Raw genomic sequence first — 72,089 nt, forward strand, 5'->3', positions numbered from 1 at the left:
AAACTTGCCGATTATTGACACCGGGTCATCCTATATTTTTAAATCCGAACATGACTTGATTTTTGTATGATGATACCGTCTATACTATTTTCATTTTAATTATATTTTCTTACTACCTTACATGAGTCTTAGTCTACCATTTTGTACGTAATACATCTGATGATGCTGCTAAAATGTTCGAGCATAATGACTTTTCTGGAGACTTGAAATCTACTGTGTAGGAATCAGCATGGGTTTCGAAAAACACGATCGTGTGAAATCCAGCTTGCGCTATTCGTCCACGAGACTCAGAGGCCCTTAGAAACGTGTTCTCAGGTAGATACTGTGTTTCTTGATTTCCGCAAGGCGTTCGATGCAGTTCCCCACAATCGTTTAATGAGCAAAGTAAGAGCATATGGACTATCAGACCAATTGTGTGGTGGATTGAATATTTCCTAGGTAACAGAACGCAGCATGTCATTCTTAATGGAGAGAAGTCTTCCGAAGGAAGAGTGATTTCAGGTATGCCACAGGGGAGTGTCGTACGACCGTTGCTATTCGCAATATACATAAATGACCTTGTGGATAACATCGGAAGTTCACTGAGTCTTTTTGAGGATGATGCTGTAGTATATCGAGAGGTTGTAACAATGGAAAATTGTACTGAAATGGAGGAGGATCTGCAACGAATTGACGCATGGTGCAGGGAATGGCAATTGAATCTCAATGTAGACAAGTGTAATGTGCTGCGAATACATAGAAAGGAAGATCCTTTATCATTTAGTTACAATATAGCAGGACAGCAATTGGAAGCAGTTAATTCCATAAATTATCTGGGAGTACGCATTAGGAGTGATTTAAAATGGAATGATCACATAAAGTTGATCGTCTGTAAATCAGATGCCAGACTGAGATTCATGGGAAGAATCCTAAGGAAATGCAATCCGAAAACAAAGGAAGTAGTTTACAGTACACTTGTTCGCCCACTGCTTGAATATTGCTCACCAGTGTGGGTTCCGTACCAGATAGGGTTGATAGAAGAGATAGAGAAGATCCAACGGAGAGCAGTGCGCTTCGTTACTGGATCATTTAGTAATTGCTAAAGCGTTACAGAGATGATAGATACACTCCAGTGGAAGACTCTGCAGGAGAGACGCTCAGTAGCTCGAGAATATACCGTCACCGAGGAATCAAGCAGTATACTGCTCCCTCCTACGTATATCTCGTGAAGAGACCATGAGGATAAAATCGGAGATATTAGAGCCCACACAGAGGCATACCGACAATCTTTCTTTCCACAAACAATACGGGACTGGAATAGAAGGGAGAACCGATAGAGGTACTCAAAGTACCCTCCGCCACACACCGTCGGGTGGCTTGCGGAGTGTGGATGTAGATTTAGATGTAGAATGTTGCAATCCCGGTAGTGCCTATCAACAAATGCCTTACATTTAAAGGGATCTTATCTTTTCAAAATCATAGTGAAAAAATTGAGCCGTCATATCCCCTCCATCCGTCAGGCCTACACCACGCCGCCTAAGGAAAAAACATCTCGTTTCACATTGTCAATAGCCTTGTACAAATCCACGAACGCAAAGTGTATTTCCTTGTTTTTTGTAAATGTGCTCTCTACATTAAGGTGGCATTAAAATGGATCTGTTGTGAGCCCTGTCAAGACGACGCCACCACAGCGAATGAGGGCCACCCGCTGGGGGCAGACAAGGGAGGCACAACGAACCGAGCCCCGTGTGGAGCGCTGCCGAGCCCTCCTGCCCCGTCAGAGCCCGGCCAAGCCTGCCACGTGGGCACGCGCGGTATCCGGCGCCAATGACCCGGCACTGCTCACCAGGCGTCGCTTGCCAACCAGGGGCTTCATTCCCATTCCCAGGAACGGCTCAAAATAAAACTCCACTTACACTCTGACGTAGAAGCAAATAACAAAGTTTGTGCAGGTAAACGTAGCGTTCTTTAACTCACTTTTAAACATCTCCCCGCAATGTCACCCTTTTGGAAAGTACATTTTCACATCTACGTATATCCTCCGTAATCTTACTTAAAGTGTGTGACAGAGGGTACTTGTTGAAGGTTTCCCATTTTTCAAGTTTAGTCGCTAGTGGTTCGCGGTAAGCATCTGTGTGAGTTCGAATATCTGTGATACTACATTCATGGTCTTTTCATCTGATATGACATACAAGGATTGTAGCGATATATTAATTGATGAATCTTGGAACGTACGCCCTCGGAACTTTAACACTAAAGCCCACCGTGATGCAGAACACTTCTGCTGTAGCGACTGCCACTGGAAGTTTCCCGGGCTTCTCCGTGCCTCTTTCGCGTTTACAAAATGAGCGTATAAAGAAACGCGCTGCTCTTATTCGGATTTTCTCTATTTCCCCTATGAAATATCTGACTAGGTGAATACCGACTGGTAGTCGCGTCCCACCTCAGTTAAAAAAAATGTCGTATAATGAGGGCCTCCCGTCGGGTAGACCGCTCGCCTGGTGCAAGTCTTTCGATTTGACGCCACTTCGGCGACTTGCGCGTCGATGGGGATGAAATGATGATGATTAGGACAACACAACACCCAGTCCCTTAGCAGAGAAAATCTCCGACCCAGCCGAGAATCGCACTAGGGCCCTTAGGATTGACAGTCTGCCGCGCTGACCACTCAGCTACCGGGGAAGGACCCCACCTCAGTTACACGATTAGTAAACATTCCGTAAACGTTCACACATTTGACTTGGAATTACACTAGATAGAAACAACAGGGGTACACAGATTTTGACTTCGGGAGGCAGAAAGGACCTCAGACCAAATTTCTGAAACATATACTTATATGGATATGATGGCTGTTCTTTCGGGCATGTCCGAAAGAACACACGCCATATCCATATAAGTATATAGTTCTGGCAATACCGGCCATGACCTTCTTCTTCTGTGCAGATGCACATATATTCTTCGAATTCTTACGGGACTTGGTAAGAATGTCTTCCACGAGTAATGAGTGCGTTGGGGTGGGACACTACGAATGTAGTGTGTGGACATACAAGGTGAGAGCGTGGGTCTCGCGGGAGGAGTGTGTGTGATAGTCCCTGCAGTCGCGCTATCCTCTGTGCGCTCGGTGACTCAGATGGATAGAGCGTCTGCTATTTAAGCAAAAGATCTGGGGTTCGAGTCCGGGTCGAAGCACACATTTTCAGCTTGTCCCCGTTGATCTACATCAACGCCCGTCAGCAGCTGAAGGTATTAACATAATTCTAAAAATTCTGAAACGCCAGCTCTCTGAGGAAACGCTTTAAAGTCAAGAAAAATAATACGAATGGTCCTGTAACACCCCCTTTGGATACCCGCAAAGTTTCTTTTACGTCTAAAAGACTTCTCTCCGTTGAGAATGACGTACTGTGTTCTGATCGCTATAAACGTTTCAGTCCAGTCAATCAACTGGTCTAATTTTCCGTACGGTCGTAGTTTGTTCAGTAGACGGAGTGCAGGACTACATCGAACGCTTTCTGGAAGTCGAGGAACACAGCGTCAACTTGGACACTGCTGCCTTCTACGTTGTACGCCTCGCAGATGAAGAGAGTGAGTTTGATTTACACGATCGTTATTCGCGGGACCCTTGTTGAGTGCTACAGAGGAGAGTGTCGGTCATGTCATAAGACACAAGAATAAAAAAATTGTCTAAAATTCTACAACAGAGACGTCAGAGATATAGGCCTTCCATCTTTTGACGACACTTTTTGAAAACGGGACTGACCTGCGCTTTCTTCCGTTCGTAGGAACGCTCCTCTCACCCAACGACCTACGGTACACTGCTGGTAAAAGGGGAGCGAGTTCTTTCGCATAGTTTACGTAGAAACGTGTTGGTATTCCGTCAAGTCGAGTGGCCTCTTCTCTGCTGAGCAATTTCAGTTGATTTTCTATCCCATGATCACGTATTTCCGTATGTCAATGTGACGTTAGTACGGCTACTTAAGGGAGGTTTCCCTGAGCTAGTGAAGCGCGGTTTTCGATGCTTACTACGTTCCAAGAGTGTCTCGACAGAGGATATCACTCCGTTTACTGATCTGACGTTAGTGAGCCAGTAGATAGATCTGTACTGACACTACATGCTAATTACCTGACGTTGACTCGTTCCTGTCTTATCTACACACTGAGTGACCAGAAGACATGGGAAGGCGCAGGATCTGATGTCCGTCGTCGGCTGTCCAAGTCTATCCGTGCATTTGTCTCCGTGCATCACTGCTAGAAACAGATTGCTGACACCTCACGTTCAAATCAGTGGCAATCCGATTCGCAGCAGACCATTCGTCGCCCTGCATGGTCCCACAGAGGTGACTGATGTCCGTTTGTCAAATACATGTGCTTAGCCTCCACGGTGGTTTACCAATGTCGGAACACTACTCTGCTATACTGAACATCCATTTTAAACCTGCTGAGCTCGGAAATGCGAAGAATTTTTGTGTAATCTGGTCACCTGACTGTCTGTGTCTACACATGCACCATATGTCCCACCCAGATACATAACTGGGGAATCTGACAGGACTGTTGGCCATTTATTTTATATTTTCATAAGTATACACATGTGATACACAACTCTGTTTTATATATGTATATATATATATATATATATATATATATATATATATATATATATATATATATATATATATATATAAGCAGAATGTATGTGGGTCTTATAATATCCTAACTTTAATAGTAGCAGAGATAGGGCAATAACGTCTGGAATATAGGCTGCCCTGAATGACAGGTGTATTATGAGTGAACAGTATCAGCCTGCAAAATCAACATGCTTTGCTGAGCAGCCTACATGTCAGGGGCAAGAAACGGTTTTCTTGGCAATGATATGTAGGATGTTCTGCTTGACAAGCATATTATGTTGATGTGGTACTGGCCTGCTTTATTGATCTACTTTGCAATGTGGCCTGTACACCAGTGGCAAGAAACTGGTTTTCCAAGTCCCCAACATGTTGCCCTGCGCTGTGTGACAGGCATTTTGTGGCAGTAGTATTGCCTTATTTTACTGAACTGTATTTCAGGAGCAATACATGCTAAGGAGTATGGCTGGCGCCAGATTTAAATGGATAGAGGAGGGGATGGACAGAGTGAGAGGGAGGGGGAAATCCATGAGGCAGGAGGAAGGTGTAGAGAGGTAATGGGCAGGTGGGAAAGAAAGAGAGAGAAAAAAACAGAGTGAGGAGGAGGAGGATACAGTCATATGATGGAGGGAAGAAGAAGTGGTCACAAGGAGGGGACGAGGAGGAGATGAAGAAACAAGAGGGAGTGGGTGGGAGTAGGTAGACAGATGAGTGGGAAGACACAGTGCACAGACACAAGTAGAAAGAGGTGCACACAGAGAAGTGGAGATTGAGGAGGTGTTTGAATATATGGGGTGAAACACCTAAAACTTGCGCTGCAGATATTCCAGAAATGTAAAATGCTATTGATGTGCGGTTTTCACAGAATGGATTGGTAGTCAGGTGTTTGTATTGCTAGCCAATCAACGGATTGTAACAGTACTTATAAAGTGTATTCTTTGTGCAAACACGCACTTTTTAAAATGAAACAATGGCTATCGACATAAAAAACTGAGAGTAGGGTAATTAGAATGTCAGTGGTGGCAGTCGCAGGATTCTAGTGCGAGTCGTCCACAAGATATCGCATTCTGAAAAGTTTCCGCGTCGACACTTATACATTACCTCTGGTAGCACACATTAAAGAACATGTGAGTGTATATATTAGTTACGTGCATTCTGACGAGTAGGGCTGCTATGAAGCGACTGCTGCACACAAGCTTCCATTTCAGCGGAGATGTTCAACTAGGCTGCAATCATACGTCATTTCATATCATCATATGTAATGCATACCCTTCTAGACAGCATCTTTCAGCTTTCCCAGGAGAAAAAAGTCTACAGGCGTCAAATCTGGGGAATTGGTAACCCAAAGATACCAGGTCCTCTGCGTCCAGTCCGCCGATTTCAAAATAGTTAGTGAAAACATGCTGTAGTAGTTTGTGCACTATGGGCTGGACAGCCATCATGTTGGTACCACAGGTTCCTCCTAGTTCGCAGAGGAACTCTTCCAGCGTCCATGGAAGATGGCTCGTTAGGAGGCTGCAAAACGTGGGAGCATTCAGTGTTTCGTCTATGAACAATGGGCCTATGCGCTTATGGTTCACTATTCCACAATGCACGTTCCTAACGAAGCCAACGGTGATTGTCAACAGACCGATAGTGCATGTTTCAGTAGTTTACATGACCATGATTTGTAAATGTGGCTTGCCGGCCGGGTTGGCCGAGCGGTTCTAGGCGCTGCAGTCTGGAACCGCGCGACCGCTACGGAAGCAGGTTCGAATCCTGCCACGGGCATGTATGTGTGTGATGTCCTTAGGTTAGTGAGGTTTAAGTAGTTCTAAGTTCTAGGGGACTGATGACCTCAGAAATTAAGTCCCATAGTGCTCACAGCCATTTGAACATTTTTTTTTAATGTGGTTTCATCAATAAACAAGATATATACACATCTGTATATCCTGAGTTTATATTCATGTACAGAAGTTACCACGATTCTCATAATCGCTTGTATGTAGCTCTTGATGTAAAGAAATGTGATAGGGATGGAATCTATGTCGATGGATAATGCGTAGAACACTTGCCTGACTCATGTCACTTCCTCAGGCGATTGCGCAGAGCTAACACGCGGATCAACTGCAGCAGCAGCAAGAACATTAATTTCACCCTCTTCTGTCGTCACTTATTTCCTTCTGTTACGTTGTCTACCACTGGTTGAAGAGGTTCATATACAGGGTGTTACAAAAAGGTACGGCCAAACTTTCAGGAAACATTCCACACACACAAATAAAGAAAAGATGTTATGTGGACATGTGTGCGGAAACGCTTAATTTCCATGTTAGAGCTCATTTTAGTTTCGTCAGTATGTACTGTACTTCCTTGATTCACCGCCATGATTTCATACGGGATACTCTGCCTGTGCTGCTAGAACATGTGTCTTTACAAGTACGACACAACATGTGGTTCATGCACGATGGAGCTCCTGCACATTTCAGTCGAAGTGTTCGTACGCTTCTCAACAACAGATTCGGTGACCGATGGATTGGTAGAGGCGGACCAATTCCATGGCCTCCACGCTCTCCTCACCTCAACTCTCTTGACTTTCATTTATGGGGGCATTTGAAAGCTCTTGTCTACACAACGCCGGTACCAAATGTAGAGACTCTTCGTGCTCGTATTGTGGACGGCTGTGATACAATACGCCATTCTCCAGGGCTGCATCAGTGCATCAGGGATTCCATGCGGCGCAGGGTGGATGCATGTATCCTCGCTAACGGAGGACATTTTGAACATTTGCTGTAACAAAGTGTTTGAAGTCACGCTGGTACGTTCTGTTGCTGTGTGTTTCCATTCCATGATTAATGTGATTTGAAGAGAAGTAATAAAATTTGCTCTAACATGGAAAGTAAGCGTTTCCGGACACATGTCCACATAACATATTTTCTTTCTTTGTGTTTGAGGAATGTTTCCTGAAAGTTTGGCCGTACCTTTTTGTAACACCCTGTATAACTGTCGAGATGGTTGGCGTCAGTTGGGATATCTTCCGCATATACGTACAAGAACGAACTGCATTGTTCCTGTACTCACCATATACCATGAGCATCTCGGCTTTTTCTGTACTGGTAAATCCCATCGTCTACTCCCGAACTACTGCATGGGCTGTCATACACTAACTGACTAGCAAACCGCAGTGAACTCAAGGAACACACAAGCACACAGTAAGCAAACGTAAAAACATCGTACCTAGGAACTGCGCAGGTTGAATAGTGTCGATGTGAAACTTTTCAAAACATGGTATCTCGTAAACGACTCGCACTAGAATCCTACAGTAGACACCACTGACATTGTGTTGGGGGAAGGGGGGGGGGCACTCAGCTTAGGTAGTTCGTAGTTCGTGCAGCAACGTTGACCATTGTGCTGTGGGAGTGTAATGGTTAGCATTTCTGCCTACCAAGCAAGAAGACCCGGGTTTTAAATTCATTTCGTCTGCTTCGGTCATTATCGTAGATACTAAAAAGAGACATAAATGTCTCAGAGGAACATTTAATTATAAGACCCTACTTTTAGTTTGTTGATGTCAATAGGCATTGCTTCATTTAGAAATGTGTATGCTTTGCATAAAAAATATTTTTTATTTCCGCAATCCTTGCGGTGCAAATTTTAGATTATTCACCCTGGGTGTGTTGAATTCATACATGGACGAAGCTGCAGGCAAAAACTACTTTTAAAATAAAAACTGTTAACAAATCCATTGTAATATTAATTTAATTTAACAGCGGGGTCAGGGATTTTCTCTGCCTCGTGATGGCTGGGTGTTGTGTGCTGTCCTTAGGTTAGTTAGGTTTAAGTAGTTCTAAGTTCTAGGGGACTGATGACCATAGATGTTAAGTCCCATAGTGCTCAGAGCCATTTTAACCATTTAATTTAACATAAAAAGTCGACTGCATAGATGCAGTACTTTTAATTTTCCCTCCAGTCGTTAGAATAAATAAATTCTTGGGTACACCTGTTCTTGGCCAAGGAATATAACTTTGCCCGTGGGAGAAACTCTATATTCACAAATGTTCATTTCCGATATTTTTACCTCATCGTCTTTCCCATAGCCAAACTAACCACACATCTAGCGGTGAAGCGTCTGCAGAGTTGTCATCAATCAGCAAGCCGACTTCCGGAAATTAGTATTTGAGAGCTAAGTCAGTGGTTTACGATTAATTTTTACATGCCACTCCCTGTCCACCCCTACACACACTCACAGGAATCAGCCTAGCGGCACCGAAATCTGTGGATTCGACACTCATCCGTCTTTTTCGATTTTTTTATGTGACATCCCCCTCATATACGCTCGCCATCCGTGGATGTTATCAGGGTGTCATACACATTTCATTTTTTCCTAGATGTTAAACCACGTTCTTACTAAGTTTAGTTGAAATATCTCTTGAATTTTCGTAGTTATGCTTGCATGTCTACATCTACAACAACATCTACATCTACATGGATACTCTGCAAATCACGTTTAAGTGCCTGGCAGAGGGTTCATCGAACCACCTTCATAATTCTCTATTGTTCCAATCTCGTATAGCGCGCGTAAAGAATGAATACCTATATCTTTCCGTACGAGCTCTGATTTCCCTTATTTTATAGTGGTGATCGTTCCTCCCTATGGAGGTCGGTGTCAACAAAATCTTTTCGCATTCGGAGGAGAAAGTTGGTGATTGGAATTTCGTGAGAAGATTCCGTCACAACGCAAAACGCCTTTATTTTAATGATTTCCAGCCCAAGTACTGTATCATTTCTGTGACACTCTCTCAAGTATTTCGCTATAATACAAAACGTGCTGCCTTTCTTTGAACTTTTTCGATGTACTCTGTCAGTTCTATCTGGTAAGGATACCACACCTCACAGCAGTATTCTAAAAGAGGACGGACAAACGCAGTGTAGGCAGTCTCCTTATTATGTGTGTCACATTTTCTAAGTGTCCTGCCAATAAAACGCGGTCTTTGGTTAGCCTTCCTCACAACATTTTCTATGTGTTCCTTCCAATTTAAACGCCCGATGTGGCGCTTCAGTCTGGAACCACGCGACCGCTACTGTCGCAGGTTCGAATCCTGCCTCGGGCATGGATGTGTGTGATGGCCTTAGGTTAGTTAGGTGTAAGTAGCTCTAAGTTCTAGGGGACTGATGACCTCAGATGTTAAGTCTCATAGCGCTCAGACCGATTTTCCTTGCAATTTAAGTTGTTCGTAATTGTAATAACTAGATATTTAGTTGAATTTACGGCTTTTAGACTGGACTGATTTATCGTGTAACCGAAGTTTAACGAGTTCCTTTTACACACTCATGTGAATGACTCACACTTTTCGTTATTTAGGGTCAACTGCCACTCGCATCATTCCGATATTTCTTTTAGATCGTTTAGCAGTTAGTTTTGATCTTCTGATGACTTTATAAGTCGATAAACGACAGTGTCATCTGTAAACAACCGAAGACGGATGCCCAGATTGTCTCCCAAATTGTTTATATAGATAAGGAACAGCAAAGGGCCTATAACACTACCTTGGGGAATGCCAGAAATCACTTCTGTTTTACTCGATGACTTTCCGTCAATTACTACGAACTGTGACCTCTCTTACAGGAAATCACAAATCCAGTCACGTAACTAAGGCGATATTCCATAAGCACGCAATTTCACTACGATCCGCTTGTGTGGCACAGTGTCAAAAGCCTTCTGGAAATCCAGAAATACGGAATCGATCTGAAATCCCTTGTCAATAGCACTCAACACTTCATGTGAATAAAGAGCTAGTTGTGTTTCACAGGAACGATGTTTTCTAAACCCATGTTGACTGTGTGTCGCCACTTTCCCACCCAGATCCCTCCCAGTTTGAGGTTACAGTGCCGATAAACCCCATGATAGTTGTCAGCTGTCCCCTGGGGTTAAGTCATATGTGCTCATGCTCATACACAGGAACAGAAACACAAATACAGAGCTCAATGCTGAGTCCACACACTTCACAATCTGCAATCTCAAGACTGTTACCCAAAGTCTGATATCCGTTTTGAAACACTGTAACCTTCTTTGCTTCCTCTTTATCCTCTTCACTTTCTTTTTTTCCCTGTCAGTCGTAAGTTCTGATAATGTGTTATAGTTATTAAACCGTCATGTACATGTTATTACAGAAATTGGTACCATACACAAACCCGTTGCCACAACTTTTCATATAAAAGTACATTAGTCTACATTATTAGACGTAAGATGCCCTAGTCTGGTGTAATTTGGTCAGGATAAACGAAACAAATAAATAAATATAAGTTTGTCTAAAATACTTAACGCCCGATTTAATGTCCGTAATGTGAAACAATATTTAACTTATATACATAATATTATTATTTTCTATTTTATTTAGTGATAAGTTATAAAAGTAACCACGACTATACAGGTTAGTGCAAAGAGATTAACTTTTATTTTATTTTATTATTTATTGTTATTATTAGTTTATTCTTACTTTACTTTTTTATTTTAATATAAAAACAAACACTATGTACACAAGTCCAAAGGAAGCTAGTACACTTCTTCGACCTGCACTCCTTGGTTCTCAGTGCACATACCAAGTCTTTTCATCACACAAGCCATAACTCGCTGGACGTTGTGGCCGAGCGGTTCTAGGCGCTTCAGTCTGGAACCGCGCGACCGCTGCGGTAGCAGGTTCGAATCCTGCTACGGCCGTGGATGTGTGTGATGTCCTTAGGTTACTAAGGTTTAAGTAGTTCTAAGTTCTAGGGGACTGACGACCTCAGATGTTAAGTCCCATAGTGCTCAGAGTCATTTCAACCATTTTGCCATAACTCTTTCACACATTCCGTAGATGTAGAGCGACAAATTGTGTTACGCGTTCTTCAAGGTCGTTAATGCCACCAGGTCTTGTAGCATACACACATTCTTTCACTGTTCCCCGTAGTCAGAAATCACATGGAGTCAAAGAGGCAGACGGTGGTTGCCATGCCAGAGGTCCACCTTTTCCAATTCGGCGTCTACTAAGTGTTTCATGCAGGTAATGTCGAACTTATAAGGAATAATGTGGTGGTACACCGTCTTGCTGGAAGTAACCTGATATTTCAATACGGACGGGGGGCATTATTAAAATCAAAATTATCCAATATAAGTGGATAAGAATTTTCCGTCATACTCTGATCATTAATATATTATACACCAAGTACTCCAAACTTTGAAATACTTCACTATGCGTTAGCTGTGCGAGAGGATCGAATTTTCTCTCGTAATTCATGCGGATTATCTGTACTCCAAATGGCACAATTTTTCTTATTCACGTAGGCGCTGATACGAAATGAAGCTTCATCCGGTGTAAGGGTCTATGTGGGTCATTTCTAATAACACTTCTGTCGCTCGTACACGAGCGATTTTATCGGTGTCAGATAGGGCTTGTACCATCTGAATGTGGTGCAGTGTCATTCCCAGATCGTGGTGGACAATTCTTAAGACACTTGTCCCCGCGATTCCGGTTTCCAATGCTAATTTCGTGCTTGACTTTCCTAAACATTGTGCCTTGAACGTTTATGATGTTATCTTCCTTTCGAATACTTCTGCGACGTCCGTTGTTTACTTTACAGCCACTGGTCACAGTCCACGGATAACTTGGTTCAAATGGCTCTGAGCACTATGGGACTTAACATCTGAGCCGCGCGGGATTAGCCGAGCGGTCTGGGGCGCTGCAGTCACGCACTGGGCTGCTGGTCCCGGCGGAGATTCGAGTCCTCCCTCAGGCATGGGTGTGTGTGTTTGTCCTCAGGATAATTTAGGTTAAGTAGTGTGTAAGCTTAGGGACTGATGACCTTAGCAGTTAAGTCCCATTAGATTTCACACACATTTGAACAATTTAACATCTGAAGTCATCAGTACCCTAGAATTTAGAACTACCTAAACCTAACTAACCTAAGGACATCACACACATCCATGCCCGGGGCAGGATTCGAACCTGCGACCGTAGCGGCCGCGCAGTTCCAGAGTGAAGGGCTTAGAACGTCCCGGCCACTGCGGCCGGTTCCCACGGATAACTAAACGGCTTGAAGAATCGTTACGAAATCATTTCTGACATCTTTTTCTTCCTATTGCCGGTGACACAAACACTATCAAAGCTGCTACCTTCCTTCGCCCTTCCAGACTAAGTCGAGTGGCCATATCTAGTCTTCCACAAAAGAAAATTTAACATCAGGTATTACCGTATGAGTAGTAACGTCTTTTTGGACAACCCAGAACGGTGTGCTCTGTAATCAGATGCTAAACTATAACGACAAGTAATGTGGCGTACCATGCAGTCACCGCACCCAAGTTACAGTAGCTGCGGGCAATTTCCCCACCTCATCGGCGACATCGCCAGCCTGTCATTGGTTTGACGCTTACAAAAAAATAAGTGAAACACGAATAAAAGGTTACAATAAATCGTGAGCTTTGTTTCATTTTTAACTTAACAGAGACGGTGTCCTGCTTGCTGCAGCGTTGCCACGGCGCTGTCGCCCTGAGAAGTCCCCAGCGGCCTCGGTCGGCTGTTACGCGCACTTGCGCAAAATCCCGCCTTGACGGCCAACACCCGTGTCACGCCGTGACGCACAGCGGCCGTAAGCCGGCCCCACACGTCCTTCCTCGTGCTCAAGCCCCATTACGTTTTCCATCGGACTTCGTCATCCTAGTGACAGGGAGGCTACTAGTCATTGAGCACCAACTGCAAACGAACTAGTAAGGTTGTGCAATTAGCGCTATTCCCTACACGTGGTGTAAAGCTCGTTACGACGTCACCGAATCCTGAAATAGCCGTAAATGAATGGAACAAGTTCTTCATCACGGATAAATCGCTCTTCCATTTGCACTATGATGCTTGTCAAGCACGTGTCTGGACGGAAAACTCAACCATTATAATCACAGGATCATTACTGAAAACGGAGTTATTAATGTCACTATCATTCCTGAGCTGAGACAGGGTTGTAGCCTATCCCCGATGTTATTCAATCTGTATATTGAGCAAGCAGTAAAGGAAACAAAAGAAAAGTTCGGAGTAGGTATTAAAATCCATGGAGAAGAAATAAAAATTTTGAGCTTCGCCGATGACATTGTAATTCTGTCAGAGACAGCAAAGGACTTGGAAGAGCAGTTGAACGGAATGGACAGTGTCTTGAAAGGAGGATATAAGATGAACATTAACAAAAGAAAAACGAGGCTAATGGAATGTAGTCGAATTATTTCGGGTGATGCTGAGGGAATTAGATTAGGAAATGAGACACTTAAAGTAGTAAAGGAGTTTTGCTATTTGGGGAGCAAAATACCTGATGATGGCCGAAGTAGAGAGGATACAAACTGTAGACTGGCAATGGCAAGGAAAGCGTTTATGAAGAAGAAAAATTTGTTAACATCGAGTATAGATTTAAATGTCAGGAAGTCGTTTCTAAAAGTATTTGTATGGAGTGTAGCCATATATGGAAGTGAAACGTGGACGATAAATAGTTTAGACAAGAAGAGAATAGAAGCTTTCGGAATGTCGTGCTACAGAAGAATGCTGAAGATTAAATGGGTAGATCACATAACTAATGAGGAGGTACTGAATAGAATTGGGGAGAAGAGGAGTTTGTGGCACAACTTGACTAGAAGAAGCGTGGAGGGTAAAAATCGAAAAATCGTAGAGGGAGACCAAGAGATAAATACACTAAGCAGATTCAGAAGGATGTAGGCTGCAGTAGGTACTGGGAGATGAAGAAGCTTGCACAGGATAGAATAGCATGGAGAGCTGCATCAAACCAGTCTGAGGACTGAAGACCACAACAACAACATTATTCCTGAGGAGGTATTATGTCGGATTTCTAGCACAACAGTTCAAATTTTAGCTGCTTATCTGTGAAACTATCTTAAGCGCCCCTTAGAATGCCAATAATATTGCCCGATTTTTCCTGTAGTGCAATAATATTGAACGTCTATGGGTAATATTGAGAGGTTGTGCAATAATATTGACAACATCAACAAGTTTTGAAACATTTTGCGTGATTGGAAATATTGTGCCGTCTATGGGCAGTACTGACAATATCCTCGCTAGTCTCTCGTGTGTCACAGATTGAGTATCAGTGTGGTCGCTGTTCTTTTTATTGAGGTTATTGAGGTGTCGAAATCAAATTCTAAACAAGACGAAACAGCGTTACGGTGTACATCGAAATTTATAAATAACTGCCGGCACTTTGTGATGTTAGTGCAGATGAGCACACAAACAGAAATGTGACGAATGAATCAAATGTTGTTGCACAGAAAATACGGTGAAATAACACGAAAGACAATGTTTTAAAACAATTAATTAATGCATAATCATGAATAAAAGTGTATATAGATATTAAGTGCGCATATACATTACCTAGCGAATATAATTGTTTAGTGCACGTATTATTGCATGACACGATGCGTTTCCATTACTATGTCTTAAATATTTCGAGGTGAAACTGCACTTATAAATTTAGTTTTCGAAAGAATTGCCAGTGACGAGGTATATTGTAGCATAATAAATATTACGTCTCTCACTGTAGTATTTCGTTTTTTTGGTCATGCAGTTATCTGTAGAAATTTAGCCGGGATGGTTGTTGGTACAATTTTGTCGGACAGGAAGATGTTCCTGTTTGTAAAATCACTCCAGGTTTCTATACATGGTATCCACAGCAATAAATGAAATGTAATGGGTTTTTCTTCCAAATTTTCCACTTTGTATTAGCAGTTTTTTCTACCAGTCAAACGACATAAACTACATAATGCAACACATTTTACGAACATACTCGACATACTACTACCCACACTACTACTGCTGCTGCTATTACGACTCCCGCCAAAACTTTGCAATGCAAAGTTATTCAAGAAGTTAAAAATTTAACAAAGAGAAACTTAGCTTGCCACAGTTTTAATTTTTCGTTCCCAAAAGTTTCAATAATCAATAGTAAACACATTTTTCCAAATTCAGTTTCAACAGCAGGAACTAAAGTAAAATACAAAAAAGCTAAAATATGCATAGTAATTTCGAATTAATATCATTTGAATGTAAGCACTATTTACGCACGTATTTTGTATTGATGCTTACGTGAACATGATATAAATGAGAGAAGTTTTACTGGATTGTTTTGCAGTGTATTGTGTTCTTCAGAAGAAAATGACTATGCAACATTGGCCAGTTTCATTACAAGCTCTTCAACCATATGGTGAAGAGATGACCGCTTAACCATCAAGTATGAGGCGCTGCTGTGGATAATCTGACCTCTTTTCACAGTTTTGTTGTTGTGGAAGCGATTTCTTACATCTGTTGTTTATTTTAAATACCTCGTCCAGTTGGGTATAAACGAAATCTATAACAGTATAACAAAGTGTCTGTTGGTAAGAAACGTCCTGAAACATGACGAGGGGCAGAAACTGAGGAGAATGACAACGATTTCATTTAGTAAGCAGAATCCTGTGGATGTATGTTGCAGCAATTATGCAGACATGAAAACGTTTGCAGAGGATACTCTAGTATGGGGAGCTGCGTCAAGTCAGTCTTCGGACAGAAGACAACAACAACTACAACGTCCTCAATGGTACATGATTAAGAATTTTTTTCTTGTTCTGTACTATCTTCAACCTTTATTAAAGAAATTGTTCTCATTTCGTGATCATGCTTAATTTTTTTAATACTAGCGTACCATGTAAATATATTTTGCGAATGATTGTTTGCCGACCTTCATTATTCTCATATTGTACTACTTTCTTTACTGTTCAAACCAGCGTCCGGCCATCCTGATTTAGGTTTTCCGTGATCTCCCTAAATCGCTTAAGGCAAATGCCAGGATGGTTCCTACGAAAGGGCACGGCTGTTTTCCTTCTCTATTCTTCCCTAACCCGAGCTTGTGCTCCGACACCAACGACCTTCTGTCGATGGAACGATAAACACTAACCACCAAAATTACCCTACTGTGCCCAATACCCTAGAAATCTCTTTTAAATGTTATTTTAATCATTGTCAGTCTGCACAAATTTTTGATCTCCGCTGTCCGAAGAAGTGCTTTAATTATTCCTGGAAGGAATAGCATGAGTCCCCCGTACCGCTAAGTTTCTCTGGTTAGGATTTGCCAGCTTCTTCTTCCCTCATGCATTGGCTCACTTCCCTTTCTTTTAGCACCTTCAGTTGCATTTGATTTTTTACTTTCTTTCCTTTCGCATGTTTCCCTGTGGTCCACATTTCACTTATTTTAAATGCTTTGTTTCCCGTCCAAGAATTTTTGTTTGACCTTTATTGACAATGTTGTATTTTGAACGCTTCATAATTAAGATTTATCACGTTCTATAAGCTTTCCAACATTCATTTCAAGAAACTATTCTAACTTCCCCATTAGGATTAATATCTGGATACTAGCCTACCACATGAGTTATAAAACCTCAACAAGTGTTCGACTGTGAGAGATATTTTTCAGTCATGAGTAGTTCTCGAATGCCTTGATACTCACCTCTGTTTTTCTATGCACTTTATTATTTTTTGTCTGTCCACATATTTTGTCCCCAACGTCCTAAACACTTGTGCTACGTGTTATTCTAATCATTTTTTGTATATACAGTTTTTCTCCCGGTGCTGCACACAGTTACCTACTTCCAGAAGCTGTAGCAATACTCCTCAGAGACTTACTTTAGAATGTAGGTTGCAGAAAACCAAATCTACATTTATAAGGTAAGGTAGCCGTATTTCGGATACAGTTTGCAGTTTTATAAAATTTGGCATCAATAATGTTTCACAGAAAATTCGTTGCCGCGCGAAGTGGCCACGTGGTTGGAGGCGGCATGTCACGGATTGCGCTGCCCCTCCCACCCTATGTGCGAGTCCCCCTCTTGTACTCTTGCATGGATGCGTGTGTTGCTCTTAGCATAAGTTAGTTTAACATACTTTAAGTAGTTTGTAAGTCTAGGGACCGATGATCTCAGCAATTTGATCCCTTAGGAATTCACACACATTTGAAGATTTGATTTTTGAAAATTCGTTCTAGAGCTCTTTGTTCTACATCCTTCGAGGTTCTGAGTTCAAAACTGTTGTATTCTTAAAAAATTATGAACTAATTTAATGGAATTAAAAATGTGTTTCTTTTACAATATCGGAGAAAGGGTTCCCAAATTCGGATAGCAGTGGTCCCTAATTTCGGCTCGATAATATTACTACAAATACATGGCTTTTTGGAATATAAAAAGAAATAACTTTATTTGAAAAATATTAACTGACACCGTATATTATTTAGAGAAGTATCCATCACATAAGTCTGTTTTCCAACCATATATTTCCGTTCCCGTGCACTATTCGTGAGCCGACTGCAGACATTTTATGCGTCTAACCCACTTCTTGCCGTGTTGGTTGTTCTTGTAAGCCTTAGAGCAGTAGAGGCATTCTTCATTTGCACTATCCTCGTAATCGGTAGTAACCAAGACTCGTTCTTATTCTTCATTCCGGACGACTGTAAAGACAGTTTGACTATTGCGTGTCTTTTCTTTAAAATTATTTCTTTGAAACGTGTAGAGGGGATGTTCAGCTTCATTCTTCCTTCTTCAGACCTCCTCAATGTAGCTTTTAGTTGCAATTCGTAAGGAGAAGTTGCCATCACAGCAGTTTTACCTCCTCAGCTGAAACTTCTTGGTAAAGCGGGGGGGGGGGGGGGGGGGGGGGGAACTGATTTCGGGAGGAGAAATAAATTTGGAGTTTCCATTTCCTTTTTAGCAGAGGATGATGGAGCTTGTAATTCTGGCACGGGATTGTTTCTTGGCAGATTTTGTTGAGTATTCCAGAGTTTACTGCTAATATGCCACTTTTTCTGAATCGATTCAAAGCGACTTCCATTATTTCAGCAGCTCTGATATGAGCTCTCCCCGTAAACTCTCTTACTTGACACATAGCCAGGGGCCTGAGAGGGTGTGCAGCTAACCAAGTTTCAATCTTCTTTGTGCTCTGAGTGACTTCATGAACTCGATGCCCAGCGGCTGGAGTCTATATGTTGTAAATGGAGGAAGAGATACTATTAACGCACGATGCTGTCTAGCGAGCCTTATGCTTCCCATATTCCTGGTGTGAAAATAGTGACTATCGACTACCAAGACGACTGGATCCTCTGTGGTGACTGAACGAACTCGGTGAAACGCCACAGCGATTCTGTGAATATTGGAAGCTGAATCCAACCAGACGTAGTGTAGGCTGCGATCAATCCGTAGAAAGTTCTATAACCTAAATATGTCACTCGCACATTTATACTAAACAGGATTCGTCTAAAAATATTTTGGCAACCCTCTTAAAATAAAAATTTTCGATACTCTTTAATTTCAGAGACATAAATTAGTTCTTATTTACAGCAAACATCCCGTAGTAATAGGTGTTTGTTGTTAAAATAACTCAAAGCTTCAAAAATCACAAGAAATGCTTACTGATTTTGGATGTCCGAAAATAAGCAACGTCAGTATCCCAAATTAGCAATGTTACAACTCTGCAATTAATACAGCCGATTCGAATGTGTAGGTTATATGACCGTAATCTCACTTATATACATTAATATTAGAACATATACGTTGCTTAGACATATGAAATAAAATATCATTAAACCTTACCTTCCGTGTAAAAACTTTGCTCAGAAAACATCACAAAAAAATCGGAACTGAACAACACATGCTTGACACTTCCTGCTTCACTGGATCTCAAAGAACAAATAAATAATACAAAGAATGCTATTCTGTCGCTTCTAGAAGATAACTGAAATTATTTCCAGCAGAGAGCAGCACCTTATTATATGTGAAATCCCCCTATCCGAAAGTGGGAAACTACCCGAAATACGTCTCACTTATTTTAGTATAAGACTTGGAGAAAGCTTTTGACAATCGTGAGTGGGGAGCACTCTTTGTAATTCTGAAGGTATCAGGAATAAAATACAGGGAGCAAGGGGTTATCTACAACTTGTACGGAAACAATGTTGCAGTTACAAGAGTCGGAGACATGAAAGAGAAGGACTGGTTCGGAAGACAGTGAGACGTGGTTGCAGCCTGTTCACAGTGTTATTCAGTCTGTACATTAAGCAAAGACTAAAGGAGACCAAGGAGAAATTTGGAGAGACAACTAATATTCAGGGAGAAGAAATAAAAATTTTGAGGCTTGCCGATGACTTTGTAATTTTGTCTGAGACAGTAACGTACATTTGAGAGCAGTTGACAGGAATGGAGACTGTCTAGAAAAGAGATTATAAAATTAATATCAACAAAATTAACACAAAGGTAAAGGAATGTAGTCGAAATAAATAAGAAAATGATGAAGGAAGTAGATTAGTAAATGAGAATTAGTAGTTGTAGCTGAGTTGGACAGCCGTAGTCGAGATGATGTAGAATACAAAATGGCTGTAGCACGAAAAGCGTTTCTAAAAAAGAGTAATTTGCCAACGTACAACATAAATTAATGCGCTATGAAGACTTCTCCTAAGATAGTATTACTGAATATAACCATGTACGAAAGTGAGTCATGGACGATAAATACACTGCTCGCCATTAAAATAGTTACACCACGAAGATGACGTGCTACAGACGCGAAATTTAACCGACAGGAGGAAGATGCTATGATATGCAAATGATTAGCTTTTCAGAGCATCCACACAAGGTTGGCGCCGGTGGCGACACATACAACGTGCTGATATGAGGAAAGTTTCCAACCGATTTCTCATACACAAACAGTAGTTGACCGGCGTTGCCTGGTGAAACGTTGTTGTGATGCCTCGTGTAAGGATGAGAAATGAGTACCATTACGTTTCCGACTTTGATCAAGGTCGGATTGTAGCCTATCGCGATTGCGGTTTATCGTATTGCGACATTGCTTCTCACGTTGGTCGAGATCCAATGACTGTTAGCAGAATATGGAATCGGTGGGTACAGGAGGATAATACAGAACGCCGTGCTGGATCCCAACGGCCTCGTATTACTAGCAGCCGAGATGATAGGCATTTTATCCGCATGGCTGTAACGGATCGTGCAGCAATGTCGCGATCCCTGAGTCAACAGATGGGGACGTTTGCAAGACAACAACCATCTGCACGAACAGTTCGACGACGTTTGTAGCAACATGGACTATCAGCTCGGAGAGCATGGCTGCTGTTACCCTTGACGCTGCGTCACAGACAGGAGCGCCTGCGTTGGTGTACTCATCGACGAACCTTGGTGCACGAATGGGAAACGTAATCTTTTCGTATGAATCTGGGTTCTGTTTACAGCATCATGGTGGTCGCATCCGTGTTGGGCGACATCACGGTGAACGCACATTGGAAGCGTGTATTCGTCATCGCCATACCGGCGTATCACCCGGCGTGATGGTATGGGGTGCCACTGGTTACACGTCTCGGTCACCTCCGGTTCGCATTGACGGCACTTTGAACAGTGGACGTTACATTTCAGATGTGTTATGACCCGTGGTTCTACCCTTCATTCGATCCCTGCGAAACCCTACATTTCCGCAGGATAATGCACGACCGCATGTTGCGGGTCCTGTACGGGACTTTCTGGATACAGAAAATGTTCGACTGCTGCCCTGGCCAGCACATTCTCCAGAGCTCTCACCAATTGAAAACGTCTGGTCAATGGTGGCCGAGCAACTGGCTCGTCACAATACGCCAGTGACTACTCTTGATGAACTGTGGTATCATGTTGAAGTTGCGTGGGGAGCTGTGCCTGTACACGCCATCCAAGCTCTGTTTGACTCAATGCCCAGGCGTATCAAGGCCGTTATTACGGCCGGAGGTGGTTGTTCTGGGTACTGATTTCTCAGGATCTATGCACCCAAATTGCGTGAAAATGTAATCACATGTCAGTTCTAGTATAATATGTTTGTGCAATGAATACCCGTTTACCAATTGCATTTCTTCTTGGTGTAGCAATTTTAATGGCCGGTAGTGTAGTTATGGAGGGAGATCAAGGTTTGAGCATAGTAAGCAGATTCCACTCGGTATAGGCCGCAGAAGTTTTTCGGAGGTAAAATGGCTTGCCCGGTATAGAGAAGGGTGGACGCTGCATCAAACCAGTTTTCGAACTGAGCGCTACAACAACAACAATAACGAACAAATAATTTTTGACATTCTTATGCAGCAAAGTGTCAAGATGGTACTCTTTCCTTCTTCGCAGTCTTCGTTTTGGTCCATATTTCGTCAGCAAACCACAGCATGTTTCAAAGATACTGAAGGAAAGCCGCTCCACTTACCTCGCACTTTGTTTCCCCACAGACCACGTGCAGCCCTTATCGTCCTTGTAGTTTCTTTGCGATGTTACGCGGTTACCTCAGCGAGATAAGCTCTGTGGATAAGCGAGGCCCCCTGATCCCCAGAGCAAACACAGGGCGCACTGCAGCGCCACATCCTCTGAAGGTCAAGCGGTAAGCCGGCCGCAGCAGCCAGCCTCTTTTAGTGGCTTCACAGTCAACCGTGTCGCATAATGTAGTTCAGAGTTTAGGCAGTGAGTGCATTTGTGAGGGTAACATTCCTACAGTAATCATTTAACATCGCATGAAGTAGCGTACGCTGTCCACTATCAATGCAAGACTCAAGAGATTAAGTTTCCTTTAATTTACGTCTATGGTCACAAATATTTTTGTTAACAGATTACCGTTTTCTGTCTGTAATGACCATCATCAGATCTGTAGCAAATAATGGGAAAAACATAAATACACGCGCAGATTGTCTACGGCTTAAAAACAATAAATAGACCGTAATGAAAAGTATTACTGACATATATGCATTTGTGGGCTTTAAGTATGAAGAGGCATAACTGTTTTATAAAAACGAATTCCTAATGTACTGCAGCCATCGTCAAATGTTAAATGCAGCATCAGCACCAGCATCGTCAGATATATATAAATAACGTCATATGCACGAGTCGTGTTGTCAGTAGCACTACTGTTCAAAACAAGCTGCCTTACAGTAGCCACAAGATGTTTGTGTTGTAAGTTCACCAGATGTCGATAATGTTGGTTCAAAAATGGCTCTGAGCACTATGGGACTTAACTTCTATGGTCATCAGTCCCCTAGAACTTAGAACTACTTAAACCTAACTAACCTAAGGACATCATACAACACCCAGTCATCACGAGGCAGAGAAAATCCCTGACCCCGCCGGGAATCGAACCCGGGAACCCGGGCGTGGGAAGCGAGAACGCTACCGCACGACCACGAGCTGCGGACGATAATCTTGGCGTACACTAGTTTTCAATAATTAATTGAACAGCGAAAATAAAGGGGGATACAATAGTTGAAGTATGTAATGAACTTATAACGTACAAAAGGCACTACAGTAGTAAAGAGTACTGAAATAGAAAACGACACAAGTAAGGTTGTTAAAAAGACGAAGAGTTAAGAGACAGTAGTTGACATATGCTCTACTGCCAATATTCTAGATAATGACATAAGTAATAAACATCTTTGATAGTGCACAGGATAATATTAAAATCCATAATACAAATCGCTAAAGAAGCCATAATGATAGAAAACGTAGTGCATTAACTAGATAATGTGGGTCACGCATTGTTACCGAATTTTATCATTCTTTTCTTGCAACGGAGTGCCGCAGGGTGCGAGGAGCCCTCTGGCGGTCACGTTCCTCCAACCACCTCCGGCCTATGAGGAATTCTGGTGTTAGCGATAACAGAGGGTGCTGATTATGTGCAGCACTATGTTTTCTTTCATTATGGCTTCTTTAGCGATTTGTTTTATGGTTTTTAATATTATCCTGTGCACTATCGAAGGTTTTTATTACTTATGTCATTATCTAGAATAGTGGCAGTAGAGCATATGTCAACTACTGTCTCTTAACTCTGTCTTTTTAACAACCTTACTTGCGCCGTATTCTGTTTCATTGCTATTTTCTACTGTAATGCCTTTTATACGTTATAAGCTAATTACATACTTCAACTATTGTATCCCCCTTTATTTTCGCTGTTCAAATAACTATTGAAAACTAGTGTATGCCAACATTAGCGACATCTTGTGAATTTACAACACAAACATCTTGTGGCTACTGTACGGCAACTTGTTTTGAAGAGTAGCCCTAATGACAACATGACTCGTGCATATGACGTTATTTATATATGATTGACGATGCTGGTGCTGATTTTGCATTTAATATTTGACGATGCCACTATGGCTGCAGTGCATTAGGACACTTTTTTAAATAAAACACAGGTATGCCTCTTCCTACTTAAAGCGCACAAATGCATTCATTATGGTCTATTTATTGTTTTTAAGCTGTAGCCAATCTGCGAGTGTATTTATGTTTTCCCCATTTTTTGCTGCAGATCTGATAATGGTCATTGCAGACCGAAACCGGTAATCTGTTAACAAAAAAATTTGTGACCATAGACGTAAATTAAAAGAAACTTATTGTATTTACGGGTCTCTGTTTTATTCGCGACAGTGTCGTAGCTTGTGGAACTCAAGAGATTTCCATGAGGAAAATAATTTTTACGAAAATAAAAGAAATTATCAGGTGCCAGTAGGGCTTGTGCTCTGAGGGTTCCGTACAAATTTAGCTACGTACACAGACAGTTAATCCGCCCTGGAAATCGATAGCCTCGACGATTTTTGCCTGTTATCGACATTGATACTGACAAGATATCAGTTCCGATAATTCCAAGACTTTCGAGAATGTTTTAATTTTAAGTTTGAAGTCAGATAACAAATGACAAAATTACAAATGAACAATTTTCGGACTTTTTCCTTTTCTTGTACTGTGAAACCTTGTTTCTTGCCAAATTTCATGGTTCTCGGTCAATGGGAAGTACCCAGTTGGGTTTGATGAGTGAGTTTGCGAGTATCAAAATATATTACGTAGATGGCCGTATCTTTTGATCGCATTGATCTAAAAGCTTAACATTTTGCACTACCAAGGAACCATAGACCCTGGTATGTGGCATAAACTTCAACTTGATACGTCTTCCCGTTCACGGGAAAAAGGGATCTTACAGACGAACAGACAGACAGTCGAATAACAAAAACCCTTTGTCGCGTGATATAACTATAGATTAACAATCCCCGGATTTGTTTCCTTTAATTGTACTGTGAAACATTGCTTCTTGCAAAATTCCGTTATTCTAGGCCAATGAGAAATACCGTACAGGTTTTGATGAGAGATTATTACGAGTATCAACATATTGAGGTAAACTGGAGAGTCTTTTCACTGCACTGACTAGGAAGCTTACATTCTTTTGTGATGCTAATGGATCTTAGACCTTAGTATGTGACATAAATTTCAATTTGATACGTCGACCTTTTCCCTAGGAAAAGGGGTTTTGACAGCTGGACGGACAAACAGACTGACGGCAAAGTGATTCGATAGTCGTTACGTTTTACTGATGGAGGTGCGGAACCCTAGAAAGATTGCAAAGATGTGGATGGACTCTGAAAGGCTCTGACTCAAAAGTCATGACTTTCCCCCTCGCTCCCTCCGTTTTGCCCTGCAGCCATTCGCACAGAGCAGTACTAACACAGTTGGGCTGTTTGAAGGTTTAAAGGGAATATTATGCAACGATTGACGCAAACTGGGGAAAGGATTGTAATGGAAGACAAATGGGTAAAATTACGAGATGGAATAGTGAGGATAAGTATCAAGCAGGACAAAAGACAAGCCCCAATATAAAACATAGACTAACATACCAGATATAAAATTTAACTGACGATAGAAGAAAACTTAAAAAGGTAGCAGATGTAGCAGGAGAAAGGGAACGGATTCGTTGGGTATGTGAAATAACTATTGGGGAGGTGCTAGATTTATTGAGGTGAAAAAAGAAATTTATTACAGTACTTGACTGAAAGAAGGAATCAGTTGATATCAAACATCCTGAAGCATCAAGAAATTGTCGATTTATTATTGAAGGGAGGTAGTGGGGTGGGGGAAGGGTAGAGGGAGACCGAAGTTCTAATGCAGTACGCAGATTCAAATAGATGAAGCTTGGAGTAGGCCTAATTATGAAGGGATAAAGAGGCTTATGCAGGATGGAGTATCGTAGCGTGGAAAGCTGCGTCAACACAACTGTCGGACTGAAGAACACTACAACAACAACAGAACGTAGGAAAACCTTTGTGTGAGAGTTGACATATGCGCCGAAGTACCAGTTGCTGCTCCTCATCTCAGTTACAAACCTGAGGTTGTAGACAAACCAGACTGTTTACCATACCTAATCACCTGGGAATGCTAGCATCATGGGAGAAGTTAGGCCCAGTAGAAATCGGTACAAAATATAAGAGACTTGACTGTAAGAAGAATATGCACCATAGATAACGACACAACAAATAAATGTGAATCGAAATTGGAATATCACTCTCATATTATCATGACGATTGGACAAATTAACACTACACTGAAATTTAAGCAGTCGTTTGTTGCGTGAAGTGTGTGAAGTTGTTGTTTGCCCTGTAGGATAAACTAACACCTGCCTGACTCTACATCTTTATTGTTTTTATCAAGCCAGAGGCTGTTGTGGGACACGGGTGTATGCTGTACCCGAATTACCTTATCCCTCCATTCTTGTTCCATTGAACGTTTGTCGGTACTCTCTTTTATAAGTCTGAACTTGTCTAATTTTAGTGCCATGGCCATTCCGCGAGTTGCAGTTGGCGCAAAATAATTTTTTCGATGCTTAATTCGAACGTCGACTCTCAGAAGTCCGAGAGTAAATAATCGAGTAATCGTTACTGAGTTTTGTAGCAGTCACGCTTACAGACTAAATTATTGGAATTCGCGTTCGCCTGTATAAGCAAGTAAAGGTGAAGAGCTACGCTTCTCCTATAACGAATTCACTGACCATTTGTGTGTATCCCTTATGCTGACTAGACAAACCTCTTTTCAGTCACGTAGCCCTTCTTCGAACACTGTGTGTCTCTGCCATTAAATCAACTTGGTAAGAATGGAAGACTGCTGGATGTCAAATTGATTCCATATTTTTAGATTTCCAGGAGGCTTTCGACACCGTTCCAAACTCCGTGCCCTGGAGTATCGCCTCAGTTGTGCGACTGGATTCGTGATTTCCTGTCAGAAAGGTCACGGTTCGTAGTAATAGATGGAAAGTCATCGAGTAAAACAGAAGTAATATCCAGCGTTCCCCAAGGAACTGCTATAGGCCCTCTATTGTTCCTGATCTATATTTACGACATAGGAGACAATCTGAGTAGCCGTCTTACATTGTTTGCAGATGATGCTATCATTTACCGTTTTTTAAAGTCATCAGATGATCAAAACGACTTAAAAAATGATTTAGATGAGACATCTGTATGGTGTGAAATGTGGCAATTAACTCTGAATAAGGAAAAGTGTTAAGTTATTCACATGAGTACTAAAAGAAATCCGCTAAATTTCGATTACGCGATAAGTCACACAAATCTGAGAGCGGGATTACAATTACAAATAACCTAAACTGGAACGATCACATAGATAGTGTTGTGGGCAGAGCAAACCAAAGACTGCGATTCACTGGCGGAACACTTAGAAGGGGCAACAGGTCTACCAAAGAGACTGTTTACACTACGCTTGTCCGCCCTATTCTGGAGTATTGCTGTGTGGTGTGAGATCCGCATCAGGTGGGACTGACGGATGACATCCAGAAAGTACAAAGAAGGGTAGCTCGTTTTGTATTATCACGACCTATGGGAGATAGTGTCACAAACATGATACGTAAATTGGAGTGGCTATCATTAAAACAAAGGCGTGTTTCGTTGGGACGGGATCTTCTCATGAAATTTCAATCACCAGTTTTCTCCTCCAATTGGGAAAACATTCTGTTGGCACCGACCTACATAGGGAGCAATGATCATCACGATAAAATAAGAGAAATCAGGGCTCGCACAGAAAAATTTAAGTGCTCGTTTTACCCGCGCACCGTTAGAGAGTGGAACGGTAGAGAGACAGCTTGAAGGTGGTTCATTGAACCCTCTGCAAGGCACTTTATTGTGAATAGCAGATTAATCACGTAGATGTAGATGTAGATGAATTCTCGTGAATTGTTTGAATAAATTTTTCCATGTGATCTCCTTCGTTTCCTGAACAACTCTGACGTAGGTACCGCTTTTAACTATAAGAGCGTGTTCCAATAGAGTGCTATGGTATTGAGGTCCCTGAACCCATTTTAAGTTTTCATTGTAAGCGAAGTGTGTCCTTTTGACAGATTATAATGAGTGTTTGTAATTGAACCGAAGATGTTCCGAGTGTTGCAGTGCGGGCTGTAAACATCGCAGGACGCGGAAACATTGTAGATACGTCGACTAACCTGTGCGCTCACGGAGTAGGCTGAAAAACTTAATAGTTCAACTTTCTGCTAACAGTTGAAAATTTGGCCCTGTAAGCAGTCAGAATGTGAAATATTTTCTATTTTGACGTCAGTATGTCGTCTGTCACTTAACGACGAGTGTTGATTTCTTTTGTGAAGTGGCTGTTGGTGTAAAGGGTTAAAAAGTTTAACGTTTTCCGCACGAAACTCGATGGCTCTCGAGAAGAAAAACCGTGCACTGCTGGTAAAGTGGTTTTGTCAGAATGCCAGCAATAGCAGCTTTGCATTGTGGAAATATAGCCGACAGTAACTGCTGCGAAGGGTCCCAAGTCAATAAATGAGCTAAGGAATATGGTCAGTGCATCTGAAGAAACAAGTGAAATAGGTGGTGCAGGAGGGAGAGACAGTCGGTCCATTCCCATGAAGTTGCTGCAGCTGACGGTGCAGCACATGTCTCAAATTCTGCAGCCAGTACTCGCGCCATGTTAAGGGAATTGTGTCTCCCGTGGTCAACAGTTTAAAAGATTTGGTGGCGTACTTTACTCTAGTATCCGTACAAGATTCGGAATGTGCACAAAATGAAGCCCCAAGATATGCTACAATGCCCTTCGTTTTCTGGAACACAGACTTTCGTCACATCTTGTACAGGAACATTCACTGCCTTCAGATTGTGGGACTGGGTGGTTTCCCAAGTTCTTCACCACATGTCTCTTGCCAGATCAATGATTTGCTTGGATTTTCAAGATGTGCGCCATTCTAGATCCCATGTGACTTCTGGCTGTGGGGATATCTGAAACATGAGTCTATCAGGGATGTATTCGGATTCTAACTGACCTGAAGGATAGCCTACACCAACATATCACTCTGATTACACGCGATATGATGCGAGCAACTGTCGAACATACCGTGTTACGGATGCAATACGTTTCTGAGCCGCGAGAGAGTACTGAGCACGTGTTTTGACTTGTGACCACATACTAATAAACGTGCCAGAAGTACCGTTACCATATGTTTGATCGTTTCTTCTATTTTCCAGCACCCACGCCACATTCTGACTGCTTTTTTTCTGTCATCTGTCTTCTGGATGCGTTGATGCGGCCCGCCAAGAATTCCTCTCCTGCGCTAACTTCTTCATCTCAGAGTATCACTTGCAACCTAGGTCCTCAGTTATTTGCTGGATGTATTCCAATCTCTGTCTTCCTCTGCTGATTTTGCCTTCTAAACTCCCTCTAGTACCACGGAAGTCTTCCCTAATGTCTTAACAGATGTACTATCATCCCGTCTCTTCTCCTTACCAGTGTGTTCCACATATTCCTATCCTCTCTGATTCTGGGTAGAGCCTCCCCATTCCTTACCTTACCAGTCCACCTAATTTTCAACATTCGTCTGTAGCACCACATCTCAAATGCTTCGATTCTCTTCTGTTCCGGTTTTCCCACAGTCCATGCTTCACTACCACACAATGCTGTACTCCAGACGTACATTCTCAGAAATTCCTTCCTCAAATCAAGGCCGATATTTGATATTAGTAGACTTCTCTTGGCCAGGAATGCCATTTTTGCCATTGCTGATCTGCCTTTGATGTCCTCCTTGATCCGTCCGTCATTTGTTATTTTCTTGTCTAGGTAGTAGAATTCCTTAACTTCATCTACTTCGTGACCATCAATCCTGATGTAACGTTTCTTGCTGTTCTCATTTGTACTACTTCTCATTACCTTCATCTTTCTTCGATTTACTTTCAATCCATAGTCCGTACTCATTACACCATTCCATTCAGCAGATCATGTAATTCTTCTTCACTTCCACTCAGGATAGCAATATCATCAGCGAATAGTATCATTGATATCCTTTCATACTGAATATTGATTCCACTCCTGAACCTTTCCTTTATTTCCATCATTGCTTCCTCAATGCAAACAGTGTAGCGAAAGGATACATCCTTGTGTTACACTCTTTTTAAGACGAGCACTTCGTTCTTGGTCGTCCACTCTTAATATTCCTTCTGGTTTGTTGTACATATTGTATATAACCCGTCTCTCATACAGCTTACCCCTACTTTTTCCAGAATTTCGAACATCTTACACCATTTTATATTGTCGAATGCTTATTCCAAGTCGACAAATCCTATTAACGTGTCTTGATTTTTCTTTAGTCTTGCTTCCATTATTAACCGCAACTTCAGAATTACCTCTATCGTCCCTTTACTTTTCCTAAAGCCAAACTGATCGCCATCTAGCGAATCCTCAATTTTCTTTTCCATTCTTCCGTATATTATTCTTGTAAGCAACTTGGGTGCATGAGCTGTTAAGCTGATTGTACGGTAATTCTCCCATTTGTCAGCTCTTGCCGTCTTCGGAATTGTGTGGATGATGTTTTTCCGAAAGTCAGATGGCATATCGCCAGACTCATACATTCTACAAACCAACGTGAATAGTCGTTTTGTTGCCACTTGCCCCAATGAGTTTAGAAATTCTGATGGAATGTTATCTATCCCTTCTGCCTTATTTGTCCTTAAGTCATCCAAAGCTCTTTTAAATTCCGATTCTAATACTGGATCCCCTATCTCTTCTAAATCGACTCCTGTTTCTTCTTCTATCACATCAGACAAATCTCCCCCCTCATAGAGGCTTTCAATGTATTCTTTTCACCTATCCGTTCTCTCCTCTGCATTTAACAGTGGAACCCGTTGCACTCTTATGTTACCGCCCTTGCTTTTAATGTCACCGAAGGTTGTTTTGACTTTCCTGTATGCTGAGTCTGTCCTTTCGACAATCATTTCTTTTTCGATGTCTTCACATTTTCCTGCAGCCATTTCGTCTTAACTACCCTGCACTTCCTATTTATTTCATTCCTCAGCGACTTGTATTTCCGTATTCCTGAGTTTCCCGGAATATTTCTGTACTTCCTCCTTTCATCAATCAACTGAAGTATTTCTTCTTTGTGATCTGAGTCTATATCTGCTCCTGGGTTCTCCTTACAATCCAGTATCTGATTTCGGAATCAGTGTCTGACCATGATGTAATCTAACTGAAATCTTACCGTATCATTCGGCCTTTTGCAAGTATACCTCCTCCTCGTCTGATTCTCGAACAGAGTATTCACTATTACTGGCTGAAACTTGTTACAGAACTCAATAAGTCTTTCTTCTCTCTCATAGCTTGTCCCAAGCACATTTTCTCCGTTTCTTCTACTCCTTCCCCTGACAACTGCAATCGAGTCCCCCATGGCTATTAGATTTTCATCCCCCTTTACATACTGCATTACCCTTTCAATATCCTCATACACTTTCTCTATCTCTTCATCTTCAGCTTGCGACGTTGGCATGTATACCTGCACTGTCGTTGTCGGTGTTGGTTTGCTGTCGATTCTGATAAGAACAACCCTGTCACTGAACTGTTCACAGTAACACACCCTCTGCCCTACCTTCATATTCATAACGAATCCTACTCCCGTTATACCATTTTCTGCTGCTGTTGATATTACCCTATACTCATCTGACCAGAAATCCTTGTATTCTTTCCACTTCACTTCACTGACCCCTACTATATCTAGATTGAGCCTTTGCATTTCCCTTTTCAGATTTTCTAGTTTCCCTAACACGTTCAAGCTTCTGACATTCCACGCCCCGACTCGTAGAACGTTATCCCTTCGTTGATTATTCAATCTTTTTCTCATGGTAACCTCCCCCTTGGCAGTCCCCTCCCGGAGATCCGAATGGGGGACTATTCCGGAATCTTTTGCCAATGGAGAGATCATCATGACACTTCTTCAATTACAGGCCACATGTCCTGTGGATACACGTTACGTGTCTTTAATGCAGTGGTTTCCATTGCCTTCTGCATCCTCATGTCGTTGATCATTGCTGATTCTTCCGCCTTTGGGAGCAATTTCCCACCCCTAGGACAAGAGAGTGCCTTGAACCTCTGTCCGCTCCTTCGCCCTCTTTGACAAGGCCGTTGTCAGAATGAGGGTGACTTCTTATGCCGGAAGTCTTCCGCCGTCAATGCTAATTATTTATCGAAATTTAAGCAGCTGCGGGATTCGAACCCGGGACCGAAGACGTTTTTGTTTGTGAATCAAAGACGCTACTCCTAGGCCAGCGCCATATTTTCCCATGGTGGCAAAAGTGGAATTATTAATCTTTTGCAGCATATTTCACGAGCGCGCCAATTAATGAACATATATACGATGTTTTAGCGTCCTGCGATGTACATAGCCCTTACTCGGAACACCCACACTTTAATTATACCCATCCAGTGCGATGCACCTAAAACATCTACAAAGCTAAATCTATGCAGCAGTAAGGGTCGAAAATGGAGGATATTTTAAACCTACAGTGAGTATGACTCTTATATCGTCCTCATCGACATGTGAAGACGCACTGATTGTAGGGAACAGGCCCCTAGTGAACTATGAAGATACCTGTACAACCGGTCAAAGAGCAGGTGGAAGTTTTTTCGATCAGCCACCTCAAGTACGTAATTGCCAACTACGCCAAGCCATCGTCTTCTCACTGCCACTGTCGCTGTACTCTGAGTATGACATTGCACCGCTCCGTTGTATTCTGCCGAATTCGTCATATCGGACAGCTGTACTCCACAGGACTTTGTATCTGCCAGCAGTCGTCGACCAAAGGACTCTGAAACTTATCCTCAGCACATCTGTGCTACCGTGGCCTCTGTCGTGTGGAACACATAGAACTTGCTGATGTTATTATAAAGTATCACTGATTACATCGTGTGATAGACCTCAGCTTACTGGACTTGCACTGCCAGTTCCCTCCATTTCGTTTATTTTATTATGTCCTAAAATTTTTAGCAGGTACGGGGATCCGTCGAGTGCAACTGTATTAATATTTCGTAGTCAGTAACCTACATCTCCTTCTGTACTCAACATGCCGCCTTACGGTCTGCTTTGTCTACTAGTGACCCGTGTCACAAACCCCACCCCCCGCTTTCCTGTTCCAGTCGCGAATGGTTCTCGAATACAACAATTGCCAGCTTGCCAGCAAGTCTTTGTGTGGGCTCGAACCTCTCTGACTTTATCTTCATCGTCGATTCATATGATACACTTAAGGAGGAAGTAGATCTTCCAAAAACATACAGCCTCGTAACTTCAATAGTAAACCACACTGTGATGCAGAAAGCCTCTGTAAATTCCATAATACACTACTGGCCATTAAAATTGCTACACCACGAAGATGACGTGATACAGACGCGAAATTTAACCGACAGGAAGAAGATGCTGTGATATGCAAATGATTAGCTTTTCAGAGCATTCACACAAGGTTGGCGCCGGTGGCGACACCTACAAGAGGAAAGTTTCCAACCGATTTGTCATACACAAACAGCAGTTGACCGGCGTTGCCTGGAGAAACGTTGTTGTGATGCCTCGTGTAAGGAGGAGAAATGCGTGCCATCACGTTCCCGACTTTGATAAAGGTCGGATTGTAGCCTATCGCGATTGCGGTTTATCGTATCGCGACATTGCTGCTCGCGTTGGTCGACATCCAATGACTGTTAGCAGAATATGGAATCGGTGGGTTCAGGAGGGTAATACGGGACGCCGTGCTGGATCCCAACGGCCTTGTATCACTAGCAGTCGAGATGACAGGCATCTTATCCGCATGGCTGTAACGGATCGTGCAGCCACGTCTCGATCATTGAGTCAACAGATGGGGACGTTTACAAGACAACAACCATTTGCACGAACAGTTCGACGACGTTTGCAGCAGCATGGACTATCAGCTCGGACACCATGGCTGCGGTTACCCTAGACGCTGCATCACAGACAGGAGCACCTGCGATGGTGTACTCAACGACGAACCTGGGTGCTCGAATGGCAAAACGTCATTTTTTCGGATGAATCCAGGTTCTGTTTACAGCATCAGGATGGTCGCATCTGTGTTTGGCGACATCGCGGTGAACGCACATTGGAATCGTGTATTCGTCATCGCCGTACTGGCGTATCACCCAGCGTGATGGTACAGGGTACCATTGGTTATACGTCTCGGTCACCTCTTGTTCGCATTGACGGCACTTTGAACGGTGGACGTAACATTTCAGATGTGTTACGACCCGTGCCTCTACCCTTCATTCGATTCCCGCGAAACCCTAGATTTGAGCAGGATAATGCGCGACCGCATGTTGCAGGTCCTCTACGGGCCTTTCTGGATACAGAAAATGTTCGACTGCTTCCCTGGCCAGCTCATTCTCCAGATCTGTCACCAATTGAAAACGTCTGGTCAATGGTGGCCGAGCAACTGGCTAATCAAAATACGCCAGTCACTACTCTTGATGAACTGTGGTATCGTGTTGAAGCTACATGGGCCGCTGTACCTGTACAGGCCATCCAAGCTCTGTTTGACTCAATGCCCAGGCGTATCAAGGCCGTTATTACGGCCAGAGGTGGTTGTTCTGGGTACTGATTTCACAGGATCTATGCACCCAGATTGCGTGAAAATGTAATCACATGTCAGTTCTAGTATAATATGTTTGTGCAATGAATACCCGTTTACCAATTGCATTTCTTCTTGGTGTAGCAATTTTAATGGCCAGTAGTGTATGTACGAACGTAGTTCAATAAATAATGTGGCAAATGATTTTTATTGCCGTAAATATACGATAAAATGAAAACGTCCTCTTAGGCGCATCATGTTTGATGTTCAAATTATCGAACAGTTCCGGCAGATAGCAGAGCGTCTAGGCGAGACACTAGTGACAAACAACGTGCTGTAACTGATTTCTCGGTTGCGGAGAAAGAATCCGCGGTGAACACTCATTAAAGTTTGTGTGCAGTGCATGGGAATGATGCAGTTGAGTGTACCGTACTGTTGAGCGATGGGTAAAATGATTTAAGGCGTCAGGAAGTTAATGATCCCGACCGTGTTGGCGCACCCACTGCTGCTCATCGTCATCCACCTCTTTGAGCCATTCAGGGTTCTCTAGGCGGGACGCACTTCGGAGATGACGAGAGAGTACATAATGCAGTGAAAACATGGCTACGAGCGTAGGATGAGTGCTTTTTCCAACAGAGAAAACATGCTAATACACAGTGCTTACGTAAGCGTACAGAACGTGATGCAGCCTATGCAGATGGTTCAAATGGCTCTGAGCACTATGGGACATAACTTCTGTGGTCATCAGTCCCCTAGAACTTAGAACTACTTAAACCTAAGTAACCTAACGACATCACACACATCCATGCCCGAGTCAGGATTCGAACCTGCGACCGTAGCAGTCGCGCGGTTCCGGACTGAGCGCCTTAACCGCGAGACCACCGCGGCCGGCGCCTATGCAGAAAAGTAGTACATTTAAAGAAAATGTTGTCTAATATTGTCACAAAATTCCAACTTTTGATGGTAGATACGCGAGAGAAAAAAATTGTGGGGCATCGTCTGCTGAATGACTCTCGTATTTACTCCTACTTATTGTTTATTTTGATTGGCATTATCTCGAGCCCCCCACTAGTAATGTAAACTCCGAGATCCACAGATCTAGTGAGTATACATACATTCCTGGAAATGGAAAAAAGAACACATTGACAGCGGTGTGTCAGACCCACCATACTTGCTCCGGACACTGCGAGAGGGCTGTACAAGCAATGATCACACGCACGGCACAGCGGACACACCAGGAACCGCGGTGTTGGCCGTCGAATGGCGCTAGCTGCGCAGCATTTGTGCACCGCCGTCGTCAGTGTCAGCCAGTTTGCCGTGGCATACGGAGCTCCATCGCAGTCTTTAACACTGGTAGCATGCCGCGACAGCGTGGACGTGAACTGTATGTGCAGTTGACGGACTTTGAGCGAGGGCGTATAGTTGGCATGCGGGAGGCCGGGTGGACGTACCGCCGAATTGCTCAACACGAGGGGCGTGAGGTCTCCACAGTACATCGATGTTGTCGCCAGTGGTCGGCGGAAGGTGCACGTGCCCGTCGACCTGGGACCGGACCGCAGCGACGCACGGATGCACGCCAAGACCGTAGGATCCTACGCAGTGCCGTAGGGGACCGCACGGCCACTTCCCAGTAAATTAGGGACACTGTTGCTCCTGGGGTATCGGCGAGGACCATTCGCAATCGTCTCCATGAAGCTGGGCTACGGTCCCGCACACCGTTAGGCCGTCTTCCGCTCACGCCCCAACATCGTGCAGCCCGCCTCCAGTGGTGTCGCGACAGGCGTGAATGGAGGGACGAATGGAGACGTGTCGTCTTCAGCGATGAGAGTCGCTTCTGCCTTGGTGCCAATGATGGTCGTATGCGTGTTTGGCGCCGTGCAGGTGAGCGCCGCAATCAGGACTGCATACGACCGAGGCACACAGGGCCAACACCCGGCATCATGGTGTGGGGAGCGATCTCCTACGCTGGCCGTACACCACTGGTGATCGTCGAGGGGACACTGAATAGTGCACGGTACATCCAAACCGTCATCGAACCCATCGTTCTACCATTCCTAGACCGGCAAGGGAACTTGCTGTTCCAACAGGACAATGCACGTCCGCATGTATCCCGTGCCACCCAACGTGCTCTAGAAGGTGTAAGTCAACTACCCTGGCCAGCAAGATCTCCGGATCTGTCCCCCATTGAGCATGTTTGGGACTGGATGAAGCGTCGTCTCACGCGGTCTGCACGTCCAGCACGAACGCTGGTCCAACTGAGGCGCCAGGTGGAAATGGCATGGCAAGCCGTTCCACAGGACTACATCCAGCATCTCTACGATCGTCTCCATGGGAGAATAGCAGCCTGCATTGCTGCGAAAGGTGGATATACACTGTACTAGTGCCGACATTGTGCATGCTCTGTTGCCTGTGTCTATGTGCCTGTGGTTCTGTCAGTGTGATCATGTGATGTATCTGACCCCAGGAATGTGTCAATAAAGTTTCCCCCTCCTGGGACAATGAATTCACGGTGTTCTTATTTCAATTTCCGGGAGTGTAGCTTGTAGTCTCTTGTTATCTAGACTGCAGGTCCGTGGCTTCATATTTATCTTTCAGGTTGTCTGTTAGATTTATAAATAATAAATAAACATTTCGAACAATCTTGGTTTATTATTGTTCTGTTCATAAACAACATGACTTTAATGCACTGAACGGCTGAGGTATATTGCTGTCCCTGTGAATCAGTGTTGCCACCGTCTCTCTAAGTAAAAACAATGCAGCGGCATCTTGTAAACACACGCACATATCTCGTCTGCTGAAGTGTCTACCCAAGACTCTCACCACAACAAGCGCTCGCGCAAGTTCTACTGCCAAAACATACACCTTCTCCTCCCCCCCCCCCCCCCCCACCACCACCACCGTTCAGCTGAGGCTGCTTGTTCTATTCTAGTGGCCAGTGACGTAATTCCCATGGCTCCAGAAGACCCTTAGGTCCTAATTATGACGTATGTTGTTACTGAAATGAAGTATCGTGTAAAGTTAAATTACGTTGTCGACTGTAATATAGTTAGTTCAGCATATTGGGAATTTCTCAGAAACTGCTAGTTCTGGTCGCTTGCAAATTGTGTTTATAATGTTTCAACTGAGCGGATGCGAAATGTGTGGAAAGGGCTGAAAAACTGCTAGAAACAAAAATTACTAGAAAAGTGGCAACTAAAACGCATGACCAGAGAATTATAAAAGTGTGAACGTATTTAAAGCTTTATGAAATATCGGTGTTTTAATTAATAAACAGTAATTAGAACATCGTCTCCAAGTGAAACTACAACGTTTGTACAAAAATATAACAACTGCGGTGTCGCTCAACTAATGAGGTCTCATAGAAAAGTTGCTACCTCACGACGGAACTACAAGCTAAAGACAGTCGCTGCTAGACGCAGCCACGAAGAAGAGAAGTAAAAGCAGGCACGTCCCCAAAAGGTTCTATACGCCACGCTCCACACCACAGCCGAGTCTGATAGCAGCATTATCGGAGCTCAGGTGCAGCAGCGAACTAGTGCCGTTAGTCACAACTGGGTACCAAAGTTGACAGTTAAATGTTCAGTGATATTTGACTGTCATTCAGTAGGATTCAAAGTAATAAACAGTTACCACTGTGTTCTGCGCTGCCGGCCGCTGTGGCCGAGAGGTTCTAGGCGCTTCAGTCCGAAACCGTGCTGCTGCTACGGTCGCAGGTTCGAATTTTGTCTCGGGCAAGGATGTGTGTGATGTCCTTAGGTTAGTTAGGTTTAAGTAGTTCTCAGTCTAGGGGACTGACGACCTCAGATATTAAGTCCCATTAGGGCTTAGAGCCATTTGAAGCATTTTGTATTCTGCGACAATACTAAATGTGCATTGTCATATTGTCATTCACAATCTGGACTAGGTTGCATCCAAGTTACGTATTCTAAATTAATGAGCCTTACTAAACTGAACTAATTTTCCTTACATGTGTTGTAGCAACCGCTCGACCCCATCCAGAAGTAAACTACTGAACTATAACCTAGATTTGCTACCACATACGTAAAAATGTCGAAGATGCGTTCTTAAGTGTGAATAGGGTTCCCCCCTCGCCTGCCTGTGCGGATGTTCTTAGTGTTCCGTTACTAATAGCGGAAAAAATAATATTAAATTAAATATTGTATCTAGCATAAAGTGTTTAATGAAGTCTTGAGTCCTCACGTGATCTGTCACTATACGAAATTGTTCAGTTTCAGGCGCAGCAGATTGGGCGACTACTGCTCAGTGTTAAACAAATGACAAACTTAGTGTCTCAACAACCAGCGCCAAAGCCAGTTGCTACACCCAAGTTTCGCCACTGCAACTCCACGGACGAGGACTGGTCAGAATATCACGTTTAGCTGGAATCCCACTTCACCGCATACAACATACATCCACTGTCGGAGCCGATGTCTATCGTCTGTGTATCAAATTTTTTCCAGACCCTAATCCGGAAGATGTTGATATGAGGAACTCGTTCGGAAAATCAACGAGCGTACGAGGTGCAGATTCAAGTCACTGTAGCGAGGGTTGAACTTTTTCATCTTAAGAAGCGCGCTGAACAGTCATTAAAACAGTGAATTGCTGAACTCAGAGGACTAACAAGACATTGCAGGTTCAAGTGTTCTTTAGGACGGATGTTACATTAGGTGATGTAGTCACGTAAAACATGCCCGATACACGCATACGCACTGCTGTCCTAAAATTGCCAGACCTGGATTTGGAAACGGTTCTGTCAGTTGTAGAGTCTCAAATTACAGGGTGCTTCAGAAAGAATTACTTGATTTCAAAACTTCGTATTTATTGATATAAACATACTACAAACATGAAATATTAAAGTTTTAGCTATCCTATTACAAATTCTCTGTGTGTTCACCAATGCTGTGTGTCCAACAACTTCTAGACCATAACTAAATTCATCATAAACCTTACACGATTTATCTATTTTTACAGAAAAATGGCTCTGATCACTATGGGACTTGACTTCTGAGGTCATCAGTCCCCTAGAGCTTAGAACTACTTAAACCTAACTAACCTAAGGACACCACACACATCCATGCCCGAGGCAGGATTCGAACCTCCGGCCGTAGCGGTCTCGCGGTTCCAGACTGTAGCGCCTAGAACCGCTCGGCCACACCAGCCGGCGTTTTCACAGAAGTTATGGCAGCTGTTATTCTGCTCTTCACTTCTTCTATGTCACGAAGTAAAGAGAAGATGAACACTCTTTCCTTCACATATACCCACAAGAAAAAATCGCATGGGGTCATGTCTGGCGATCTGGGAGGCCAAGAATGCAGGACAGTGTCTCGGTGTCCGGTGCGCACTATCCAGCATTGAGGCACTGTGTCATAGAGAAACAGAGGTACGTTGTGCCAGTTGGTAGAGCTCCATCCTGCTGGAAGGCGAAGTCATTGGAGTTCTCCTCAAGTTGTGGAAAAAGCCAGTGCTGCAGCATTTGAAGATAGCTCATTCCAGTCACTGAGTTTTCCATGTCATCAGAAGTGCAAGTTCAACCAGAACTCTTACCTTTCCACAAGTATCCCCTCTTTTCGAATTGGCAACACCAACGACAAATGTTTTTGGGTGCAGGCGGAAGAATGCCAAAACGCCGACTAAAAGTAAGCTGGACCGAAATCACTGACTACAAACTGAGAAAACATATTGACTGTCTTGTAACGGCGATTTCCTGAAACTGTAGGCCATGCCCGTTCAAATAACACAGATTTCCTGAACGGCACGTCCCGTGTTTCGTAGCTATAACCTTCCAACGAAAGGTCAATCTTTTTGAAACAGCCTGTATTGAGGGAGCAACTGAAGTAGATTTTAAAGCTCTGTCTATTTCTCTTCTTCATAGTGCTCAAGGCACTCAATGTACAGTTAATGTTAAAGGGAATAAAAACGGAGCTAAGGTTAATAGTAAAGATAAAATCTTTCATTTACGTCGAGGATGTCTTGCCCTTGGTATTTTTCTTCTGATGATAAAAAACGTTGTCCTTGTACTGAAGCAGTGTTTCATGTGTGGTAAGCAAGGTCATATCGCGGACGTCTGTTTACAACGCCGCCATTCACGACACCAGTCTACAGCACGGCCAGAGCGCAGCTCTCATAAGGGAAACTTCCCATCGCAGCCACCTCAGATTTAGTGGTAAGAGGGCCCAGTGGACAACCCGTTAAAAACTGAACGCAGATAAAGCATGAAAACAGGAAGAAGGTGTATTGGACTGTGAAAAGAAAAGCAAAATAGAAACAGCGAACGGTCCAAGCCCAAGAAGAGCAACATAGCATATTCTAGAACAGCAACGACGTCGTAGGTAAGAAATACGACACGTCGGAAAAATAAGAAAGATGCGGAAAGAGAATACCAAGACGACGAGAAAGGAGGAACGGAAAGTGAAACCCCTGAAAATGAATCCGGACAAGACAAGTAAGTAAGGGAATATGAATGGGCGTGGAAACTGACAAATCGCTCGCAGTGAACAATGGGAGGCTGCTTACTTTACTCACGTTAAATATCTGCGGAATAAGAAGTAAAAAAAGACGAGGACTCTGGGGAATTTTTTAAAATCCTTCTGGAAATACAATGTGTATGTACAACGGTGTCGGCGCTAACGGTAGGGGTTGCTGCATTTTAACCAGACTGGGACTAGAATTAGAGAGCTTAGAAACGTAACCGGATAGACTCGTTACCAAAGCCAATCTAAATGAAATAAAAATATTAAACCATTATGCCCCATCAGGAACATGTAACAGAACTAGTAGAGAAAAGTATTTTAGTGAAACTACCCCGAACTTTATGAGACTCACAAAGGGTGACATAATAATGGGAGGAGATTTCAGTTGGGGTTAAGACCGGCAGACACAATAGCATCAAGCCCTAATTATGGCCCCTTAAATACCAAGACTGGAGAACTAAAACTGACGTCATAAATCGACTAGCCATCAGGCTAACCCGCTCTATGAACGTATCTCCACCGTCAGCCTCGAGGCTGGACAGATCTTATACCACAACAGGAATAGCTGTGCCGGGCGATGAAGTAATCCGCGTCAGCTTCTCAGACCATCGTTCTGTATTCGTTAAAATAAAACTCTTACCCCGGCCCTGGAAGTTACATTGCAACCTGCTCAACGTTCAGCGAGCAAGAACGGAATTTTGCCAATGCTGTCGAACTTGGGTTCATTGGAAGTGCTTCTTTAATAGCGTTCTTGAATGGTCGAATAACTCGTGAGACCTATAATTCGAAAACTGTTCAGAAACTTAGCGTATGGGATCAGTGACACTAGAAGCAGAAACATCTAATTCCATTACGTGAGTGTTCGAGAGTTCCAAGAAAAAGTGGATAACAGAGAAGACCGATCTCACGAATTGAAGAAATTTAAAAAAAAAGATCCTAGAACTACTGGAAAAAAACTCGAAAGCCAGATAATCACTTTCAGAGATAAGGGATACATTCCAGACGAAAAATGGAGCATCTACCATCTCAGTAGAGAACGGAAATTGTCCAGACAGAGAGTTATCGAAAATCTAACGTCTTCCGACGGTAGCAACACCGTTAATATGGAAGATATTAAGGACCATTTCAGGAGACTGTTCAGAGAACAACGATCAGATCGGACCAAGACTGAAAGTTTGCTTCAACACCGCACGACTTCCCTCATCAACGAAAATGTCACTACTTTGATAGAGCCCATATCCGAAGAAGAAATTGCAGATATGATACAACAATTACCACGAAACAGAAGTCCGGCCAGTGACAGAATACCGTACGAATTTTACAAAGTATTCTGCTCAGTAATCAAAGTGGAATTCACGTACGTTATGAAACTTTGTACCCAAAACTTGGGAAGCAAGAAGACTAACTGGCTATAGCCCAATAACTCTGTTGTGGACTCGACAACAAAGGCATACATACCAGTCGAAAGACTAAAAGAGACTCTTTCGGAGATAATCGAGTATGGTCAAACATATAGTGTACCCAACAGGAAGCCCACTGAGGGACTCTGCTCTCTGAGAGACACAGCCTTCTTCTCATAGATGTACCGTCCGCCCGCGGTAGCTGAGTGGTCAGCGCGACAGAAAGTCAATCCTAAGGGCCCGGGTTCGATTCCCCGCTGGGTCGGAGATTTTCTCCGCTCAGGGACTGGGTGTTGTGTTGTGGTAATCGTCATCATTTCATCCCCATCGACGCGCATGTCAAATCGAAAGACTTGCACTTGGCGAACGGTCTACCCGACGGGAGGCCCTAGTCACACGACATATCTGGAATAAATGGTGGTGCACAAAGATTCGGCGTTAACGCTTTTACCGACGATATAACACTTCTACTCACGCAGCATCTGTTGTAGAATTTTAGAACATGTTTTTTGCTCGCGTATCATGTCGTTTTTGGAAACCTAGAATCTACTCTGTAGGAATCAACATGGATTCCGGAAACAGCGATCGTGTGAGACCCAACTCGCTTTATTTGTTCATGAGACCCAGAAAATATTAGATACAGGCTCCTAGGTAGATGCTATTTTCCTTGACTTACGGAAGGCGTTCGATACAGTTCCGCACTGTCGCCTGATAAACAAAGTAAGAGCCTACGGAATATCAAACCAGCTGTGTGGCTGGATTGAAGAGTTTTTAGCAAACAGAACACAGCATGTTGTTATCAATGGAGAGACGTCTACAGACGTTAAGGTATCCTCTGGCATGCCACAGGGGAGTGTTATGGGACCATTGCTTTCCACAATATATATAAATGACCTTGTAGATAGTGTCGGAAGTTCCATGAGGCTTTTCGCGGATGATGTTGTAGTATGCAGAGAAGTTGCAGCATTAGAAAATTGTAGCGAAATGCAGGAAGATCTGCAGCGGATAGGCACTTGGTGCAGGGAGTGGCAACTGACCCTTAACATAGATAAATGTAATGTATTGCGAATACATAGAAAGAAGGATCCTTTATTGTATGATTATATGATAGTGGAACAAACACTGGGAGCAGTTACTTCTGTAAAATATCTGGGAATATGCGTGCGGAACGATTTGAAGTGGAATGATCATATAAAATTAATTGTTGGTAAGGCGGATACCAGGTTGAGATTCATTGGGAGAGTCCTCAGAAAATGAAGTCCATCAACAAAGGAGGTGGCTTACAAAACACTCGTTCGACCTATACTTGAGTATTGATCATCAGTGTGGGATCCGTACCAGATCGGGTTGACGGAGGAGATAGAGAGGATCCAGAGAAGAGCGGCGCGTTTCGTCACGGGGTTATTTGGTAACCGTGATAGCGTTACCGAGATGTTTAGCAAACTCAAGTGGCAGACTCTGCAAGAGAGGCGCTCTGCATCGCGGTGTAGCTTGCTCGCCAGGTTTCGAGAGGGTGCGTTTCTGGATGAGGTGTCGAATATATTGCTTCCTCCTACTTATACCTCCCGAGGAGATCACGAATGTAAAATTAGAGAGATTCGAGCGCGCACGGAGGCTTTCCGGCAGTCGTTCTTCCCGCGAACCATACGCGACTGGAACAGAAAAGGGAGGTAATGACAGTGGCACTTAAAGTGCCCTCCGCCACACACCGTTGGGTGGCTTGCGGAGTATAAATGTAGATGCAGATATAGATTACATTTATGGATGTACCAAACCGGAACAATGGGATTGTTGAACATGGATCCAGAAAATTCCTTTGACAAACTCAGTCACCAGTATTTAAGGGATAAGTTGCAACGCTATATCTAGCCACAGGCCACAATACATCTGCTACAACCAGACCGGAACTCAATGATCTCCAAAATACAAGTAAACGGACACGTCAAGGGAGAATTTTCAATTCCACGCTCAGTCCGACAGAGATGCCCGTTATCCGTGATATTATTTATAGTTTCCCTTGAGCCAGTGATCCGCTCAGTCGCCAACCACATATCTGGAATAAATGGTGGTGCACAAAGATTCGGCGTTAACGCTTTTACCGACGATATAACACTTCTACTCACGCAGCATCAAAACGTTCGGAAGACATTAATAATCGACTCTTATAAGGACGCAGCGGGAGCAACAATAAACAACAACAAAACTCGGCTCCTAAGGTTGAACAAAACTTCACAACTCATGCCACATCCCTTCACAGAATGCGATGAAATGGAAGTGCTCGGCGTTAAACTGAAGAAGAACGTGGACGAACTGGTTGAGGGTAATTTCATTTCAATGGTGGAGAAAATAAGAGAGGCCTTAGTAGCGAACAATATTTAAAGGCACACTAGCAGGATGGGTTGGTTGGTTTAAAAGAAGGGGGAGGGGGGGGGAAACTGCTAGGTCATGGGTCCCTCATTCCGATTAAAATAATTCCACAAAGGTGGGAGTAAAACAAACGAGACACACAAAACAAAGCTGGAAGAAACGAAAAACCACAAGAACCACAAAAGGGCAACAACACTGAAATGGACAAAATTGGACAAGAAAACCACAGAGAGACGCAAGAAACAGGTAGAAGGGAGAAAAACGAGAGAGCAGATGATCGTTGCTGGCCGACCACGAGAATAAAAAGGATAAGCCATTTACTCTGCAACACATTAAAACATCCATCCTAAAAGCACTAGGGTGGAGAACACAAAGGGATGAAGGACATACGCTAAAACTTACATCAAATGATAAAACCCACCCTCACGCAAAAAATCGTTCAAATGGCTCTAAGCACTATAGGACTTAACATCTGAGGTCATTAGTCGCTTTAGAACCACTTTAGAACCACTTAAACCTAACTAACCTAAGGACATCACACACATCCATGCCCGAGGCAGGATTCGAACCTGCGACCGTAGCAGCAGCGCGGTTCTGGACTGAACCGCCTAGTACCACTCGGTCACAGCGGCCGGCTTATAAAACACAAAACTAAATTATCTGATGAGGCGTTGTCAGTTAAAATTAATGGTACGGAGTCCAGTAACTGAAGATTCCGTCGCAGGTCACCCAAAGGAGGACAGCTCAATAAGATATGTGCCACTGTCAGCTGGACGCCGCATCGACACTGAAGTGGGTCATCACAGCGCAGGAGGTAGCCGTGTGTCAATCAAGCGTGTCCAATGTGGAGCCGACAGGGAATGGCATAACGTCAGTAAGCACAACAAACTGCATGCCATTAAGGAGACTACTAATGTGTGGAAGACCTCCATGCGAGTCTCCCGCAGGGACTCTGGTTCTCTGTCGGCCAAAGCCGAAAAACCTTGCGGCGTAATACTGAACGCAGGTCAGTCTCAGTGATGCCGATCTCCAGAAGTGGTTTCTGTGTAGCCTGTTTGGCCAGTCTGTCGGCAAGTTTGTTGCCTGGGATGCCGACGTGACGTGGGGTCCAGACAAACACCACTGAACGACTGGACCGCTCCAAGGCATAGCTGGTCTCCTGGACGGTCGGTACCAAAGGATGACGAGGGTAGCACTAATCGATAGCTTGGGGACTGCTAAAGGAATCAGTACACAGAAGAAACGACTCTCCAGGGCATTAACGGATGCGCTCAAGAGCACGAGATATAGCCACCAGCTCTGCAGTGAAAACACTGTAGCCATCGGGCAAAGAATGCTTTTCAATATGTCGCCCATGGACATACGTGAAGCCAATGTGACCATCAGCCATCGAGCCATCGGTGTAAACCACTTCAAGGCCTCGGTACACGTCAAGAATCGAGAGAAAGTGACAGTGGAGGGCCGCGGGGTGAACTGAGTCCTTAGTCATGCGGAAGGTCCAGACGAATCTGCGGCCTAGGAGTATACAAGTGAACCTGGATGGGATGGGGTAAAGGGAAGGACTCTAATTCAGATAAAAGGGATCTGAATCTAATCGCAATCGTGAGTCCTGACCTGGGCTGCCGATGCGGGAAATGAACCGCCGTAGGCGGGGAAAGTAGACGGTAATTCGGATGCGCAGGAGAACTACGAATTTGTGCAACGTAACTGGCGAGCAGCTGGGCATGCCTAACCTTCAATGGAGGTACTCCAGCCTCCACCAACTCATCCTGAAAGCACCCATCGCTAGTCGAACGCCACAGTGATGCACTGGGTCGAGTAAACGCAACCCTGAGGGCACTGCCGAACCGTAAACCAGACTCCCACAGTCGAGGCGGGATTGAACAAGGGCTCTGTAGAGCTACAGCAGCGTAGAGAGATCTGCATCCCAGTTGGTGTTGCTCAGGCAGCGGAGGTCAGGTCATTGACGTGCTGCCAGCACTTCCGCTTAAGCTGACGAAAGTGAGGAAGCCAAGTCAACTGGGCGTCGAAAACCAGTCCTAAGAACCGATATGTCTCCACTAAATAGACTGGATCGTCATTAAGGTAAAATTCTGGTTCTGGATGAAAGGTACGACGCCGACAGAAGTGCACAACACACAACTTTGCGGCTGAAAACTGGAAGCCGTAGGCTAGAGCCCATGACTGCAGGCTCCACTCAGCAACACCAGTATTAGAGCAGCAGTACGAAATGCAGAAGTCGTATGCATGCAGAGAAGGGAAGACAGATGGCCCTACAGCTGGTGTTAAGCCGTTAATGACCACTAAAAATAGAGATACATTCAATACAGAGCCCTGTAGGACTCCATTCTGCTAGATATGGGGGGGGGGGGGAGAGAAGGGGTACTATGAGAGACATCAACCTGAACGTGGAAAGTATGGAGCGACAGGAAATTTTGTATAAAAATCGGGAGCGGGCCCCAGACACCCCACTCATACAATGTGGCAAGGATATGATGTCTCTATTCGTGTTGTAAGCTTTTCGTAAGACGGCAACAAGATGTTGACGTCTGGAAAAGGCTGTTCAGATGGCAGGCTCGAGGGACGAAGATTATCAGTGGCAGAGTGACCCTGACGGAAACCGTCCTGGCATGGAGCCAGTAGGCCGCGTGACTCTAGGAGCCAACCCAACCGCCGACACACAATATATTCTAGCAGCTTACAAAGAATGTTGGTGAGGGTGACGGGCTGATAGCTATCCACATCAAGGGTGTTTTTTCCCGGTTTAAGCACTGGTATGATGGTGCTGTCCCGCCACTGCTATAGAAAGACGCCATCGCAGTAGATCCGGTTGAAGATGAAGAGAAGCTGTCGCTTGTAGCCAGACTAGAGATGTTTAATCATCTGACCATGGATCCGATATGGGCAGGAGCTGTGTTGGGGCAATGTGCAAGGGCACTGAGGAGCTCCCATTCTTTAAATGTGGCGTTATAGGGCTCACTGTGGCGTGTAGTGAACGAGAGGACTTTCCCTTCCATTCTCCGTTTGAGAGTGCGAAGGACTGGGCAGTAATTCTCCGACACAGAGGCTTGAGCATAGTGCCCAGCAAAGTGCTTGGCAACCGCGTTTGCGTCGGTAGATAACACGCCATCGATGGTAACGCTAGTTATTGAGTTGATGAATCAGTGCAGCCAATATGTTCAGATATACTGCGCCATCTGGAGGGAGATATACTTTGCAGACAGTTATTTCCTGCATCGTCCATGTTCTGACAGCCACAGCATCAAGAGGAGTTTGAAGGGGCGCAGGTTCATTGCATGCTGAATTCAGGACATGGACACAAACTTCATCTGACTATTATAGTGGCTATGGTTCTTGTAACATCCCCTATAGCCGCGAAGGGCAGGGGTCTGCATTGCTGGGAACCAGGTTTCCTGGATGGCAATGCAGAAAGCAGGTGTAAAGCTTAACGGTTGCCATAGCTCAGCCAGGTGATGGATAAAACCGTCGCAATTCTACTGGTGGATGACATGGTCGTGAGACTAGGAAGGCACTGAACACTCAATGAGGCAGTTTACGCTTTTGAGTCACCTGCTGCCACTGACTCATTTCCTGAGCCTTCTATGTCCATTGTGTCTGAGGGTCCGGCGAAATCTAGGTCCTCAGTGGACGCCCTGGATTTCTTTCGCTGCTCCTTGGGTTTTTCTGGCTGGGACGGCTTTACTGATTCAGTCTCTGGGATGAAGATGATTGTGAAGCCCTACAACCAGCTGCTTTTGGGCACTTCAGCCACGGCATCTTTCCCACTAGCAGAAACCTGGAAAGGCAGTAACCCAAGGGACCACTTCCTATCCAGAGGAACTGAAGAAGACTTACGCTTCTCTGGCTCAGTAGTGGGGTCTGGTGTCCCTGACGGTTGGGGGGTCAGTGTTCCCGAGGTAGGTGGTGCAGGAGCAACAGGGAGGGAAGTGCTCCCACCATCAAAGGGGCAGGTGTAGTCTTCTGGCTCTGAGAGCCGACTGGAATTCGTAGAACTGATGGGGCTACAACTTTTCTTGTAGCGGCAGCGTAAGAGGAGGTCATAGTCACAGGATGTAGGCGCTCAAATTTCCTCTCGCCCTTAGTGTAGATCAGTCGGTCCAGGGTCTTGTATTCCATGATTTTCCGTTCTTGCTGTAAAATCCTGCAGTCTGGCGAGCAAGGTGAATGATGCTCTCCGCAGTTGACACTGATGGAAGGTAAAGCACATGGAGTATTGGGAAGTGAAGGACGTCCACAATCTCAACATGTGACGCTGGAAGTACAGCGGGAAGACATATGGCCGAAATTCCAGCACTTATAGCACCGCATACGGCTTGACTTCGCAGCAGTGTAGCATCACCTTGACCTAGGCAAAGACACCGGTGGCAACTTGATAATCCCTCAGACTCCGATGGACCCGCCAGATGAAACGAAAACCTCGGCGCTCTAAGTTGACGTGCAGCTCGTCATCAGACTGAAAAATAAGGTCCCTGTGTAATATAGTACTGTGGACCGTATATAAGCTCTTATGGGACGTGATGGTAAGGGAAAAATCCCCCAGCTTGTCACAAGCGAGTAATGCCCGTGACTGGGCAGAGCATGCCCTTTTCATCAAGAACGACTCTGACCGCGTTCTGGACAAGCCCTCCACCTCCCCAAGCTTGTCCTCTAAATGCTCTACGGAAAACTGAGAGTTTCGTCGAAACAAAGAAGTCCCCATCAGCTCTCGAACATACGAGGTACCAGGGCGAATAAGGTTTGCTGCCATCCTTAGCCTGGCGTTCCTCTCACGCGTCCAGGGAGGGGAATGATTTCGGGTCGTACTTCCTTCCATTGTACTGAGACTAGGAACGCTCAGAGACTGCTGGTGTCTGATCACCAGCAAATGATGACGCGATACGTTTCATTGCGCATAATCCGCCCTGATGGAGGAAAACGCACCCAGGAAGGTGTCCTCGCCCAAGAGATGGAGAATGAGCGGAACCCCAAAGCCATGATTGACATGATGCACCATGTAAGGCGCCCTTCCCCACTGGCTCGCTCTTCGGAATAATTTGGAAGACTGGAGGTCAAACCCTACAGGGGACCATCACATAAAGGCCGAAGCATGTGAGACTTCTTTTAGTCGCCTCTTACGACAGACAGGAATGCGTCGGGCCTATTCTTACCCCCGGACCTGCAGGGGGGACAGGATGGGCTTGGATCTATTACAAAAATGTAGATATAAATTCAGAATATAAATAAAGACTTACTATATTAATTAGTATAAGCAGCTGTATCGATTGTGACGTGCAACCGCTGAAACAGAATAATTATGTAGTTCAGTTGTCTTGCCGAGAAGATGACACCTTTTTTTGTTATTGAAGCGGTCGTGATCGGATGCATATCTACCATCGCTGCAGATGATTATTTGGCACACCGCCATTATTCTGTTTTATTGAGAAACAACCGCACTAGGCGTACTCACAGTTGCACAGAGCAACAGAATTAATGTGCCTATGTAGTTTAATTTAGTATAATATTTGTGAATACTGTAATACTTTTTAATCTTGTATTTCATTTATGTTGCAAGCTATTGTTCCAATTATCAATGGTCCAGTACGAACAAAAACTTTGGAATTATTCGATCTACGAAGTCCGATAAAAAAATATTTCAGAAAAAACACTTAAGGTCTAACTTACAACGAACGGACCTTACGCAAAAAGCCATTGTCAAGCCCACAAAGTTAGGATAAACTGATCACATCCTATTATCATTACCCTTACTATTTGTCTGTCCTCTGATATTCTCAAACCAGACAGGAAAAATCACGATAAAATCAAAAACACTAGAAATTTAAATCATGTTCAAAGGATACAATGTGTCAGCATTCTGGCACTTTCAAAAATATTGTATACAACTCAATTGATACCCATATATTGCTCAAATAAATAAGTATTTAGGACGGTTTATCTGAAAAGGTATGCTACTCCATTTAGCCAAAGGCCAGTTAACAAAACCGTCAAACGAAGGTGGATTAGGCTTAATAGATAGTGAGAATAAATGCACCGGCCTCTTAGTTAAAAATCTTATAAAATCCTTGAGACAAGAAGCAATTCAGCTGGATTTTTTGAAGGTCGCGTGTGGAATTACCACAAGAGGTAGAACTTAACGACGGGCACCCAAGCATATTACTTGCACTCTTAATATCACAACGGAAATTGTAGATAAACTCCAAAATGAAAAGAGCTTCCCCACGAAAAAGATTATGGGAGAACTACAGAAAGAATGAGTCCACACACCGGTCAGCCCCGATAAAACACAAAGATCTTAACTACAAGCCAGTGTGGCCTAACTTTTCGGATGCGACTTTCAGGTTCAACGGTCTACTCTGCCGCTTACATGTTCTTTAAAGCGACCTGTTTCCGACAGCTTCATGATGACACCATCTGTGACTAACGGGAAACCCTTAGTATGAACACTGTGGTTTGACTGACACAGAGCTACACCGAACAGTAGGTTGTTCACGGATCCTAGGCTTGTGGTCGTGAATGAAATTTAAATGTGGAATGCTATTGTTAAAAACAACGGGTGGAAATTAACACCAAGAAGATAAAGTTCACGGATTTCAAAACGTTCCCAGCTTCAAAGACGAGAACAATCACGTCGCTTATATATTCCCATCCAAATTACGTCATCAACTATAAAGGTGAATCTGTAACCGAATTCAAATTATGCGTGTACTAAGAGTGGGACAAAATTATCAGAAACAACTGGAAAAAGGTAAAATTTGGCCTGTTCATATACACTTTTTATAAAAATGTTGTTTATAAAAGGAAAACACCAAACGATTAGTTTTTAAAGGAAATATCGTGTTTATGTAGATGTACAGGTTAGTTCCCTTATTTCAAATACAGTCAGAACAAAATTTGTTTCTTATAAAAAGCAAAGAAGAAGGAGGTTTTGGTTTCGAGAAGAAGCAGGAATAGTCCACAACCAAAACCATATTAAGAGAGAAATGACACTAGTGCTGTATACTTTTGCAACTTTGAAAAATTACGAATTGTACTTTTTTGTAACGTACATTTGTAAATTTTTATAAATTATAGATAAAATATATGTTGTATGTAAAAATGTGGTCATGGTGTTTGACTTCAATGCGGCCGAGTCGTATTCAAAACTCTCCTGTGTCAATTGATTTTTTTTATTTTTATTTTTCTTCCGCTGTTCGCTGTATTCAAATTTGTATCTGCTTCGTGGTGTCTCGTCCGTTTGCAACAGCGAGTTGTAAGGAAGGGACCTATAATGAAAGTTGATCCTGCACAGCTGCTCTATTAGAACCCGAAAGAAGTGGCTTTCGAATGGGAACCGCAAACGTTAGATGACAAGGCGACAAGTCAACCCAATCCTCCACCGGAAAACATGTCTGGTGTGTCACATACGGCATTAGTGACACTGTGTGTGTCATAGACAGTAATCTCTTGTCGACGCACCAAATCTGTACGTTGGTGAGTGAGTGAGATATGCCTCCTTGCCCAATCTAGGTGTTCGTATGAATATGAACGTGATCACTCCCAAGGAAATGATGAAAACATAATAATTTGTCACATAAGGTGCAACAAATGAATACAAGTTTCACAATCACACAGTTTCTCTGTGCTCCGTCAAAATACTTGTTTTTAACGTATTTAAAGTTGCGTTCCGTTTTGGAAGAGTTTTGACTCTTGAGTTCCTTTGTTGTAACATAATCCACACCCGATTTTGTTGTTTTCATTTCTGTGAGACATCCATGCGGTATCTCGCCTGCTCTAACTATTCATCACATTTACTTGCGACATGACATATTCTATAACCAATGTATAGTAAAAAAAAAAAAAAAAAAATCACGAGAGAGTTTTCAACGCCGCTCGTCTGCTTAGCAGTCCGTTATCATGACCAGTTTTTGTTGTTGTTGTATTTGGTCGTAACGGACGTCCCACGACATCCGTTGAAGTTCACTCAGTTTTTTTATTACAGAGACCAGCCAGCTCTCACACCGAATACGCTGTTCTACCGTGACGGGATTTAACCATAAAGCCGTTGCTATTTCACTGTGTTCGATGTTGTATTTGTTAGGCTTGAACCGTTCACACGCTCTAGTTTGCGTTTTTTCATAGTTCAGTACACCTTGAAAGGTGGCTACACTGAGTCACAGAGCCAGAGATAGCGCCAAAGATCATTATTCCGCCGCCTCCACTGGCGCAGTAGTTGTTCAGAGAATGTCGAGGGCAGTCGTTGTTCTGTTGGGCGAGAGAGTAGACGATCTGAGTATTGACTGAAATGTTGTACTGTTCGGTTGGTGTAATGTATAGATGAAAAAAGATGCAATTGTTAGAATATATTTGAGAAAGGAGATGGGCTTTTGATTTATGATGCTGGTGTAATGGAATATTTTCGTCAATATGTAATGAGCTAAAAAGGTATTACAGTTTTCATTAATAACAATCCCTCTTGCTCGCAGATACAGTCAACAAAGCATCTGACTCATGTTCATTTAGTAGACTTGTAATTCTGGTTTCTATGATGCAATTATAGTATTCTGGTTTTTCAATTAGTTCATTGTAAATGGTGTTTAAAATATTTTGTCGTATTGAGAAAGAACCGACCCAGATACATGTACGTTTAGTCAAACTACCACACACAGAACAGTTACACTTGTGCTTTGTTGCTTCGTAGCTTTTATAGTTGCAGGGGACTTAATTAATCAATTGTGTTACTGGAAATTCCTTGTCATTTCTTTATTTTTATTTTATGCAGTCAGATTGCGCGCTAATACTAGTCAGGGCCAATCCGTTACGAGACTTCGTAACCAGTCACACAGCTAGTAAAATTATTGCATTTATTCATTAATATTAGTCTTTTCTTTTTAAATAAGCCCCCTTGCACGTGGAGATCGCTGCTTCGGATAGTCCCTTGGAATTCTTTTGATAGTAAAAATAGTAGACAGTAGTATTGTTGTAGTAATTTGTAGTTTAGTAATTGTAGTCTATATGGCATGTGTAGATTTTGTAATTGAACATTTGTAGTTGTCTTGTCATTCTTCTAATGGTATTTTTGTAGAATTTAATTTTTGATGTGTCGTATACGGGTTTGACAATTTTGTGCAATTGTGAAGGTTTTAATTGTTCGTTAATCGTGTTTGTCGGAAAGCATTTCGTGTGAATGGTATTGTTGGTGATGAAGTGTTATATTGTGTGTAATTTTCGTATAGTGACGAATTTTGTATGTTTTCTAAATGATTACGCGATCGATGATAAAGGCAAGAATGATGGATAGTCAGAATAACGAAATTGTTAACATGGCGAACTCGCCAACACAGCAGAACAGTATGGTGAATAATGAAGTAGAAAACAATTTAATAAGCCGGGCAAATAGTCCGGAACCAGTTCAAATTTTTCACAATCGGAAAATTTTCAGAATACGAGATTAACGATAGAAGATTCTGGAACAGTATCGAACAGATAGCTTTACGGCTATGACGAAGGAAATTATTTTTACAGGAAATGTTAGGAACGAAAAGAATTTCGAACCAGTTAATATGGAGCAGTTGATGAGTGCAATATTAAATTGGAGATTACAAATAGGAACAATTGAAACTGATATGGGAACAATGGAAACACAGTTAGGATCCGAATTTAAAACACAGTTGGGAACAATGGCAGCATGGTTAGGCTCACGAATAGGGACATGTTTTGAAAACATGAAAGATGATTTAAAGAAAGAAATCAGAGAAGAAGTACAACCGATTTTGAATGCTCACAACACAATAATAGATTAACTTCAATAGAAAGTAGACAAAAGGAACAGGATAGAGAACGGGAAGACATCGCGTGTTAGTACAAAAATTTTCAGAGTTAAATTTACAACGTGCACACGATAAGGAAGAAATATTTAAAAGAATCGAGGAATCCGTACCAAATGACAGGGTAAATAACCTAACGCATCAATATGAACAGTTAACTACTAAATGTGTCAATAATGAAACCCGAGTCGCGACACTTACGGAAGACGTAAATAAACAGAAAAAATAAATAAGTGGCTTAACGGAAAAGGTTGAGGAGATTTCAAATAAATTGAGAAGTCTTAGTTTAAATGGGGACAGAGATTCAGATGATACAGCTTCATTGCCATTTGCAGAAACAGAAGATTACCGGAATATAAATAAACATGTTGAAAATCAGAGAATATTTAATGAACGCGTTAAAAGGGAATTTGAGGTTTTACGATAGCAAGTTAAGCAAATTGAAAGCGAAATAGTAGGAAAAGACAGTAGAAGAAATTTAGAATCACCGATAGCGGGGGGTTTTGAAGAAAATAATTCGTTTCATTTACGAGAAGCAACAAGAGAGCGCCAGGCGCGCGAACTTGACAATAATCGACATTCGGACTGGGACAGACGCGGTAGGTCTGTCGCCACGAGGTGAAAACTTTGACTATAAACACTTTTTAACTGTTCGTAAATTTAAGATCTTTCGCAATTCTAATAATGACATACATCCATGCTCATGGTTAGATCAGTTCATGTACGCACTTCCGCCAAATTGGCCACTAAGTCGCAAACTGGAATTTATGTGCGGATATTTAGAATACGAACCGGCGACGCACCATGTGCGCACTAATTAGACATTGTAATAATTTAAATGATTTTTATCATGCATTTCTATGGGCATATTGGTTCGAAAACACCAAAGACAGAGTCAAACATAGTCTTATTATGCAGCGAAATTTTACACAGTCTGAGTTCCGCACGCCGGCAGAATACTTTGAAAACATGATTCGAAAGAATCAATTCCTTTCCAATCCTTGCAACCCACGTCCTCAATTATTTGCTTGACGTATTCCAATCTCTGTCTTCCTCTACAGTTTTTGCCCTCTACAGCTCCCTCTAGTACCATGGAAGTCATTCCCTCATGTCGTAGCAGATGTCCTATCATCCTGTCCCTTCTCCTTATCAGTGTTTTCCACATATTCCATTCCTCTCCGATTCTGCGTAGAACCTCCTCATTCCTTACCTTATCAGTCCACCTAATATTCAACATTCGTCTATAGCACCACATCTCAAATGCTTCGATTCTCTTCTGTTCCGGTTTTCCCACAGTCCATATTTCACTACCATACAACGCTGTATTCCAGGCGTACATCCTCAGAAATTTCTTCCTCAAATTAAGACCGGTATTTGATATTAGTAGACTTCTCTTGGCCAGAAATGCCTTTTTTGCCATAGGGAGTCTGCTTTTGATGTCCTCCTTGCTCCGTCCGTCATTGGTTATTTTACTGCCTAGGTAGCAGAATTCCTTAACTTCATTGACTTCGTGACCATCAATCCTGATGTTAAGTTTCTCGCTGTTCTCATTTCTACCACTTCTCATTACCCTCGTCTTTCTCCGATTTACTCTCAAACCATACTGTGTACTCATTAGACTGTTCATTCCGTTCAGCAGATCATTTAATTCTTCTTCACTTTCACTCAGGATAGCAATGTCATCAGCGAATCGTATCATTGATATCCTTTCACCTTGTATTTAATTCCACTCCTGAACCTTTTTTTTATTTCCATCATTGCTTCCTCGATGTACAGATTGAAGAGTAGGGGCGAAAGGCTACAGCCTTGTCTTACACGCTTCTTAATACGACCACTTCGTTCTTGATCGTCCACTCTTATTATTCCCTCTTGGTTGTTGTACATATTGTATATGACCCGTCTCTCCCTGTAGCTTACCCCCTACTTTTTTCAGAATCTCGAACAGCTTGCACCATTTTATATTGTCGAACGCTTTTTTCATGTCGACAAATCCTATGAAAGTGTCTTGATTTTTCTTTAGCCTTGCTTCCATTATTAGCTGTAACGTCAGAATTGCCTCTCTCGTCCCTTTACTTTTCCTAAAGCCAAACTGATCGTCACCTAGCGCATTCTCAATTTTCTTTTCCATTCTTCTGTATATTATTCTTGTAAGCAGCTCCGATGCATGAGCTGTTAAGCTGATTGTGCGATAATTCTCGCACTTGTCAGCTCTTGCCGTCTTCGGAATTGTGTGGATGATGCTTTTCCGAAAGTCAGATGCTATGTCGCCAGACTCATATTTTCTACACACCAACGTGAATAGTCGTTTTGTTGCCACTTCCCCCAATGATTTTAGAAATTCTGATGGAATGTTATCTATCCCTTCTACCTTATTTGACCGTAAGTCCTCCAAAGCTCTTTTAAATTCCGATTCTAATACTGGATCCCCTATCTCTTCTAAATCGACTCCTGTTTCTTCTTCTATCACATCAGACAAATCTTCACCCTCATAGAGGTTTTCAATGTATTCTTTCCACCTATATGCTCCCCCTTCTGCATTTAACAGTGGAATTCCCGTTGCACTCTTAATGTTACCACCGTTGCTTTTAATGTCACCAAAGGTTGTTTTGACTTTCCTGTATGCTGAGTCTGTCCTTCAGACAATCATATCTTTTTCGATGTCTTCATATTTTTCCTGCAGCCATTTCGTCTTAGCTTCCCTGCACTTCCTATTTATTTCATTCCTCAGCGACTTGTATTTCTGTATTCCTGATTTTCCCGGAACATGTTTGTCCTTCCTCCTTTCATCAATCAATTGAAGTATTTCTTTTGTTACCCATGGTTTCTTCGCAGCTACCTTCTTTATACCTATGTTTTCCTTCCCAACTTCTGTGATGGCCCTTTTTAGAGATGTCCATTCCTCTTCAACTGCACTGCCTACTGCGCTATTCCTTATTGCTGTATCTATGGCGTTAGAGAACTTCAAACGTATCTCGTCATTCCTTAGTACTTCCGCATCCCACTTCCTTGCGTATTGATTCTTCCTGACTAATGTCTTGAACTTCAGCCTAGTCTTCATCACTACTGTATTGTGATCTGAGTCTATATCTGTTCCTGGGTACGCCTTACAGTCCAGTATCTGATTTCGGAATCTCTGTCTGACCATGATGTAATCTAATTGAAATCTTCCCTTATCTCCCGGCCTTTTCCAAGTATACCTCCTCCTCTTGTGATTCTTGAACAGGGTATTCGCTATTACTAGTTGAAACTTGTTACAGAACTCAGTCTTTCTCTTCTTTCATTCCTTGTCCCAAGCCAATATTCTCCTGTAACCTTTTCTTCTACTCCTTCCCCAACAACTGCATTCCAATCACCCATGACTATTAGATTTTCGTGCCCCTTTACATACTGCATTACCCTTTCAATATCCTCGTACACTTTCTCTATCTCTTCATCTTCAGCTTGCGACGTCGGCATGTATACCTGAACTATCGTTGTCGGTGTTGGTCTGCTGTCGATTCTGATTAGAACAACCCAGTCACTGAACTGTTCACAGTAACACACACTCTGCCCTACCTTCCTATTCATAACGAATCCTACACCTGTTATACCATTTTCTGCTGCTGTTGATATTACCCGATACTCATCTGACCAGAAATCCTTGTCTTCCTTCCACTTCACTTCACTGACCCCTACTATACCTAGATTGAGCCTTTGCATTTCCCTTTTCAGATTTTCTAGTTTCCCTACCACGTTCAAGCTTCTGACATTCCACGCCCCGACTCGTAGAACGTTATCCTTTCGTTGATTATTGAATCTTTTTCTCATGGTAACCTCCCCCTTGGCAGTCCCCTCCCGGAGATCCGAATGGGGGACTATTCCGGAATCTTTTTCCAATGGAGAGATCGTCATGACACTTCTTCAATTACAGGCCACATGTCCTGTGGATACACGTTACGTGTCTTTAATGCAGTGGTTTCCATTGCCTTCTGCATCCTCATGTCGTTGATCATTGCTGATTCTTCCGCCTTTAGGGGCAATTTCCCACCCCTAGGACAAGAGAGTGCCCTGAACCTCTGCCCTCTTTGACAAGGCCGTTGGCAAAATGAGGCTGACTTCTTATGCCGGAAGTCTTCGGCCGCCAATGCTGATTATTTATCAAAATTTATTTAGGCAGTGGCGGGGATCGAACCCGGGACCGAAGACGTTTTGATTATGAATCAAAGATGCTACCCCTTTTTTTTTTTTTTTTTTTTTTTGCTCAGGGCGGACGTCGTAAGACATCCGTTGAAGTTCGTTGTTGATCTATTAACTCTGTCCGAACACGTTGAGCTACCGTGCCGGCTGTTATCATCAAGACTGAAATTATTCATACAATAATAGAAATTCTTACTACAGAAATAACCAGGGTAGTCAATCTAACAATAATTTCAGAAGTGACAGTCGAAATTGCACAAGAAGTAGTCATGCAGATAGCCATGAAAATAGAAATTTTAATAACAGACATAACCAAGAATTTACATCTAACAGATGGGAAGGACCTATTTGGCATCCTCCACGTCACAGAAATTCAGAGAGACAGGTGCAAATCGTAGGAATTGTTCCGCGAAGTGACGCAAATAATCAAAAGACGTGACGCAAACAATCGACAATGACTTGTAGCTTCGGCTTCTGGCAGCAATACAGACGGTTCAGAAAGTAATGACACTACGACTTTACACTACGTACGCTTGGAAGACATGAGAGATATTTTGCTACACGAAAAGGAAACTAATGTAGACGCATTTTTACATCCTGCTATTGAAAAAAAAAAATGTTCAAATGTTCAGATGTCTGTGAAATCTTATGGGACTTAACTGCTAAGGTCATCAATCCCTAAGCTTACACACTACTTAACCCAAATTATCCTAAGGACACACACACACACCCATGCCCGAGGAAGGTCTCGAACCCCCGGCGGGATCAGCTGCACAGTCCATGACTGCAGCGCCAGACCGCTCGGCTAATCCCGCGCGGCTGCTATTGAAGTATGTGTGAGTAAAAATAAGATCACTGCGGTTTTCGATTCTGGGAGCCCATTGAATGTTATTAGTGAATCAGTTTTTGGTATATGTGTAAGAACTATTGCTTGTCCTGTGTTACCTGTTTCTAAAACCACAATTCGAGGACCTATTTCTGGAAAAAGCGTGGAAGTCAAACAACAGACCAACTTAAATTTCATTTGTCAAGGATATGAATTTTCTGCTAATTTTATTACTGTTCCATTACTCAGTACACAAATTATATTAGGTGAGGAGTTCCTTAACACATATAAAGCAATTTTAAACTTTAAGGAAGGAAGTGTGAGCTTGGCTGTTGCCGGAATGCCGAGATGTTTGAAATTTTTAGAGTGTGTAACGAAATCTGAATCAGACACAAATTGTTTAAGGCTTCCTACTTCTGATCTTTCCGCTGGGGGTTATGACGACAATGTGTTCATTCATGATAACGACAATAGATACAGAGACGCGATGGATGATATGATTAATAGTGAAGAATTAATTAATGGAAATGTTAACAAAGCTGAAGTGACAGATGACGTTGCAAGAGAAGAATTACAACACATTTTGACTTCACATGTTACAGTATTTAGTCATCACACAGGAGCTATACAAGGCTTACAATATTTACTTAAAGTAAAAAAAAGACACACCATTTCGGGGAAAAACGTACGCTATTCCTTTGGCTTATAGAGCCCATTACATGTCGTTCTTAAAAGGGATGGGTCATTTCGTTTGGTTCTGGATTCCAGACAGATAAATAATATCATCATTCCTGAAACTGACCGTCCACAAAATTTAGATGAACTTCTTCAACATTTCCATGGAATTAAAGTTTTATCCACAATTGATCTCCGTGCAAGTTTTTGGCAAATTGAACTCCACCATAATTGTAGAAAATACACTGCTTTTTTAGCCTTTGGTAACTCTTATCAATTTCGGAAATTACCGTTTGGACTTACTGTATCTTCAGCATTATTCATTCGTGGTTTAAATGAAATTTTACCTGTTTATCTTTGTAACAATATTACTTCATATGTTGACGATATTCTTATTGATAAATATTCTTGGAGTGAGAATAACAGAATTTTGGATTCATTACTACATACTTTTGCAAGAGTTGGCATCACAGTGAACTTGGAAAAATCTGAATTTGGTCGTTCTCAGGTGAAATTTCTTCGCCATATTATTTCAACAGAAGGTATTCTTCCTGATCCATAGTAACTAGACGCTATTCGTAATTCTGCTGTTCCTAGTACTAAACGTGATGATTTTAGTTTCCTTGGTGTCTGTAATTTTCTTAGACGCTTTGTTAGATTGGACAATTTGGCCACACCTCGTTCATGTGAACTTTCTAGAAAGAATTCTAATTGGTGTTGGGATGAGGAAGCTCAATTAGAATTTGAACAACTTTGTGATGTTGCTGTTCCATTTCTTTCACATCCACATTTATCTAAAGAGTTTTGTTTGACAACGGACTCATCATACAAAGGCCTAGGTGCACACTTATTTCAAGAGATGGAAGAAAACGGCTTTGTAGTACAGAAAACCTTTGCATTTAGAAGTCGTGTTCTCTCTAAATCAGAAATGAATTATTCGATCGCAGAACTTGAAGCTTTGCATGTTGTTTGGGCTTTCACAAAATTTCGTATCTTTTTGTATGGCAGACATACTTAGGTTTACACTGATCATCGAGCTCTAGAATTTCTTATGTCAACAAAATTAACACATGGAAGATCATCACGATGGGCACTGTATCTACAGGTATTTGATTTTAGTATTGTTTACATCCAAGGTTCTTCTAATATTATTGCTGATGCTTTATCACATGCACCTATGGGTTTGAAACAAAGTGCTGAGGAAGACTGCAAAGAAAAAATTATTGTTTGATGTCTATTCAAGGTGTTGCGTTTGAGAATTTCATTTCGTCTTCGCTCCAGGACATCGCTAAGGAGTAAAACAAGGATCCAATCTGGAAGGACATTAAGGAGAAGTGGAGGAGAAAGGAAAGCGTAGCGATTAGACAGTATTATTTAGTTCATAATGATATTCTTTTTAAACGAAAATCGGTTGACAACTCTGTTTGGTTAGTTTGCATTCCTGATGAGTGGGTTAATAAATTCATTTGGTATACACATTTCAGCTATGCACAGTTTGGTCCCAGAAAATGCTTTCATAAATTACGAGAAAATTGCTACTTCAATAATATGGAAAAACGTATTCGATTTGTTCTTCCAAAATGCAAATTACGTCAAAAGGCTAAGCCGCCAACTATTTATTACAGAGCACCGTTGTTTCCTATCATTCCAGCGAGATTTGTTCGGTCCAGTGGTTCGTTCTACTAATCGTTTCGCGTACATTATGGTAGTAGTGGAATTGACATGAAAATATGTGTGTTTTACACCTTTACATAAAGCAACAGCTCGTTCAGTATCTAATGCTTTCATCAAACATTTTCTTAAAAGAAGTGGGTCATGTTGATAAAGTTATATCAGATAATGGATCACAGTTTCGCTCTAAAATTTGGCTTCGTGCTCTATGGCGTCGTAAGATTAAACCAATTTTCATTTCACGTTTTCACCCTCAATCTAAGGCGTCAGAGAGATGGATGAAGGAAATTAATAAATTGTGTCGTCTTTATTGTCATCATAATCTCAGAGTGTGGGATCAGTATCTTCATATTTTTCGAAACATTCTGATCGAACTCCATAATGATTCAACTTCTTTACCGTCTATATTGATATTACAAAATAAAGCACCGACAAATCGTATTTCTGAAATCGTCCCTTTTCCATCTACACGGAAACTGCGGCATTCTGAAGTTGTCAACCTGGCTGTACAAAATATTGCATCTGCGGCTGCTAGAGGAGAGAAATCATCTAAACGTCCTGGTCCTTTAAAAACTTTGTCAGTTAGTCAAAAGGTGTTCATTAAGTCTCATCGTTTGTCTCACTAAGGAAAAGGCTTGTGTCACAAATTTTTTCTGTTTTATAATGGGACATATAGAGTTCGCAAAATTATTCATGAAAGCACTGTTGAAGTAGAAACACTTAAATCATGGCGCTCTAAGGGAATACATCATATATTGAACGTTAAAATTTTTGTGGAATGACGTACTTTTGAGAAAATTAACAGTTACACGTAAACACGCAGAGAACACAGGGATACCGCGCCGTGTTCTAGCGGCAGCACATACACAAAGCGATAATCAGTCCGCGCGCCGCACAAGGGAGCCATTGACCGCAAACAATTACTTCGTACATTACGCCTACCTACAGCTGATCGAGCGCTCAGTGCAAATCCACTGGCAGCCGTAAACAAATACACAGTCTATTTTCTCCAGTTAAATTCAGTATAAAGCTATAGTGACCTGATAACTTATTATGTTATTAATGTTCCATTTTTCCAGGATACAGTTGTACAAAATCTTTAAGAACTACAGGTAAATTCTCTGCGTGTCCGACATTAAGATGACTTGCTATCGAGAAAATTTCAGCAAGAATGTAGTTTCAAGGAAGAAAGTAATAAATTAAAAAGGTAACTATTAATTTAGTTTATATTTCAGGTAACATATTTCTACTTAGGTATGTACTTTATACGTAATTTTCTGCTCGCGATTATGTGATTTATACTTTGTGTTAAATTTTATGCTCTATAAATTTATTTGTGAAGCGACATACTTGCGTACATTTGCTGATTTTGACAATGTTTTATTAATGAACAGGGTTGTTACTTGTGTATATTATGCATCGCTTGGCTGCTATACTTATTCACTGACGTCATATTTTTTATTATGTGCCTGCTGTGACTATTTATTTAAATTATATTTGTCATCTGATTGGTTGTGCTGATATGGCTACGTATGTAACTTATACTTTGTGATTTATCTGCTTGCGCCTTCATGTTTACTTATTAAGATTACATATGAACATATATTTGCTTATGCTGATATGATGCTAATGATTTATTGATTATGTAAGATGTATACTTGCTGCTTTGCATATGGATTGCATATTTAAACATTTCTGTTTTGTTGTCATAACTACTCTTTAATTTAATATATATAAATGCTTATATACTGTGTACAAACATAAGAGTTTAGGTTACACTATGGTATTAATTATCGATTGTTCGCCACTGTTGGAACTGCTACTATTGGTGTGATGTCACTCATTCCTGCCTGCACCTGCCCGCCATTGCTGGGTGCCACTGTTGGAGCTGTTCAAATACTGCTGATGAAATGTTATGGGACTGCTATTTGCACCTGTTGACCATTGCTGGGTGCTACTGTTGGAACTGTCAATTACTCTGAGGAGTGCTACTTGTTTATTGAACTATTGAAAAGATTTTATATGAATACTTGTGTAAACTGATTTATTATGTATTTACTGTTTATGAAATGTTATCTGCACCTATTCCTCATTGCTGGTGTCATTGATTGAACTGTTCAACTACTCTGAGATGTGATACTTGTGTAAACTATTATGTAAAATCATTTGTATGTAAGCATTTGTATTCCTTACTGTATTTTTATATAGTAAGTTATTGAAGGGTCAGTGCAAATCCAAAATTTCTTTAGTTATGTGATATTTACTTATTAATATCATCTTTTATTTTTGTCTGTGTATTTTGGACGAATTTGGTGGTATTTTCACCACCAATGCTAGCAAAAATACCACCAAATTCTAGCCCGTGGAAGAGGGGAATATGTAAGGTGGTTACTGTGGTGTCACCGCCAGACACCACACTCGCTAGGTGGTAACCTTTAAATCGGCCGCGGTCCGTTAGTATACGTCGGACCCGCGTGTCGCCACTGTCAGTGATCGCAGACCGAGCGCCACCACACGGCAGGTCTAGAGAGACGTACTAGCACTCGCCCCAGTTGTACAGCCGACTTTGCAAGGAAAGGTTCACTGACAAAGACGCTCTCATTTGCCGAGACGATAGTTAGCATAGCCTTCAGCTACATTTGCTACGACCTAGCAAGGCGCCGTATTCAATTGATAATTAATATTATGAAGCATGTACCGTTATGAGAGATGTTCTACAATTGTGGATTGAAGTTAAGTATTATATCAACTACGTACTTTATTTGCAGTTCTCAAGATATTGTCCTGTTCCAGACCTCACGCCAGTCAGCGTGTAATTAAACGCGTGCATTTCGGCCTCCTCTAGAAAAACAGTGTTGGCTCTTCTGCCAACACTACAGTTACACTGAGTCACAGCGCCAGAGATTGCGCCAAAGATTATTATTCCGCCGCCTCCACTGGCGCAGTAGTTGTTCAGAGGATGTCGAGGGCAGTCGTTGTTCTGTTGGGCGAGAGAGAAGACGATCTGAGTGTTGACTGAAATGTACTGTTCGGTTGGTGTAATATATAGATGAAAAAAGATGCAATTGTCAGAATATATTTGAGAAAGTAGATGGGCTTTTGATTTATGATGCTGGCGTAATGGAGTATTTTCGTCAATATATAATGAGGTAGAAAGGTATTACAGTTTTCTTTAATAACAATCCCTCTTGCTCACAGGTACAGTCAAAAAAGCATCTGGCTCGTGTTCATTTATTAGACTTGTAATTCTGGTTTCTATGTGCAATTATAGTATTTCTGGTTTTTCAATTAGTTCATTGTAAATGGAGTTTAAAATACTTTGTCGTATTGAGAAAGGACCGATCCAGATACATATATGTTCAGTCACACTACCACACACAGAACAGTTACACTTGTGCTTTGTTGTTTCGTACCTTTTATAGTTGCAGGGGACTTAATTAATCAGTTGTGTTAATGGAAATTCCTTGTCATTTTTTATTTTTATTTTATGCAGTCAGATTGCGTGCTAATACTAGTCAGGGCCAATCTGTTACGAGACTTCGTAACCGGTCACACAGGTAGCAAAATTATTGCATTTATTCATTAATATTAGTCTTTTCTTTTTAATTAAGCCCCCTTGCAACCTTCTTCCTGTGTTGATGCTTTATCTGTGTTCAGTTTTTGACAGGCTATGCACTGAGCCATCTTACCACTAAACCTGAGGGGTGTTTTATCGGGAGTTTCCCTTGTCAGCAAGGGCATGTTGTGACGGCCGAGCTAGTGCCGCCGGCTCAAAGTTTCACTTGTCTGCTTCAGGAAACCTTCTGCTGTACTCTACAGACGGAGAACAATTTTTTTCTCCAGTTAAGAGTGGCTAATAAGAGAATAACATTTCAATCAGACGCAAGTTCTTCTGTTTCTCTCCTGAATAAAGACACCTATTATACGATCGGTAGCCGATCGCGGTGGCCGAGCGTTTCTAGGCGCTTCAGTCCGGATCCGCGCTACTGCTACGGTCGCAAGTTCGAATCCTGCCTCGGGCATGGATGTGTGTGATGTCCTTAGGTTAGTTAGGTTTATGTAGTACCAAGTTCTAGGGGACTGATGACCTCAGATGTTAAGCCCCATAGTGCACAGAGCCATCTGAACCATTTGAACTTGCTCACTCACACTTCTCTATGATTAAAGAATTCTTGGCGCCCCGTAACAACAATGAGTTACTGACCATCATGGGGAATTAACATATCGAATTAAGTTTATTGCAGACGCTGTGATAACTGCTGCTCCGCTGAACAGGCTGCGCCGGAAAGATGTTCCCATTGTGTACTCCCAAGCACGCAATTCAGTATTTAAAGGATGCATTGTTAAGTCATCGTTGTGTAATTCTTTTTGATCTGCTAGGCCTGTTGTGTTAGCTGCATATCCATCTTCGTCCAGGACTGGAGCAGTGCTCTGCAGTAGAATTGATTCATCTGATAGGCTCATTGCTTTTGTCTCAAAACTCTCAACGAAGCGCAGTGCAGCTATTGTCAAACTGAAAAAGAGTTGCTCGCTACGGTCTATGGTGCGCATGTTCTACCAATATTTGCATGGCCGAAAGTCGTACTTGATTACAAATCATCGGCTTTTAACAGCTTTGTTCAATCCTTCACAGTCTCTTCCTCCACGAACAGCGCAAAAATAATAAGAGCAGTTCTGGGACCTTTCTATAGACGCTCCTGCAGTTTAGTATTAGCACATTAATATTGTTATTCCCCGTTGCGTGGCGTCTTGTCGGGCCTAGAGAGGGAATTCTCTAACCTAAAAAACCCACATGTGCACTCCACACGTACTCCGCTACTCTTGTAGCCGCTTCCTGCGTGTAGTGCACGCCTGACCTATCCAGGGGGACCCTACATTTCTCCACCCGATAGCGGAGGTCGACAAATTTGCACCCCAGATCTCCGCAGAATCGTCTGAGCCTCTGGTTTAAGCCTTCCACTCGGCTCCAAACCAGCCGGCCGGAGTGGCCGTGCGGTTCTAGGCGTTACAGTCTGGAGCCGAGCGACCGCTACGGTCGCAGGTTCGAATCCTGCCTCGGGCATGGATGTGTGTGATGTCCTTAGGTTAGTTAGGTTTAAGTAGTTCTAAGTTCTAGGCGACTGATGACCTCAGAAGTTAAGTCGCATAGTGCTCAGAGCCATTTCGGCTCCAAACCAGAGGACCACGATCGGTTCTGGGAACGATACTGCAAATAGTTAGCTCAGATTCCACCCCGCGAGCGAGGCTTTCCGCCTTCACCAACTTTGCCAACCGCCTGTATGAACTAAGGATGACCTCTGAACCCAGACGGCAGGAGTCATTGGTGTCGACATGAGCAACAATTTGCAGTCGGGTGCACACAGTGCTCTCTATCGCCGACGGCAGGGCCTCCTCCACATCTCGGATGAGACCCCTCGGCAAGCAGACAGAGTGAACACTGGCCTTCTTGCCCGACCTTTCCGCTTTTTCCCTAAGGGGCTCCATCACCCGCCTAACGTTGGAGCTCCCAATCACTAATAAACTCGTGTGCCTGCTCGGACCTTGCTGAAGGAGCGGCCACATGTCCACTCACAGGCAGAGCCGGCGATGCCACACGGCCAGCCTCCACATTGACCCTCAGCCTCATGCGCCTTGAACGCCGCTGAACCCTCCACTCCCCTTGGGGAGACGGTGGCCCAACTGCGCCCGGTACCCGCGAAGATGTCTCGACAGCAGGGACCGTGGACGAAGCATGTAACACCTGGGATGTACCATGCGACGCACCAGACTCCCCACTGCCGCCGCACTCCGAGGCAGCAGCCTGAAGACGGCTGACCGCGGCCATCAACACGTTCAGCTGTTCGCGAACAGTGGCCAGCTCCTCCTGCGTCCGTACACAGCAGTCACACATCCTGTCTATCCTAAGGGATCAATTTACTGTAGAGAGTTAATCAACTTTTAACTAGACTGCTAATTCACTAAAGGCGGCTGATAGCTGACTAAATTGTGGTTACTAGACATTTCTTGTTGAAAACAATGAAAATAGCACTACCTGTCTCTGGACTTTATTCAAAACAAACAGTAGCACTACTGGCACTACATCTGACTGAAGGGACTCTCTCTGACTGTATTCAAAACAAACACGAAATCTATGGGACACTATTACTAGCACTCGAAAATTAAAGCTTCCTAAAAGCAAAAACATACGGAAGAAGAAGTGACAAGTAGGAAAAATAGAGTTAATACTTAAATTTACGTAGCTCGCTGCACAGCAGACGTGACGCAGACGGGAGTTACGACGACATATGAAAGAAACACCTCAAGAAATGCTTGCATGAACACAAATGCAGATGCCAGACATGTCTACAGGTTAAGATATTTTGTTTCAACACCAAAGGCACCTGTGTAATATCCTAAATACATTGCAAGTGTCGGTCGTGGCCACAACAGTGTTCTGTGTAGTTGTGAGTCCATTACGTCGGAGCTAAGAGAATTCGAACGTAGCAAATTGTTGGTGGTCATATTGTGCATGGTTCCGTAACTAACGAAGGCGAAGTGTTTCGTGTTTCGAGAGGCACTGTATCAAAGATTTATATCACGTGCCGGATAAGCGAGAAAACATCATACGGTAAGTCACAACGAGGACGATACTGTGTGGTGCGGACAGAGTCAGATGGTCATTGAAGAGAATTGTGACGGAAAATAAAAGGACAATAGCAAAAAAAGCCACTGCCGAATTGAATGTCGCTCCCCCGAACGATGTCAGCACCAAACCAACATGAAGGAAGCTCCAGAAAACGGGAACTGCAGGGCGAACTGAAATTCCGAAACTAATCATCAGTGATGCAAATATCCTTAACAGAAATATGTAGTACCACAGTCAGAAGTCCGCAGCTCGTGGTCTTGCGGTAGGGTTCTCGCTTCCAACGCACGGTGTCCCGGGTGCGATCGCCGGGGTCAGGGATCTTCCCTGCCCCGACATGAGTGGGTGTTGTGTCGTCTTCATCATCATCATTCGTCCCCATTACGGTCAGAGGAAGGCAATGGCAAACCACCTCCACTAGGACCTTGCCTGGTCAGCGGTGCGCGTCTCCCGCATCGCCCCCTACACTCCTCGGAGTATGGGATCTAATCATCATCACAGTCATAAAATCTAGACTATGCAGGAATGGAGGAAAGTGTCCGTTTCTAGGTAGATGCCATGTCCTCAGGAGTGAAACATAATAGAAGGTTCATTGATAATTTGGACAGCCATATCGTGGTATTCCAGGGGACTTATAATTACTCTGGAAGTTCGCATTACTGCCAAGGATTATGTGGGCGTTTTTGCTGATCAGATCCACCGCCTGGTACAATGTTTGTTCGCCAATGGCGATGCAAAGACTTTGGGACCCCCTTTCACAAAGCTCGCGTTGTCCAGGACTGGTTTTGTAACTACGGGATGAATGTGCCGTCAAAGTCGCCGAATCTCAACATTATTGAGGGTTTGTGGCCTATATTGGAGAGAAGGTTACGTGATGACGATCCGCCTCCATCATTGTCACCTCATCTAGACGCTATTTTGCAGGAAAAGCCGGCCGGAGTGGCCAAGCGGTTAAAGGCGCTACAGTCTGGAACCGCGCGACTGCTACGGTCGCAGGTTCGAATCCTGCCTCGGGCATGGATGTGTGTGATGTCCTTAGGTTAGTTAGGTTTAAGTAGTTCAAAGTTCTAGGGGACTGATGACCTTAGAAGTTAAGTCCCATAGTGCTCAGAGCCATTTGCAGGAAAAGTGGTACAAGATACCTCTTGAAAACTATATGGGACGTGTATTTATCCATTCCGAGACCACTAGATACTGTTTCAAATGCCACCGGTTTTCCTTCGCCGTGTTGGGCATGGTAAGGTGTTGCGTTTGAGGTGTTTCCATGTTTTTTAATTTTTGTACACGCCCTACACTTGTCAAAAGCGAGGCATTTAGACCTCCTGCTTCGATTGAAATTTATCTATAGCTTCAAGAAGCTTTACTACAAAAGCTTAAGAAATAAGATGAGTAAGATTTTGCAGAATTGCTTAGAAGCCGTCCCCCACCCCTGCCCACGAAACCTATTGTATCACTGTGTCACGACGAATAAGAGGATTCTGTAACTTCCAGTAGATGTTAGCAGAACTGGGAATAATTTCTAAAAGAGAAACTAAATGCAAGAACTTTAACCGTACGAAGAAAGGTCATAAAATACATATAAGTAAAAGGATCGAGATGAAAATGGACCCCGCGCGGGATTAGCCAAGCGGTCTGAGGCGCTGCAGTCATGGACGATACGGCTGATCCCTCGGGCATGGGTGAGTGTGTTGGTCCTTAGGATAATTTAGGTTAACTAGTGTGTAAGCGTAGGGACTGATGACCTTAGAGTTAAGTCCCATAAAATTTGACACACTTTTTTTTTTAATGGACGAATAATTTCAAGCAGTTTTGTGTAGTGGACCAAAGTGCCTGTTATCCTACATTAGAAGTAACTTTTATCAGGTATAAATTAGATTATGACGAACAAGGAAGTTATCATCTGACGTAATCGATTTCGAAAAGAACGAGTGATTGCAATCGATCTAGAATTATGAAAATCGTCAAGTTGAAAACAATTATATCACAGTATGTGAGATATGTAGATAGAACCTGGAGGCTCAGGAGTGACATGGACCATAAAACGTGACCTGGTGGGCTATGTAGATAGAACTTGGAGGTTCGGGAGCGACATGTGCGGTAAAACGTGACCTGGTGGGCTATGTGACGTGGAGCTAAGAACTCTGAAGGGTCTGCGGTGGAGGAGCACGTGACAGAGCAGCAGCGAAAGGCGGGGAGGCTGCAGCTAGGAGGCAGCAGGCAGCTGGCGGGCCTACTCCTCACCGCTATTTCGGGCCGCGCCTTGAGGGCGGGATCGATGCCGGCTCCTCTGCCCCTGCTCCTGCTGCTGCCCCTGGCTCCCACCTGCCTCTCACCCCCACCCCCACCCCAACCCCCCACCACCCGCGCCTCCACATAATCACCGCCACCCGGGGCCTGTCGCTGCTCACGTAATGAACCTGAGCGCTCCTGGAAGCAGCTGGACCGGGTCATGCGTACACTGCGCAAGGCTGTGCCCAGCACACCGCAGGCCCAACAAGTATAAGTGGCCCAACTGATGCTCCGAATCCCCATGATCTTTGTCCTCTAGCCCAGATACATTTCATTACATTAACATGAATTGTGGTACCGTTCGCCTCTATAATACCATGAACTATGTTTGGGACAGTTTCGGTGAGGTGTCTGAAAGTCTGACGAGGAATGGCCTCAACATTCGAGACCAGGAAAAATGATGCTGGGCTCTGGGGTCTGGAACGATGTCGACGTTCTACATCCCAGAAGTGTTCCATTGGATTAAGGTCGGGACTTTGGGCAAGCCAGTCCATTTGAAGAATATGTTTTCCACAAACTATTTATTTTCTTAAGCACGATAAGAGGACCGCTCGCTAAGCGCGAAAAGCACTCCCAGAGTATAAGGCCACCTCCTCCGTACTTCAGTGTTGGCAATATACTTGCTGGCAAGTAACATTCTCTAACCATTCGCTGAACCCAACAAGGTGTAGTGTGATTCGTCACCCCAAATCACTCGTTCTAGTCATCCACTGTTCAGTAGCGTCGTCTTTACACCACATCCAATGTCACTCACCATTAACTTCAGAAATGTGTGGCTTGTGAGGCGCCGGCCGAGCATTGTACCAAATGGTTCAAATGGCTCTGAGCACTATGGGACTTAACATCTGAGGTCATCAGTCCCCTAGAACTTAGAACTACTTAAACCTAACAAACCTAAGGACATCACACACATCCACGCCCGAGGCAGGATTCGAACCTGCGACAGTAGTGGTCGCGCGGTTCCAGACTGAAGCGCCTAGAACCGCTCGGCCACATGGCCGGCGATCATTGTACCCCTTCCTAATTTAATTCCCTGTCCACAGACATTGTACTAACTGGACTGCTGGAACTTATGAGTGATTCCTTCTGTTGATTTCATGCTTCCGCAAATGATCGAAGATCCCTGTCTGTCAGTATATGAGGTCTTGGTTTACGTTTCCGCTTCACTTTCGTATCACCAAGAGTCGACTTACACAGCTTTAGACGTATTCAAATGATTTGTTACTCACGTACAGACGATGCAAGCGCTGTCTCATTGTAAGAGGATCGGAGGCGGGCGTGTGTGTCGGAGCTTACCCCAGTTCCCTATTACTAGCGTCACTTTATCAGAACGCTCCTGTGCTCAACATACAAAGGATTTCACCGTAATCTAAGGGTGAAATAAAAATTACAATAACTTTACCAAACTTCGTCAGAGATGTATCAGTATATTATTGCCAACACTGTAAGGTCTCGGAAATGATTAAATAACTATGTTATGCAAAATATACGAACGTAAGAA

The sequence above is a fragment of the Schistocerca piceifrons genome, chromosome 1, assembly GCF_021461385.2.
Source record: "Schistocerca piceifrons isolate TAMUIC-IGC-003096 chromosome 1, iqSchPice1.1, whole genome shotgun sequence".
NCBI classification, from domain to species: Eukaryota; Metazoa; Arthropoda; class Insecta; order Orthoptera; family Acrididae; genus Schistocerca; species Schistocerca piceifrons.